The sequence below is a fragment of the Rhineura floridana genome, chromosome 7 (genome assembly GCF_030035675.1).
Source record: "Rhineura floridana isolate rRhiFlo1 chromosome 7, rRhiFlo1.hap2, whole genome shotgun sequence".
Classification (NCBI taxonomy): Eukaryota; Metazoa; Chordata; class Lepidosauria; order Squamata; family Rhineuridae; genus Rhineura; species Rhineura floridana.
Window position 1 is genome coordinate 13,143,231 of NC_084486.1, and position 72,089 is coordinate 13,215,319.

The 72,089-nt window shown below is 42.3% G+C and overlaps 1 long non-coding RNA gene and 1 pseudogene across 3 annotated transcripts; both read right to left on the reverse strand.

The window, feature by feature from the left end:
* Positions 1 to 30,997: 30,997 nt before the first annotated feature.
* Positions 30,998 to 46,797, reverse strand: LOC133388325 (uncharacterized). Of its 3 annotated transcripts, XR_009763742.1 has the most exons (6): positions 46,656 to 46,797; positions 42,840 to 42,909; positions 40,219 to 40,304; positions 39,101 to 39,428; positions 32,839 to 32,924; positions 30,998 to 31,899 (listed from the first exon to the last, which is right to left on the reverse strand). It is a non-coding gene; the product is annotated as an uncharacterized LOC133388325 (long non-coding RNA). The 3 variants fall into 3 exon arrangements; XR_009763740.1 differs by lacking the exons at positions 30,998 to 31,899; positions 32,839 to 32,924 and having other exon boundaries at positions 37,898 to 39,428; XR_009763741.1 differs by lacking the exons at positions 30,998 to 31,899; positions 32,839 to 32,924; positions 46,656 to 46,797 and adding an exon at positions 43,441 to 43,619 and having other exon boundaries at positions 37,898 to 39,428.
* LOC133389777 (5S ribosomal RNA) lies at positions 33,128 to 33,246 on the reverse strand (annotated as a pseudogene).
* Positions 46,798 to 72,089: the final 25,292 nt, after the last annotated feature.

Here is a 72,089-nt window from a genome sequence, read left to right on the forward strand (position 1 = left end):
CCTGTGAAATCCAGGGGCAGGGGATTAGAGGAGAACAAAGAGCAGCATTCCAGAGGAAAGAACCACTATGGTGCAGTGGATAGATGCGGGACTTGGGAGACGTGTTGAAATCTCTGCTTAGACTTGAAAAACACTGGGTGGCCTGGGCCAAGTTATTAGTGCTCAGCTCATCTTAATTAACAGGGGATACTTCCAAATGGATGTTTATTGTGGGATCTGTGATCCTCATGCATGCAAGTGTTTTGTCCACATGATGTCATCATGAAATCCCAGCCCATATGTTTTCCTCATCTACCCTTTCTGGGAAGAATTTGAGTCCTCCCTCCATGCCCCACTTCCAAGCTGTCTCCCTCCCCATATACCTCATACTCTGCTACAGCTAGGGATAGGGGAGTAGGGTCACCAGGTTCATGGCCTGAGACTGATCCTGTATCTTTAGCAGAAGAGAAAGTCAGCCAAGTGCCGGTGTCCTTGCAACTCTGTAATGGGAAAAACCACAAGGTGGAATTCTCCCTTCCCCCTAAACAACTTTTAAAGATACAGAAGACCTCTTGGAGGCTGGGCCTGGCAACCAACAAAAAGGTGCATATTCTTGAAAGCAACATACAAAAATGCATTCTGTTTCAGGAAAGTGCTTTGCAAAAATGTTCCTATTAGGTAGAATTGCATACAAAAATGTGCATATTAGGAGTAATTCACACTAAAATGCCCATGAATGAGGATTTCTTTTTAAAAATTCACTAACTAATGTGATGTGGAAAGCTGAACTTAAGATGGGAAAAATATGCAACGGAGAGAAACTGAAGTTGACCCTAGCTACAGCCTCATTCCATCATCCCGCAAAGCAGCCAGCCAGGTAACTGGTTGATCAGAGGCAGGCGGAAGGACTTAGGTTGTTCTTCATCTCAACTATGGAACACCCTTCCTGACAAGGTACGCCTGGCGCCTACTTTATTATCTTTTCGGCGCCAGGTGAAAACCTTCCTCTTTGCCCAGGCATTTTAATATTTTAATATTTCTATCTTTTAGTATTTTAGTATTTGTATTAATGTTGTAAAGATAGTTATATGTTTTATCTTTTCTGAATTTCTTACTTTTGCTCTGTATTTAATATGGGGTTTTATGTTAATTTTGTCTTTGTTGTATGTATAAATTGTTGTCTTGATGATTAGGTGGTTTTTAAAATTGACTGTTTATATATTTATATTTGATGTACACCGCCCAGAGAGCCTCGCTATGGGCGGTATAAAAATTAAATTAAATAATAATAAAATAATAAATAACGGAATATCTGAGGTGGATAAGAATTTTATGGGCCACAATGTTTGCCACACATTTACCATTAACTGCCAACATTTATATTTCTGAGCCAAACAGTGAAAAATAGTGTGTTTTTGGCAACTTCAAGCACTTTATTCTGCTTACTTATTCTGTAAAAGCTCCCTGCACCTCCCTTCATTCTTAATATCCCTTACTTTCTGTCAATGATATCATGATGTAGCCACAGCTGATTGCGTCGACCCAAATGATTTTATTTGCTTGCTTCCAGTGACATCATTGCATCAGGTGTTGTGATGTGACATCATTTGGAGTATCACCATTGGGTGTCTCACTGCTTTTGCCCCAGGCATTGTCAAATTACAGCTAGAAACATACAGCTTTCTTAATATAATTGTTTTCTACGTTGCTCTTAACTCTATTGACTTTAAAACATATGTCATCCCTTGCTGTATTAAGTTTTTCTGCTTTGCCACCACGCATGCTCTTGTGAAGGGAGCTCGTCGTCTGCTTTCTGCTCCTTTCATTTTAAAGCAAGGGCCTGGATGAAAATTATTTTATTTATAACAGCGGCGGAGACACCTGCTCCTGACATGTGAGACCATTTGGATGACACAAGTGGCTACCAACAATAGAAACAGCGCTTTGGGCCTTCATTATAGGCCATGTGATGCTGTTGCAGTGCTGCCAAGTCAAACATAATAATTCCACCCACTGAGAAATAAATATTCCCCAGAGAGAAAGTGAAGCACGAGAGAGGGGAAGGAAGCTGGCAAGGAGAGATTCTTGTTGTTTATGAGGAAGAAATGACATCTAAATATCTCTGTGTATTTGTTCTTCCATGTACCAATATCTTGGAAAGCGTAGACAAATAAGAAGAATATTATGTTCTCAATTCCAGTGTTTGCCTGTGTCTCCTGGCTATATACAGAGCTTGGAAAAGTTACTTTTTTAAACTACAACTCCCATCAGCCCCAGCCAGCATGGCCAAGTGGATTGGGCTGATGGGAGTTGTAGTTCAAAAAAGTAACCTTTCCAAGCTCAGTCTTACACTCCTGTGACCAAGAAACGGGCTATGCAAATATAGGACCTTCTCACTTCACAGTGGCCCCCATTCAATTCTATGAAGCCAAATATATGTGACTGCAGTCTGACACACAACTCAGAGAGGGCTAGCCTAAACCTGCCTTTAACTCCAGACATTGGAGTAATCAGAAACTGGGACCAGGCTATCCTACAAGAGCTGGCATGGGTGGGCGGACAGAATCCCCCTTCCTGTCGCTGTCTGGGGCTATGCTCCTCCCCACAAAGGCGCCCTGCACCCAGGGCATAAAGCTTGGCTTATTTATACCTGACCAAAACAATCCAGAGGCTTCATGCTGCCTGACATTCCCACGAGATGCATTTACAACCCTTTTTCCTTCTGTGCCTGAAGAGAGCACTGATTCATAGTTCCTGGTATCTCACTGGGCTAGGTCCCAACTGTGGGCCATGACTAGGGATGCCAGATCTCCAGTTTTCAGCTGGAGACTCTGGCATCTGGGGGCCCTCTCTGGTCAAATCACCCCCAAATACCTGGACCTCCAGCTTTCCAGGTTCCCGCCCAGCCACGAATGCATGCTTCATGCATACAACGAAGGGGAGCCATCCTCACTCTCTGCTTGCTTGCTTGCTTGCTTGCTTGCTGGGAAGGGTCTGAGCAGGCCGCTGCCTGCCCTCCCTCCCCCCCCGGCTGCCTGCCCCCCCTCCCCCCCTGGCTGCCTGCCCCCCCTCCCCCCGGCTGCCTGCCCCCCTCCCCCCAGCTGTCTGCCCCCCCTCCCCCCGGCTGCCTGCCCCCCCTCCCCCCCTGGCTGCCTGCCCCCCCTCCCCCCCCGGCTGCCTGCCCTCCCTCCCCCCCCGGCTGCCTGCCCTCCCTCCCCCCCGGCTGCCTGCCCTCCCTCCCCCCCGGCTGCCTGCCCTCCCTCCCCCCGGCTGCCTGCCCTCCCTCCCCCCCGGCTGCCTGCCCTCCCTCCCCCCCAGCTGCCTGCCCTCCCTCCCCCCCGGCTGCCTGCCTATCTGCCTGCCTGCCTGCTCTTTTGCACGCTCACTCACTCACTCAGCAACCAACTGGTCCCGCCTCGCTGCCGGGGACTCCCTTGCACAAGAAATAGCACACAGCTGTGGCAGCAGGTGGAGGATCGCCTGGCAGCACACAGGCAGGCCAGCAGCTGTGCCATGCAGGGCTCCCCCTGGGCAGCGGCGGCGGTGGCAAGGCTGGAGGACGGCAATGGGCCATGCAGCCAGGGGGGCGGTGGTAGCCTGGCGACTGACAGGATGCAGCCGGGGCTGGGCATGGGCAGGTGGCACCCCCCGCTCACAAGCTGCTCTGCACATGCAGCCTCTCACTTTGCTTCACCTACGTCTGCTAGAAGAAAGAAACAAAGCCAGCAAAAGAAGTGAGAATCAGAGTTTAAGTCTGGCTTGGTTTGCTTTACAACCGATTCATTTAAAACAATTAAATGGACTAAGCCTGCAGTCCTTGCTTTGACGAATCTTACTACTCTTTTAAATTTATTCGTACAGTTGATGTTGCATCTATTTTGGCACTCAGATCACTATTAAGTTGCCTAAAATATACTGTCTTTATTTTCATTTGTCTATGCAATTTGCAGTTTGGGAAAAATGTGTTTCAGGTCTTTGTAGACACTCAAAAAGCTGGCTTTATCCTTACTACTAAGGCACTATTGGCATGAACATGGATTAGGCTGCAATCCGATGCATGCCTACTCAGAAGTAAGCTCCATTGGGTTCAATGGAGTTACTCCCAGGTAAGTGTGTATTGGATTGTAGTTTAGTCACAAGCTTTGACTTCAGCTATTGAATCGTTTACACGTTCAAGGGGTGGGTCAAAGGTTTAAATAGTCCCTAATCTCTGCCAAGGACTCCTCTCTTTCATCCCAGGATAAGTAATAAGAGAATTTTAAGTATTTCTTGATTGTTGTTTTTTAAAGTAGTTTTGTGTGTGCTCATTGTAGAAAGATCAGGTGTGTAGGTGTATACATTCCTTTTGAATTTTTGTTGGTTTGGTTCCGGTAAGTTTATCTCTGGCAAACTTATATTCTTTTATTTCTATTTTCTTAAAAAGAGGGGTATGGTTTTTTTTAGGCCTTCTGGATGGTTCTGAATTGTAACTCCCCAGGATCAGAACCATACCTGGAAGTCCTAAGGCTGGTGTATTCCTTCCATGTTTTAATTTTAATTTTTTTGTTTTGTACCGAGGTCCCATTTGTTAGCTTCCAAAGGAAACCAAGGCAGCTCACAACAAGAAGTAATGCAGATCCATACAATACATTTAAAGCACATTCAACTCACTAGGGCCCACCCTGAGATGTCACTAGGGCCCGCCCCATGATGTCACTGGGGGCCACCTTGTGGCATCACTAGGGCCCACCCCATGACATCAGTAGGGCCCACCCCATGACATCAGTAGGGCCCGCCCTGTGACATCTCAGGTTTTGGGATGGTTCCGACCTGGCAACCCTAGCCATGACACGCTTAGTTCAAGTATTAAAGTCCCAGATGACCTATCTGTCCAGGATCTCAGCAGCTCAGGAATTGTTAGCCTCAGGCTTTGAAGAACAGTTCAGCTGACAGCCAAAGACTTGTCTGTCTGTCCTTCTAGGGATAAAGATTGCTCAGCTTGTCCTTATTTGTTGGATGAGTTTCAGTTGGTACAGCTTGAGGACGTTGACAAGGTGCTTGGACTGGTGCGTGCAACCACCTCTGTACTGGATCCTTGCCCCTTGGATCCTTGGCTAGTGAAAGCTGGCAGGGCTGGAACAGCCGGCTGGGCCAGGGAAGTGATAAATGCCTCCTTGAGAGATGGAGTGGTCCCTAGTTGCTTAAAAGAGGCAGTAGTGAGACCACTCCTGAAGAAACCTTCCCTGGACCCAGATAATTTGAACAACTATAGACCGATAGCGAATGTTCCATTCCTGGGCAAGGTCTTAGAACGGGTGGTCGCCAGCCAGCTCCAGGTGCTCTTGGATGAAACCGATTATCTAGATCCGTTTCAATCCGGTTTTAGGTCCGGTTTTGGCACTGAAACAGCCTTGGTCGCCCTGTATGATGACCTATGTCGGGAGAGGGACAGAGGGAGTGTTACTCTGTTGATTCTCCTTGATCTCTCAGCTGCTTTTGATACCATCGACCATGGTATCCTTCTGGGGAGACTCATGGAGTTGGGAGTTGGAGGTACTGCTGCACAGTGGTTCTGCTCCTACTTGGTGGATCGTCGGCGGTATATAAATCAAACAAAATAAATAAATAAATAAAATGCCACCAAGTCCTCTCAGAGGCAGCCCTATACTAGCTATCTATACTAGCTATCAGCAACCGGTGCCCTAGGCAAACCATGCAATTGGCAACCCCACCCCAAACCCCATGGGCAGATCTTGGCTGAGGTTTTTGGTAAACTGGGAAAAAAATTGCCCCTGTATACAGTGTAATGATTTTAAAGCATATTTATTTAAACAGAGGCATAATTATTTGGTTTGTCCATCCATCAATCTGTCCAACTGCTGTTTCTGAGATATGATAAAATAGAGACACAAAATTGTCAGAATAGATTTGTACACAACAACTATATGATATTTCAGTCCAATTTCAAATTAAAAATGTTAATTACAATTTTTATTATTACAAACCCAAAATCTTCCATTACACTATTCTGCTTTAAATGCCATTACCACCACATTCAATATAGAAAGAACTAAGAAAACTCTTCAGTTAACTTTAACCTGTAATTACAAAATACTCTGAATCATAAATTCTGTGCTCTTAAAACGTTACTTTCCTTGCTTTAAGTTTTGAAAATTTTAGATCCATTTTCCACCTATTTCATGTTCTATTGACATTGTGGCAAGTCCAACAATTCTCTCTTGTACCATTGTTGAATGCAGATATGTTTTTATCCATTATAACTTTGAGAAGCTACGTTCCCCACTGGCTATGGAAACTGGCAAAGTTAAAAGAATCCATAGAGCTATAAAAATGTTTGGAAAACCGTCTATGAGGTTGTTTGCAAGGCCAGCACCAGGCATGACTGGGTCGTTTGGCACCAGCCTGCCGTGAGCCCGCAGCACCATAGGCCAACAACCCCCATACAGGTAACTCAGGGCTAATAAGCCCACCCATGTGCCCCATCTACTTCTTGTGCCATGCAAATGACATGTGCACATAGGATGCATGTCTGCTATCACCCAAGATGGACACGGGGGTGTTAGCCCCTTAGGGAAGCCCTCACTGCCTTCATGGGTGATGGCATGCATGCATGCACAGCACGCACGGCATTCACACTGATGAGAGAGGTAGGTGAAGCATGCATGCAGGCTTAGTGAAGCCCACACTGTTTGTATTGGGGGGTGCCTGGGAGCTTCCCCTCCACAATCCATAACAGGGTCAAATCATAGGACCCGATGCTGCTGCAGATCAATGAAAAGGAGTGCCACCCTCCCACCCTAAGGAGGGGCCCTTTAGGGGTCCCTCTGGGCTTCAGGGGCCCTCAGCCAGAGCCCAAACTGGCCGCCCTCTGCCGCCACCCTGGTTATTTTCACAAACTTCATTACTTCTTCAGCAGTAGAATTTTTCTTGACTTGAAAAAACCTGAAGCTTACTACATAAATCTGTAGCATCACTACATATACGTCACTCTGGTAGATCTCTGTGACAACACTGGTGCCTTTAGGCTCTGCATTGAGGACCCTGGGCCTATAGTGTATGTGGGATCAGTGTGGTGTAGTGGTTAGAGTGTTGGCCTGGGGAAATCCAGGTTCTAGTCCCTGCTCAGCCATGAAGCTCACTGGGTGACTTTGGGCTAGGCACTGACTCTCAGCCTAACCTATTACACAGGTTGTAGTGAGGATAAAATGGAGAAGAGGAGGAGGGGGATTGTGTAAGCTGCCTTGGGTTTCTTGGAGGGAAAAAGGCAATATATAAATATAATAATTTTAAAAATGTCTGACTATGGTTGGGTTGTTACTATTGGCTTTGCCTATGGCTGTCAGCATCTTGCTCATGCTGTCATGACAAAAGGATACTACCACCAGTAGAGTTTGTTTTGTGATTTTTCCCCACTAGGTTTATGGTGCTCAAGTTAGTGGGATTCTGAAAGAAAAGAGGTGGCAACTATGCAGCAATGCCAACATTCATGTGACCCCCTCCACGTATGAGGCCCCAGGCAATTGCCCTCCGTGCCCCCCTTTAAAAGGCCCTGATTAACACTGTTGCTTTTCTTTTATTGATCACCTTATTTATTATAGTTAAGCTCATATTCCCTCTGTATGTGCGTGGGAATTGAAATAATGGCAGATTCAACTAACCATCCCACAAGAGGAAGCCACTAGAAGGATTCCCACTAGTGGAACTTGGCTTCCCTCTCTCTCTCCTCCCCTTGCACCCCCCCATCAGCCCCACAGTGAATGAGGCGGAAGAGAGGGAAGATCACTCCATCAGGCAAGCAGAAATGTTTGCACTGACAGAGCAACCTCATTAGTATACATAGAATTGAAATAATGACATCTTCGCTATTTTATTTGTATTTTTAAATTGATTTTTTTCCCTTGAACTTGGCACCCTAGGTGACTGCCTAGTTTGCCTATATGGACGGGCCACCCCTGCGACTAGTACTTGACAATATCAGTTATTCTTTATGGAATTTGTATCCCATTATCCCAAAAATGTCTTCAAAGACAATCTGGTTATTAGCATTGAAGGGTGCACAGAAAGTTCACACCTGTCCACTCAAACAGTAATTGTGAGACTTCAGAATGATGTCCCTCAGCACCTATCAGCTGATCGGCACTGAAAGACATCACCTTTGAAGTCAGTTTGCAAGGAGTTTCAATAGAAGCCACTTGCAAACAGACTTTAAAGTGATGTCACACAAACGTTTACCTGTCTTACGCATGATGTCACATATGATGTCAGGGTTGGGGCAGGTGAGCGTGGTTGGGAAAAATGGCCTCGCTGGCCAAATTAGATCTCTGGAAGGCCTAATTAGACCTGTAGGCCAGAGATTCCCAAGACTTGGTGGTCAGGTAAGGTTACTGATGAATGCTTGCCAACAAGTAAAAAGTATATTTTTCTTTTAGTTCTCTCCCCCCCTCCTTCAAATTAGCAACAGGCTCACTGACAGTTCTAACAACACTGGTTTTCTCTTCCTACAGGCTTCTCCAATTAGTAGATCACAGCGCACTTCCAAGCTAGAAAAAAAAAGGTAAATAAAATACAAGTAACTACAAATGCTTTTTTTTTTTTTTAATGCAACTGCTAACCCCCTTGTGGAAGTTACTGCAATGGAAATAAGAAAGAAATATATCTGAGTAGAAAGACAAAACAAATGAACTACTAAATTAGATCTGGGGAAATTGTCTGCAGCAAACAGCATAATGCCTCTTACTCTTAATGCCTTGTTTGTTATTGCCGCTTTGATTTCTATTAATCTGTTATGTAGAATAGTTCAACAAACATTTTGAATCATGAATTGCCTACAAATAGTGCTCACCACATTTGCTATTTGCTATTAGTGGTAACCTCTGGGTGTTGCCATAGCAACATTTCTGCTTCCTGTTTGTATTGGTACAAGGAAATAAAAGAGGAAGAATGCAGAAGTGCCAAATGCCCATGGAAAGGGTGAGAACAATCCATTTAGCAAGGATGAAAATAATAACAGCCGCAATAATGAAATGGTTTGTTTTTTTATTTACAAAGTATCTTTTAAGATGGTATTTACAGAATTTGCTGCCAAAAAAGGGCCACTAACTTAGATGGCTTTGAAAGGTCCTTAGACCAATGCAAGAGGATAGGTCTATCAGTGGCCACTAGTCGTGCTAGCTATATGCAACCTCCAAGTTCAGAGACAGCATGACACTCAATCGCAGGTTGCTGGGAAGCAACAAAGACAGAGCAGCTATTGGTTGCATGTTCTGCATGTGGGTTCCTCAGAGGCATCTGGTGGCCCATTGTGGGAAACAAGATGTGGGACAAGATGGCCCATTGGTCTCATGCAGCAGGTCCCCCTTTCTATATTTTTAATTATGGTGCACTTTAAGCACCCAGAGTGAATCTCTTAGGATGCTTAACCCTAGCAAGGAACTATTTCAATTCACCAAACAGAGTTTAGTTTCATCATCAAATGTTACCCTGAACTAGAAGTTCGTTTCTCTTACCATTCAGTTAAATGCTTTTCTTCCTATGAGTGAACCGAAATCTAGAGTTCAAACCTTAGCCATTCTGTGGATATTTTCACAGGTGACCCTGTGGGCCTCTGGAGTGTGCAAGGCTACCCTGTGATTCTACAGTGATACCATGTGTGTGGCTCATGATGGCAGTGGCAGTGGCCACATAGTATTGGTTGAGGTTCATCTGGTGCTTCCAAAGTCAATACAATACTGGATTAATGCATGTGCAAGCTGACTCTTGGTCTCCAGTGTTTACTTCAGAATTCTGTTAATGAGACTTTTCAGACCATATGAGTAATCAAATCTTTCATTTCATCGACAAAGACCACTGAATTCCTGTTCTTTCCTTTGTGACTGGTGCAAGATCTAAGTAGGATCAGTTCCTAAAGTACATTGTTTTCTGTAGCTACAAAAGCTCATTTTAATAAAATTAGCACAGCTTTGCACCCTTCACTGTGGGGTGCCTTTGTGGGGCATGGCCCCTGGGAGCAATAGTAATAGTAAATAAATAGTAATAATTAGCAAGAGGAATTGGGTCAGAAGTAAAGATTTTGCTACTGATTGTGGCTAAAAGAGAAAAATCATTGGCTTAAGGACTTGATCCTGCACCTTTAGCCTGATTTCTGCAGAATGCTGACAGGAATCTTTGAATGCCACCCTGGGCTCCTGCTGGGAGGAAGGGCGGGATATAAATCAAATACTAAATAAATAAATAAATAAATAAATAAATACACATTTGTATCTATAGCATACCTTCGTTAACATTTAAGCTCCATATCTTGGCAGACTGAATTTATTACATGTTAGATGAATCTAGTTAACCATGCTGCTATGACTGCGTTATTGCATGACAGGATGATCAGCTTTCTGTGTATAGCTCTGTTCAAGAATCACTCTTGAATTAAATGGAACTCACACACTAGTTTAAATGGCTCTTGAAAAAGGTTAGACAAAATTCTGAAGGATAGGTCTACCAGTAATAACAGTGAGGTGAAACCCCATATTCAGGGCAGTATAGCATTCAATATAAGATATTGGGAACAAATAACAAGCTCTGCCCATGAGCTTCTCTAAGGCATTCTAGGTATCTATTGATAGAGCTGAATTAGAGGTTTGGTCGTAACTAGGGAGGCTCTTATATTCTGTAGAAGTCCTGTGAGTGCAATCAGCCCCTTAATGGCATTTACCATTTGAATTCATAAGATAACCTTGTGGCTTCCGTCACTGTTCAGACCTATATACAGGCATACCCCGCTTAACGTTGCTTCACTTAACATCGCCTTGCTATAACATACATGCTCCATACTTCCCCATACCCCGCTTAATGTCCGCGCACTTTGCAATAACGTACACTTTATTGGCATGACGCCGCTGCCATCTAGTGGTGATTGCGTTCAGTACAAGTGAAGACAATTGCTTCACTTAAAGTAGATTTTCACTTAAAGTATACTCTCCTGTCCCATTGCGAATGTTAAAGTGGGGTATGCCTGTACCATGTTTTCAGGTGTGCCTGGCGCCAACACTGTTATTTTTTTGGTGCCAGGTCAAGACTTTCCTCTTCTCCCAGGTATTTTAGCATGTGTTTTAAATTGTTTTTATATTGTTTTAAATTTTAAAATTGTGTTTTAAATTGTTTTTAAAATATGTGTTTTAAATTGTATATTTGTTTTAATGTTTTTGATTGCTGTAAACCACCCAGAGAGCTTCGGCTATGGGGCGGTATACGAGTGCAATAAATAAATAAATAAATAAATAAAATAACTGCAGAAAGAGAACAGAACCTGATCTTGGGGTGCAAATTCCTTATCCTAAAGATCTAATTTTTTATTTTTAAAGCAAGTTCCAAACCTTATGGTTGTGAAGACATGCCTAAAGTTGAGTAAGCAATGCTTTTAGTGAAATCTCAAAGTTAGTGGAACAATTGAGCAGGGGGTTGGACTCGATGGCCTTGTAGGCCCCTTCCAACTCTACTATTCTATGATTCTAAGATTTCATAGGGCTGAAACAAAAGATCTCAGTTGAGAACTTTTGCCCAAAAATTGGAGGATATGAAAGTGGGGGCAATTTTGGAGTGAGGGAGATTGTACATTTAAGAGGGGTTTATTGGGTAGCAGTGGCAGCAGCAACTTCATTTTGCCATACCAAGACAAAATGCCACCATTCTCCTCCTAGTGGCCACCATCCCCCCTCTCCCACAATGCACTTGGAATAATGCTACATTATTGTGTTATGTCATCCTGAATAGGCACCACGGTGGGGGCTGAGAATGGCAGCTGTCAGGAGGAGTTCCACCACTAACTGAAGTAGCAAGCCAAAGTTTAAAGTCTCAAAAGAAAACGAAAAGTCAGTGCCGCCACTGCTTCCCAGTAAGTCTCCTGGAAATATGTGAAAAATCCCACCCGAAAAAGCTGAATGGCAAATTTGTGGGGAAGATTTTTGCTCTGCCCTTAGGGGTTAACCTGAAGTACAGTGCCACACATATCTCCCTGTACCTCCACCTTCCTGTGAGTAGCAAGACTGGAATAAATTATGCAAAGCTGTAGACACTGCAGAACAACTTCTGTAAAATAAGAGGAAGTGTGTAATTTTGCTTGATTTGCATGATTTATGTAGATTGCAGGGTACAACTTTTCCTAGTGCAGGGTTACCCTAGTGATTAATTTTGAATATTTTATATTAGCACAGAGAACATGTGACTCTGTGCTTTACCCAATACTGAACATTATTTCTGTTCTTCCTTTGTAGCTGGTACATTTCCCAAACTTGGCAGCATGAGGGAGTAATGCCAACTTTTCCCCAGGAGAGACAGTTGGGTTCCACTTGTCGGTGGCACTCACTTCTCTTTACGATTTCTGCCTTGGGACCTTACTTTGCCAGGAGACTCTTGGAAGCTCAAGCAAATCCAAACAAGAACTAAAAATAATGCATCACCAGGGACACATTAGTATCTGAGTGCCACGCTTCATTCCCTCTGAGGTATCATTGGGGATTTTAATGATCAGTGCTGCATGGTCACAAGTGGCTGGAACTTTAATACGTGAGATAAATGGCTCCCCAGTTCTAGTAAGGATCTTGCTTAGTGTATAAAGCCCCTCCTTCAGCAGTCCAATGGAATGACACAAAATTGGACTAATATATATACATATATATATGAGAGAGAGAGGAGGATAAACGCCTTGGTTAGCTCAGATTCTGAAACTTACTAAAGGGCTTGGTCTCAAACGTTCTATGATCACTTTTTGCTTGCTTTTAAAGCATTGGGTGTAGCAATGCACCTGCAACATGGCTGCTTCTATTCTTTCCTTTTTTGAAATCATTTAGATTTGTTTTTAAAGGGCATTTTTAACTTTTCCGTTGAAATCAGTGGGACTATGTCTGCAATCCTGTACACACATTCCTGGAAGTCACTCTTTGAACTCAGTGGAACTTACTCTGGGTAGACCTTTATAAGATTATACTGTCATGTGTTTCAACTTTGGCTAGGCATATGTGTGTAAGTTTTACAAGACTAAAGAAACAGGGATTCTTTCTATCTATATTTGAAAATATCATTTCTCCAGTTTTTCATCACACATAGCATATCTCATGGGTCACAGTACAAGCAGAATATAGGAATTTATTACTATTTTTGTTCATTTAGAAAATTATGTAGGCAGCAAAAGAGAGATGAGAGAAATATTTATAACTTTGTGTGCTTATGGGTGGGTTGCTCCTTTAATGATGGGCAGCTTTTTTGAAACTTCATAATTCCATTTATAGAATTATTCTTATTTAAGCAACCTACAGCACAGTCCTACTAAGAAGTTTCATTGTCCAGTAGGGCTTACTCCCAAAAAAGCGTTTATAGGATTGCTGCCTAAGTGCATATAATAGACACTTAAAGATATAAATTAATATGGCCACATAAAGATATCCTGTTGCTCTAATCCAGCTATCATCAGGCAATGACACACACAAGATAAGGAGACCTTGACCTTGCCACCCTGGGCTCCTACTTGCCACCCTACTGAGAGGAAGGGCGGGATATAAATCAAGTAAATAAATAAAGTTCTTTTTCTTTAAGTGTAAACGTTATTAGGTTTGCTTTGAATCCTGGAGTGGGTATTTCACTATAAGAGTAATTGTTCCTCTCTTAATGATTATATTTGCTCTACTGAACATGCCATGTTTGTTCATCACCAATGGCCACAAACCAGGAGCCATGATGGAATCAAAGTCGAAACTGGGACGAATTTGGAACACAATCTCCCCCAGTTTGAAATACTTCATCCTCAATAAGAAGCATACTCAGACTCTTCCAAATTTTGGCCTGTGCTTACATTCACTAATACTAAGGTTACCCACTATTGCTGCTAGTTACTCCTCTGCCTTCCCTGCCACTAGAGATGGGGGGGGGATTAAATTCAATTCACATTTAAAGGCAAACCTATCTAATACACACTTCCCAAAACAATATGCAAACTGGAACACAGCTATCCTTTGAAATTCACACATCTCCAAATTTTGCAGTGTAATCCCCCAGTCAAATAATGTGTACAAAAGTGCATATAGTAGGCTAAAGTGTGCATAAAAATGTATACATTACTGAAAATAACATGCAAAATGCATTAGATTATGGAAAATTGCTTTTCAAAAGTGTGTTTATTAGGCAACATTGTAGGCAAACATGTGTCTATTGGGATAAATTGCATTAAACTGCTGATGAAAGTGAGTACATTTTTTTAAAAAAAAAACCCTCAAACTGATGTGGAATTTATGATTGGAAAAATGAGAAACTGAAATTGACCAGTTCTCCCATCCCTGCCCACCACTCTCTTCCTTTCTCTCATGTTTACCGGGTAGTTTGGCAGGGGTAGTGCCTCAGTGGTGACAGCGGCATCAGGGACTCTCTCCCTCCCTCTCTGAAGGCCTTTCCTTCCTTCCCTTCCTCTTCCCAGCACCCAGAATGTGAAGCTGCAGGAAATGTAGTGCTCCAGAGTCAACTTGCATCATTCTAGGCACCAGAAAGAAGGGGTGTTGCTCTAGACTGTAATGGGCCAGTCCAAATATTGGGCATAAATATGTTTAAGAATTGCTGAAATAGCCTATATAGTCTGCTTGTTTCAATGTATGTATTTTGCAAATGAGCTGCAGAGCAAACATTTTTCTTTTTAAAAATGGGCTTTGGCCCTCCCTTCTGAGTAAAGTGGTAATTTTCCTACAAGAGCGGAGGAAAATACAAAGTGATAAGATGTCTGGGCAGGCAGCTAATTTATTTTCACTTATATCAACAAGGAAGCTCCTTATATGACGTCGCTGACACCTGCGGACAGGGCAAGCCAACTTTCCAGGGAGTCTGCAGACAGTAAGGTAAACACTAGTCATACTTGCTGTCTCTAGGAGAAGGCACGGACAGGCTGAATAGATAGACAGTAGCTGATAAGACCATGGGAACATGTTCTCTCTTTGACACAAAAGTGTATAAAAGGCCAGGCTGTACAGCAACCCTCAACTCTGGCTGGAGTAAGGGTGAAAGAATGCAGAAGAACCATCCATCTATTTCATCCATGTCATCTGATGGGTGATGGACTATGACATGTATTTCCATGTATTTTGTACCTTTGGCTTTGTAACGGGACTTAAGAGTTTAACTCAGTCTTCCATCTATTGTAACCTATTTTGACCAAGATGTGCCTTCAAAATCTTATACTTTGATGTTAAATGAATATCCAGCAATGTCTTTCTTGCTGATATGTATTCCTATTTTCTGTTTCTGCTATGTTGGCTAGAGCCACCTGGAATGCATTTTATTAGTTGTAGGGTATAAGATATGAATAAATAGCATATATTATAAAGATTAGTCTGCTGTCTGAAGTTTGACTCCCAAATTGAAATTTCTGGTACCTCCCAAGACTCAAGAATCCTTGAGTGGGGTCTCCTCTGTCATCCACCTACCTTCTGACAACTGTTGTTGATACCCTGTGAGTTTAGGTGAACTAACATTATTCAACATAAAAAGACTCTGGGTAGATATGGCTGAAGAGAGAAAGCAAGAACCCTCGGCCCTATGCATTCACCAGTAGGGGGCCAGCCTTGCCCGTAACAAGATGTTCATGGGAGGTAGGAGATCATGAGATGTAATTCCTCACCCACTCACTTTTTGCGATCCCCTGCAAATGTTTAAAAAGACTTGAGGATTTTAGTTTTTGAGTGCTTGCAAGGAAAAAGCAAATGAAACTGGAGGCAATCTAAGGGGATTCGTTCACTCAGTTATTAGGGCTGCAGTCCAATATACACTTACCATTGAATCCAGTGGAGCTTACTTCTGAGTAGACATGTATTGGGATTGCAACCTAGGAGTGTGTAATTTCCATGCTGTTTGAATCTACTGTTCATCTGGACTCCGAATTATACTGTGACACGCCAACTACTATCTCTTGCATTGCTTGACTTGTTTGGCCAGGCGTTGCCTTGTGCATCTGATGAAGTGGGCTTTGGCTTATGCCAAGATATATTTATTAGTTTGGCACAAGAAGACTCTGTTGTTTCCCCTGTATTCCATGTTTGATCCAGTTTTTGTTGCTGAAGGGATTTCCTCCCTTTTCTAATAGTTTATATTGTAAAGTCCTGTGGCACATGTCCAATTTTGACTGACTGTCTGGTGTGAAAGGAGAAGAAAGACATCAAAAAGCAAAACTCCCACTTGCCTTGTTTTCAAGCTTTGCTGTCAAACCAGATTCAGATTAGGAACTGGGGTGGGAAGAAGAAGACAGGCAAGAGGAAGTAGATACAACCTGTTGTGGATTCCAAAAGTTCCCAAAATGTTTGCTGATAATCATCAAATGTCAATATGTCTATGCTGGGGGAAGGGGAGGAGGACTGAGCTCTCTGAACTATACGAAGCATTGTGGCAGATCCAGGAGCTGCAGAGTAGATTGTTGGAGCGGCTCTGAACTAAGGAGCCCAACCATAATAAATAAAATCCAAACTGGAATATGTATTTTACTTGAGGCCTGGAATATTTGCAAATATTTTACTTGAGGACTGGAATATTTATTTTACTTATTTATTTTAAAGCATTTATATACCACTTAATATTTCAACAATCTCTAAGGATATAGAGGGCAAGAAGCAGAAAAGCAAGTAAGCTGGCAGAGTGAGAGGCAGGCAGGCGGGGGGGAGGGGGGAGGGAAATCAAGGAGGAAAAGGTGATCTGATGCATGCAGACATAACTGGCACAAGAACAGGGAGCCACATCAGCAAAAGCCCTGTCTCTGTTGTCCAGGAGCAAAGCTTTAAGCAAAGCTATGTCCATGCCAAGTAAGGGGAAACAATGGGTTGCCCATGAAATAGGGCCAGGCTGGTACCTGGGAGAACAATGACCTCCACTATGCAGCCTCAAGAGACTCATCCAAAAGGGCATCAGCACGCAGGTCAGGAGGGTCTTGGTATGAGTTCTGGTTGTCCTGATATCATATTGCAAACTTCAACAATAGTTATTTCCTCTCCAACAAAAGTTTCAAATTGCAGTTAATAAATAATGTCTGTGTCAGAGTTAGTAGTAGAGCCATTTACCATGTTACAGTTTAAAGTCGTGGGAGTATTCTCCTAAATGGTTCTAGGGAGCAGTGTGTGTGTATATGTGTGTGCACATATGTGCATGCAGTTTGAAATCATGGCATGGAATGGATTTAGATAATGTGTTTCATTGCAAGAAAGACACAGAGGTACACTTGCATGCACCTTTGTGTCTTTCTTGCAGTGAAACACATCTAAATCCATTCCATGCTATGATTTCAAACTACAGAGCAACATGAATGAACACTCCCATGCCTTAATATCATAATAAGAGCCACAGGCCTGGTGTATCAGTGAAATGCTCTGCCATCTTGCTAAGTAAATATTTTAGGATGGCAAATGCTCTTCTGCTCAAAATTCAATGCGAACAACACCAGCAAATCTGAGCTGGTTTCTTCTACAAAGAAAGAAAGGTCATTTCACTGACTAATTCAGTCAGATCACCGTGGAAAATAAAGAATCATCTTGAACTGAGGATGGAGCCATAGGGCATAGCAGAACCGAATGAATTTTCCACTGTGGTGGCTAAAGATCAAAAAGCTGTATGTTTTTAATTTGGGGAGTGAGGGTTATGTGCGGTTTACAAGGGGAAGGGGAGATCAAAGCTGTGTGTATCAGGTGGCCCCAGAGGGACTTTTAAATTATACCGGGGACTGGAGTAATTTGTGTGATGCTTTTAATTTCCTGTGCTACCAGTTGAAGCGTTTTAAAATTTTGCATCCTTTGACTTAACAAAAAGGCAATCTATTCAGTATCTTTTTGACCAGGAAAAGCTGAAGAGACAGACATATTTTAGAAAGAATGTATTTTAAATGGTAGTTTGACTATATCCTATAAATATTAGATATTTAACTTCAGCTCGTGTTATGCTATGAAAATTAGTATAATATGAAGCACAGAGCCATGGAGTTCACCCTTGTCTATGCTGTAGGGATGTTCCTATATGACTATTAGGGATGGAAAGATCTGTCCGTTTCAGGTCTGTCAGTTTCTCATTTTTTCCAATCTTAAATTCGGTTCTCCGCATTTCTGCAACAATTTTTGTTTTTATTTAAAAAAATCCTCATGAAAATTCTTCAGCATTTTAGTGTGAATTTCTCCTAATAAACACATTTTTCTATGCATTTTTGACTAATGTAGATGTTTTTTGCAAGCAATTTCTCGGCATATGATGCATTTTGTATGTTATTTTCACTCACATATTCATTTTTTATGCACACTTTCCCCTAACATGTGCAGTTTTGTAAATACTGTTTGGTTGGTGACCTGCATTGCAGTGCCTCTGTCTTTTGTTAATAATGTTGGGGAGAGGCCATAGTTCTGGGGGAGAGCACATGCTTTACACAGAGAAGGTCTAAGATTAAATTCTTGTATCCCCAGGTAGCAGGTCTAGAAAGGGCTTTGAGCCAGTGGCCTTATAAAGCCAATGCCAGTCAGAGTAGACAGTATTGGCCTAGAGGGACCAATGGTCTGACAGGAATAACACAGCCATTGTACTGCACTGCTTAAGTGTCCTTAGTGTCTTCGTAAGTGAGGTGTCCTGTCCTAGCTTGGGTCAAGGCTCCCAGGGAAGGCTGGGCTGAAGCAGTGGCACTTAATGGAAGGGGAGGGTCATGTGCTAAAGAGCTACAACTACTACTAGCAAAAGTGGGCAACAGCCTCTCATACCTCCCTTCTCCTTTGCCCCTGCTATCCTCAAGAGTGGGAGGGAGGGAGGGAGGGAGGGGAGGAAGAGGTCTCTCTCCCAGATAGTCCACAGAGCTGCAATGACAGCATTACAGGTGTCAGGATATAAGAGACCTCCCTTTTTTCCTATCATGGAAACAGCAGTCCGGTAAGAGGATGAGATTGTCAGTGCCTCTTCTTTAATAGTAAATAAATCAAGTCCTCGTGAAAATTTGTCAGTGTTTCAGTGTGCATTTCCCTGATTATACACATTTCTGCAAGGATTTTTCCTAACATAATGCATTTCTGTATTTTCACTAATATACACATTTTTGTTCACCTTTTTATTGGCTCAGAGAACCACAATGGAAAATCTGAAGAGCAGCACAGAATCCAGTCTGATAGAGCACTGTTCTTCAACCTTGGGTCCCCAGATGTTGTCAGACTACAACTCCCAGCAAGCCCAGCCAATGGCCAAGGATGACTCGAGTTGTAGTCCAATAACATCTGGGGACCCAAAGTTGAAGAACAGTATGACAGAGCAAAAGTCAAGATAGGCTATGTCAGATCACAACCGGCAATGCAAAGCACAGCGTGTCAAGAGCCTGGGCACGGTCAGGTAGGACTCACCCAAGGAGAGCTGGTGCCTCAGCAGAATGCTGAGGCCTAATGAAGGCTGGCTGGTCCAGACCTGTTGTTAAAACCTCCGCCTCTGAGGAGCTATCTGTTTCTTGAACAGCAATTGCTCAGTTCTGCAGCCACTAGCTCCTATAGCATGGAAGCTGTGAGGATTGCATCGGGGGGGATGCTCTCTGAGTTGAGGAATCAAGTAAAGCCACATCCTGTGGATTGGATAATCATGAAGTATGGAATGATGACTCTCAAGGCAACGCCTCCTCACCTTCTGAGTCTTCCCCTGAGCCAGAGGGGGAATTGAGGCCAGAGAACGGTATGGGGTGAGGATGGGGGCGAGAACCTGAATTAGCTGGTTCACCCTACTGTTTGCTCCACCTACTGTGACCCCTGCCTCCACTTTTTGTTATCAGCCCTATCCTCCGCCCCACCATTCCCAATGGGCACTGGCTGCCACTGTGTTGAAAGCTGCTCTGCTGGTGCCTTATATTTTAGCTGTCCTATTGATGCTTTGTGTGTGATTTAGTCATTTAATGTGATTTATATTTTTGTTGTAGCCTTGTATTTTAAAGTTAGCCACTTTGTTGGCTGTCCTGTGGATTCTGCATGAAATCTAAATATTTTGAGCAGCATTTCTTCACAAAATAGCCAGCCTTTGGTCTTCAGACTCAAGTGTCTATTACTGTGGATTTTGGGAATAGTCTCTTTATACAATCTTATGATTTTTTAAAAAATCAAAAACTGGTGCACCATACCATAACAGACAACTTGATCTGATCCTCAATCAGGGAAGATGTGAAATTCCTTTCTCTAGATGCCAAGAGCAAGCATTGATCACGGATGGTTTAAGCACAGGAAGCCCTGTTAGAATTGCATAGCTGTAGACCAGCTGCTTTCCAACTCTCTGACCTACAGTAGATTTATACCTTTACTGTTGTGGTTTAAAAAAAATAGAAAACCCTTTAACGACAAAGGAATATAATCAAGAATTCAGCTGCTGCCCTCTGAATTTACAAGTCCCTTTTATGTAAATACAATACAGAGGAAAGCCTGACACTTAGTCTGTAATGATAAGATTGTTCTCTTTCTTAGAATATCTCTTAGCACAATCATGGTAAATGTAACTTCATTCTTGGTGGACTGCTGTGTGGTCAGAGTTCAATTTAAGTTCAAGGATTCTGCGGTACTGAAATATGGCATAGTTATATCTTACTTTGCTTTGAGTTTATGGCTTCATTACCTCAGGCAAAGTATACACAACTATTTTGCTGGCAGTCATATGAACGAATTGGCTAGATGGCATTCTACAGGCTTTGATGATATTTATTCATTCAGGGCTTGATTGGAAGTTTAAGTCTGAAGTTTTCCATGATGGTTTGGCTTTTTGAACCATCTGATGTAAGCAAATGCTATATTGCACTAAAAAAGAAGTCAGCGTTTAATTTTCACAAGGGGTGCAACGGTTGCCTAGAATACTGCTGAACTGACATGTGTGTGTGTGTGTGCAATTTTGCAAAAAATATTAATGAACGTACACTTCCAGAAGTGATTCAGAGACAATTGCAAAAGAGCTGCCAAGTTGATCAGGTTTTGGTAATCCCTTGAATTGCCATTGTAACCAATAAAAGAAGCCTTGCCCTCTCCCTGAGAGGTTTCATTTGCCCTTAGAGGCATGAAGACATAGCTAATGTGCTCATGCCCTTGTGGTATCGCCATGTCCAAGTACACACTCCCTGATTGGCTGGGATCACTCAAGAAGGAATGCAACTTGGAGGGAGGTGTGGCCATAAAGCACTGGAAGCAACAACGGAGATGGAGAACAACAGAGGAAATGGGCTGCAAAAGTTATGAACAGCTACTGAACATTTCCAAAGGATCCCTATCCCATCACTACTTTTCAAAGCAAAAATAACCCTTGGAAACATTCAGCTCAGAGCAACTAAAAAATGTGGTCTTCTTTGTCATAATTCCTATTTCATTGTCTCCCACACTACTATTCACAAATACATACAGGCGTACCCCACTTTAACATACGCAATGGGACCGAAGCGTGTACGTAAAGTGAAAATGTACTTAAAGTGAAGCAATTACCTATGCATGTACTGCACTGCAATCGCCACTAGATGGCAGCGGCATCATGCCATTAAGTGTCCGTTATTGCGAAGCGCTTACGTTAAAGTGGGGTACGGTGGAGTATGGAGCATGTACTTTATAGCGAGGCAACTTTAAGTGAAGCGACGTTAAGCGGGGTATGCCTGTATACCTATTTGTGCTACTCACACACTGTACTCCCTTGTACAGCCTGTTCTCAAATTTATTGGTTTATTTCAAGAATTTGTATGCCACTTACCACTGTAGTTTTTAAGTGGCATACAATTAGGTTATAAAAAAAGAGAGTTAAAACTACCCATATAATCAGAAAAGCTTACTTAAAATGCCAGCTGAACTAAAATAAAGTCTTTACCAAGTGCCTGGTGTTCAACAGTGCCTGTCTGATCTCAGCTTGGAGGGAGTTCCACAGAACTGGGCTCACAATACTGAATGCACGGCTCCTGGTGGACGTGCATCTGAGCCATGGGGGACCACCAACAGTGAATCCCCTGGAGACCTCAGGGATATAATCAGGGAGGAATATAAGGCATCAAGTGATCCTTAACGTATCCTGCACCCAAGTTGTTAAGGGCCTTGTAAATTTATAGAAAAGAACCTTTAACTTGGCCCATTAGCGTATGGGCAAGCTTTTAAGCACCAGAGTTAGGTGATCGCAGTAGTCTGTTGTCACCACAGTCTAGCTGGGGCATTGTGCATCAACTGGAGCTTCTTGATCAGGCTCAAGGGTAGCCCCACACAGAGCATATTGCAATAATCGAATCTTGAGGTTACCAGTGCATGAATCGCTGTGGGTAGGCTATCCCTGTCCAAGAATGGCCACAGTTTGCACAACAGCCATAAGACTTCAGCAATGGCTAGGGAATGTTTAAATCAACTGAAGTCAGAGCTTTTAGAGACTGCAGTCGGATTTAAAATATTTTTATTTCTTTTTCGTTGTGCTGTAATTGGCACAACCACTATTTAGCATGTGTTTTTAAATTGTTTTTATTTTTATTTTTTAAAAAATGTTTTTGTGTTTTAAAATTTGTATATTTGTTTTTATTGTTTTTAATTGCTGTAAACTGCCCAGAGAGCTTCAGCTATGGGGCGGTATATAAATGTAATAAATAAATAAATATTTTCTACAGATCTACATAATCTCTTCTTTGACTTGATACCCAGACAACAAGGCCCTCTGTGTTAAAGGAACTCTTTTCTGGGTTAGAGATTTACATAAGGAGAGCCCTGCTGAATCTGACCAAATGCCTATCTAATCCAGCACCTATTTTCCAGAGTGGCCAGACAGATGACTCTTGGGAAGCCCATGAGCCGGACATTAGGGTAATAACCTTCTCCTGCTGTTGTTCCTGGTATTTAGAGGGATGCTGTCCCTGATGCTGGATTATACAGCCATCAAAACTAGTAGTTATTGATAACTTTATCCGCCATGAATTTGTGTAATCCCTGTGTAAAGCCACCTAAATTGGCCACCATCACCATGGCAAGGATATCAGAGAAAAGATTGATCGTGACCCCCAAAGTCTCTACACGTAATGTCTGATAAATCATTTCACTTAGTGAACATTAACTTTGTAAATTCTCGCTACCTCACAGCTGTGAGTGACTGCCAGCCTCCCCCTGACCCTACTGGAGAGGCAGGGAATAAAAGGGAAACAGCTGCTGCAGCAGACCTCCCCATCTCCAGGCCCACGTCCTTGGACAGATGCCATACAGTTTCAAGAGGAAAGGCTAGGACACCACCAAGTGGGGACAGCAGTGGCGCCAGGTGGGGGCCTGGATGCTGGCAGAAGCAGTAGCCACACCAGCCAGAGGTCCAACGAAGGCACTAGGCTGAGGGTGCACAAAGGTTTAGCCCTGGCACTGGCTGTGCATACTATTGCTAGCAACTGGAATCTATACCCTATCCATATAGTTCTAAAGACAATACCACTAGTTAAAAAGAGAGAAAGACCTCAATGGATGACTGAAGAAACTCTCAAAATGGTTAAAGAGAGAAGGAAAGCAAGAGCAAAAGGAGATGAAAACACGGTCAGAACCCTAAATGCAACAATACAACGACTAGTACGTAGAGACAAAGGGGGCTTTCACACTGCACTTTATTCCGTTATTCTGACCATTTATTTCCTATTAATTTGTGCATAAAATTTGAGCTTTCACACGACATAACGGGTAGCTCCAGAATTCTGGTGGAATGTAGTGGAAGTTTAGTGCTAAATTCTGCAATAAATGATACCTCAAAAATTCCGATAGCAAGGCCAGGGACATGGAAGATGGCGGGAGTTTTGAGCTAGTTGCCGCTGCTCACGTGACAGCCATCCCAGCATGCAGTGCGTTCCCGCCCTTACCAATAGCCCTCATCGTGCCTCCCAGCCGATCCCAGCTGCTCCTGAGAGAGGAGCCTGTGCTGCAGAGCCTCTGCTGCTGCACCTCTCAGCTGATCGCGTTCGCGATCGCGCCTCTTTCAACCCCCCATGCACCGAAATAACAGGCCTCAAACCAGCTCATCCAGTGTCGCGTGAGGCCGAATGAAGGGGGGGGGAGAAAAACTGTGCTTTGTGTGAACGACTGTTGCGCAAAATGCCGGTATAACAGGTACTGCAGTGTGAAAGGGATTTTTTAAATATGGAACGGGCTACCTTTTTAATCCAGAAAACTAGCACTATTAGCCCCATGTGTGAGAGTACCCAAAGAAAACTATTACAATAGTTATTGTATAGAAATAGAAGAGGACAATAAAAAGGGAAGAACAAGAGCCCTATGTGATGTTCCTGTATTAATGTATATATGGTAAGTGCTGTTTGTATAGAAGATATGTGGTAAGTGGAATGAAAGAGGAGGGGGGAGTAAATGAGCAGTAGAATGCTGGATGATTGGCTGAGTGTTTGGATGGCTGAGAGTATAAATGGAAGGATGACAGTTGAATCTGGGTGGACGTGAGTGGGTTGTTTGAGAGGTGTTTGGTGGACATGAGTGGGTTGTTTTGGTGGAGTTTGGAGGTGGGTGTGAGTTGGTGTATGTCAGGAGAGTGTGGAGAAAGAGGGAGGTGGAGTTCGGATTAGTAATAAGTCAAATATCACAGTAATAGATGAAACCATAAGCTTGTAGATCATTATCAAAGTTATCTTGTTATTAATGTTATTTAATAAATACTATTTTGGTTTACCGAAGGCCTGATCCTTGGCTGGAGTTTCACAGACCAGAAGGGAGGGTAAGGTAATAACCAAGGCTGAAGGGAAACAGTAACAAATGGTGGCAGCGGTGAAGAGGAGAAGATAACATTATAAGTATCCAGAGCAACCCGAGTTATGAGTTATCTGCATTGATACAAGGGGGTTGGGAACAGCATAGGCACGCAGTCACAAATGTAACCGGATAGAGAGACTCAGGCAAGGTCTCTGGGAACATTGGTTGTAGAACGTGACTGGTGGTGCTGCCTAGCAGGGGGATCTATTGAGATCTGTGCTAGAGCGGAGAGAGAAACCATAAAAAAGGACAGTCCGGACTGGTGGAGTCCCTGGTGGTGCCTAGTGAAAGGCAGTAGCCACGAGCAGGTAGGAACCTGACAGGGAGAGCCAGGGAAGGGTGTCACACCCTATTCCAAAAGATTAGAGAAATGAAAGGGAAATTTAAACCACGAGTAGGGATGTTGAATAATCAACAGGAGAACACACTGACTGACCGAGATGAAATAAAAGGAAGATGGAAGCAATACAATGAAGAACTCTATAAAAGAAATGCAAGGATGACAGATTCATTCACGGAGGAACCATATGATGAAGAACCAGAAATTTTAGAATGTGAGGTGAAAGCTGGTCTTAAAATACTTGGAAGAAACAAATCACCAGGAACAGATGGCATACCAATAGAGTTGCTACAAGCTACTGAGACTGCATCTGTCCAAATTTTGACAAAAAAATTGTCAAGAAATATGGAAAACTAAACAATGGCCCACAGACTGGAAGCATTCAATATATATCCCAATTCCAAAGAAATGGGATCCCAGGGAACGCAGTAATTATCAAACTATTGCCTTAATATCCCATGCAAGTAAAGTAATGCTCAAGATTCTACAACAAAGGCTCTTACCATATATGGAGTGAGAAATGCCAGATGTCCAAGCTGGATTTAGAAAGGGAAGAGGCACCAGAGATCATATCGCAAACATACATTGGATAATGGAATGGACCAAGCAATTTAAGAAGAAAATCACCCTGTGCTTTATAGATTACAGCAAAGCCTTTGACTGTGTAGATCATGAAAAACTATGAAATGCTTTAAAAGAAATGGGGGTGCCACAGCATCTGATTGTCCTAATGTGCAACCTATACTCTGGACAAGAGGCTACTGTAAGGACAGAATATGGAGAAACTGATTGGTTCCCCATCAGAAAGGGTGTGAGACAGGGGTGTATTTTATCACCCTATTTGTTTAATCTGTATGCAGAACATACCATACGGAAAGCAGGATTGGACCAAGAGAAAGGAGATGTGAAAACTGGAGGGAGAAATATCAATAATTTAAGATATGCAGACGATACCGTACTATTAGCAGAAACCAGTAATGATTTGAAACGAATGCTGATGAAAGTTAAAGAGGAAAGCACGAAAGCAGGACTACAGTTGAACGTCAAAAAGACTAAAGTAATGACAACAGAAGATTTAGGTAATCTTAAAGTTGACAATGAGGACATTGAACTTGTCAAGGATGATCAATACCTTGGCACAGTCATTAACCAAAATGGAGACAATAGTCAAGAAATCAGAAGAAGGCTAGGACTGGGGAGGGCAGCTATGAGAGAACTAGAAAAGATCCTAAAATGCAAAGATGTATCACTGAACACCAAAGTCAGGATCATACAGATCATGCTATTCCCAATCTCTATGTATGGATGTGAAAGTTGGACAGTAGAAAAAGCGGATAAAAGAAAAATCAGCTCATTTGAAATGTGGTGTTGGAGGAGAGCTTTGTGTATACTATGGACTGTGAAAAAGACGAATAATTGGGTGTTAGAACAAATTAAACCAGAATTGTCACTATAAGCTAAAATAATGAAACTGAGGTTATCCTACTTTGGACACATCATGAGAAGACAGGATTCACTAGAAAAGACAATAATGCTGGGGGAAAACAGAAGGGAGTAGAAAAAGAGGAAGGCCAAACAAGAGATGGATTGATTCCATAAAGGAAGCCACAGACCTGAACTTACAAGATCTGAACAGAGTGGTTCACAACAGATGCTCTTGGAGGTCACTGATTCATAGGGTCGCCATAAGTCGTAATCAACTTGAAGGCACATAACAACAACAACAAGGAATGGACAGATCAGCTTATGTCCAACCTACTTCATTTTCAGTAGCACTCAGTCTTAGGTCCATTCCATCCTGTTTTGTGCAGATTTTTTTGAAACAACGCATGAAAAATTTGGATTCAAATTGTAATAATTTTATACATATTATCACATGAATTTTCACCAAATATACATTGTCAGTGTTCTTTCCTGCAAACATTTTAACTGTAAAATACGTATTCTTCTGTATACTTTCTTACGAACAGCATTTCAAAATCCAGAAAAGTGTGTAATTTGATTGGAAGTTGTGTTCTGAATCACAAGCTAGTTTGGGACCGCTGAATTGGGTCCATCTGCTGCAAAAATCAGACCGGATAAATTCCTCCTCAATCCCTATTTCAAGGTATTTAAATGTATGTAATTTCTGTTAGCAGTTATATGGGTGTTGAGTTGTGGCCATGTTCTTCAGATCCTGAGTGCTAATGATTGCTAATCTACCCTGGTATTATAGAGATTAAAAGCAGTAATTGCTTTGAAAAACAAGAAGGCAGTTCTAGAGTTATAATTCAAAAATACAACGCTATTGGGGGAGGGGAAGACTTTACTCTCCTGAAAGTTTAAAAACCACTAAACTCTCTCATTTGTTTAAAGAAGAATTTACTAGTCTCAAACCTTTTATTGCCAGCCTAAAGCAATATTCTTTTAGCTAAAGAAAGGAAAAAGAAATAGCAAAAAATTAATTAAACATAGATTAAAAACATAATTACATATTTTATTAATTGCACTTTAAAGATGCCCTTGAGGAATATCCAGAGGGCATTAGTCAACAGTAAAAGGCTTAAATTTAAATGTCCTTGCTAGTCATTTTTAAATCTCATTTGAATTTAGTTTTAGTTTTTTATTTATTTTGGATTAAATTTATATCATTATCACACTGTACCAGAAAATGGTTACACCTTTTATTTAAAGTGACTGATCATTAGAAATGCATTTGCAATTCACTGTAATAACACTGATTAAAATGAATTCATTTGGAATTAATGGGGCTGCCACAGAGAGTGCTCATCCCAGCTACAAAAGCAGCACAGCTCAAATCAACATGAGTTAAAAATAAGAGGCAATTTTTAGCTTGTTAATAAACTTTTTGAAAGGAAGTTTAGCTGGTTGACTTTGCTTCCAGTGGCACTGGGTCAACCTTAACAACCTTAGCAAATCATGTTGGCCCCATTCACACGTACTCATAATGGCGTGATAGTGATTCATGTCGACCAAATCCATGCGTTTACAGTGGTGATCTGCCCCCAATCACATCAAACATTTCCATATAATCAATACACCTCGTTGGTCACTTCTGACTTTGACAGAAGAACATTCTGAATGAGCATTTATAGTAAGCAATCTGTACGTTTGCAGTCTTGGTGTGAAGCTTCAGAACATCAAAGTGGTGTCAGGTACATGCAAGTGACTGAAAAGTCTGCCTACAAGCAGCCGGAATAAATAATTTGCTGGAAAGGAAAAGGCCTTGGTTGCAGTTGAGGTGGACTTTTTCTGACATTACATTCCCCTCAGACAAGGAGATATTAATGTGTAAGTAAATATAAAAGAGGACAGGGCTCCTGCATCTTGAGTGGAGGAGAGCACATGCAGTTAGACATGTAAAGGGTAGGGAAAGTTGCACTGGCTGGAATAGCTTATTCCTACACCAGGGGTGGCTAACCTGTGGCTCTCCAGATGTTATTAGACTCAACTCCCATCAGCCCCAGCCAGCATGGTCAATGGTCAGGGGTACTGGAAGTTGTAGGTCAGCAACATCTGGAGGGCCACAGGTTCTTCACCCCTATTCTATACAGGCATTAAATCCCCAGCTCTCTGTTGCATTAATTTATATGGCACCATCTGCCTACATGGCACTTTAGAGAACACAAGAGGACAGGTCCTAGCACCTAGTGGCTTACAGTCTAAAATCTGGCACAGGTGGAACAACAGAGGAAGGCATGTAAAGGCAGGAGTGAACAGAGATTATAAGCGGTTAGGGTTGGTTTGAGCTTAGTTGCAACAGGGTATGGGAACTGGTTGGCTGAGCTTCAGCGAAAAAGTAGGCTAGGAGAATACGAAGGAAGAGGCAGAGGTAGCATCACCCAGGTGTTCTGGGAGACACTTCCAGACATAGGAAATGGTAAGGGAGAAAGGGTGAGCTCAGTCCTCCTGAAGGAGCAGAAAACCTTGGAGGGTGGGAGAGCTGGAGGAGTGAAGATCACAGGCAGTATTGTATCTGACTATAAGAGCAGAGAAATTGGGGCGGAGGCAAGGAGAGATTTGAAAGTCACAGATTGCTTGTGCTGGATCTGGAAATGGATAGTGAGAAATGGAGGGATTTAACAAGCGGCATCATTTAGGGATGCTCAAGGAGTTAATTTTCCAAATTGGAATACAAACTCCGTTGGTCCTTGCCTTCCAGACTAATGAACCAAAATGTATGGCAGACATCATTGAACACATGGACCCATGGGCAATCTGAGCATCAGGAGGAAGTGGAGAGTGTTGCAGCTCAGAGGAAACTTTAAAAAATAATTACTACCTCATCTAAAAAATAGCTAAGATAAGCAGCCTCCACCCTGAAAACTTTTGGGAAATTTCTCTTCTCTCCCAAATTTTGGAAGCATTGCTCTTTCACTCAGACATGAACCGCTACTGCCAGTTCAGTCCCAGGACTCAATTCTCAAACACTGGGCAATTGATCCTGGCCAGGCACAACCCATGCCCCCCTTATCAGGGCTGAGTAAACAAACAACAACTCTGCAAGGTAGGTAGACTGCCACCACCCCTTAATCCTGATCACCCACTCTGGGCCAAGGGGAAACCTGAAGTGCCAGAAATAGACCTGCCAAGGATTCCAAAGACAAGAGCCAAGGGTATACTTGTTTTGGAGCCTTTAGGCAAAATACCCAAATATCTGGTAGTCTGTGGCTAAATGGCCAAGGTGCTGGACTCAGAGCCAAATCTCACCTGCAATGAACAAACACTGGTAAATAAGAAGTAGCTTTATTAAACAAAATGTAAGTGCACAAGTATAGCAGCAAAATAATTCCTTAAAACCTACACCCCTGAGGGCCAGGTAAAATGCAGTGTTACAGTCACAGACAAAAATAACAAAACTGTCAAGCCGAATCTATATTATACAGCCACAAGAATGGCTGTATACTATAGCCAGCATGGATTTTTCCGCAATGTTAAATTGAAAATACCCCCTTCCCATTCTGATGCTTCCCATAAGCTCATTTGAAAACAAAACCTTACAAAACTTATAGTCCTGAACTCAGAAAAGCTTGCTTAACAACCCTGTAAATTTTCATGGCGATAAACAAAACAGTCAGAAAGAATCAGGAGTTCAAAGTCGAGAGAGAGAGAGAGAGAGAGAGAAACCCAGACGCCTTTTGGAACCATTTTTCTCTGAGAGTTCTCATAATCTGTTGAAATTAATTAACAATCAGCTATGGTCACAGAGTACCTGTAATCCTGTTACTGACCTTGCCCCATACGCTGGCCTTCATCTTCTGCAGTTTAAAAGTTAAAATAATGCCTGGCTGATTTTTAACTAATTTAATAAATTTTGGCTTGAACTCAATGATAATGTCGGGCATGCTCAGTAAGAACAAACTGTCAGTGTTCTAAAACCCAGACTCACAGCTGCTTTGCTTGGCTAATCAGGGGGCCACACCCAGGCCAGACTTTGTTTTCACATGAGACAGTCATGTCTTCCCTCAGAGAATCCTGGGAAGCGTAGTTTGTGAAGGGTGCTGAGAGAAGACTCCTATTCCACTGAGAGAGCTCCAGTGGCCAGACTGGTTTAACAGTCAGCTGCTCTGATTGAAGGTCTGTGAGGGGAACAGGGCGTCTCCTAGCAACTCTCAGCACCCTTCACTAACTACACTTCCCAGGATTCTTTGAGAGAAGCCATGACTGTCCAAAGTGAAATAAAGGTCTGGTGTGGATATGACCAGTGACAGCTTTGGTTTAAATTTGGGTGGGAGGCTATATATGCCTGCTGTAGAATAAAAAGGTGGAGAAAATGCTAAAAAGCAATTATACTGTTCACAACGTTTTCCTTTTGGAAAGGAAAGGGGCTTCCCCTCTGCCCAGTGCGCACCCACCCAATCTCCTCCCCTCACCCTCCTCCTCCCCTCCCTGTTCCTCCCCCAGGTCAGTGTTGGACTATGACCTGGGAGACCAGGGTTTGAATCCCCACACAGCCATGAAGGTCACTGTGTGACCTTGGGCCAGTCACTGCCTCTCAGCCTCAGAGGAAGGCAATGGTAAAACCACCACTGAATACCGTTTACCACGAAAACCCTATTCATAGGGTCAACATAAGTCGGCATCAACTTGAAGCCAGTCCATTTCCATTTTCAAACATGATTGCACAGAAATAAATCCCACTGAACTCAAAAATTATGCAACTGATCAAACCCTTCTCCTCCTTCCCATCTTGGCACAGCACTGTATCAGATTGCCAACAGAGACATTTTGCTATCCTAAACTAAATGTGCTGCATGAATGTAAGAGATTTGTATCCATCTCCAAGGTTGCCCCTGCTATCTCCGTTGTGGCAGACAAGACAGGGCACTCCTGGAACTGCTGTTCTCATGGAAAAAAGAGAGAAGTGTGCAATGTTTGGTCATGTGGAAATGCCTCAGGAAGATAGACGCGTTGCACTTTTTTGTTTTGTCTTTGCCATTGCCAGCGTGTGCCTTTTATAAGCTATGAGGAGAGTCGTATCCACAGCAGCCCTCAGAGGCCAGATTCCAAACCTCAACATGAAGCTTCTAGTGTAAATTTTGATTAGGCCCTCATATACTGAGGAGCAGGTCTGATAGGATTACTAGATATCCTTTATGTCAAGATCCAGCCCTGTTTAAAGGGATCACATTGTATAATGTTTGTCTCTCATTTTTTATGGCACAATGTCTGTGATTGAAAACTGGCACCCAACATTTCGGAGCTCCTGAATTGCGGAGAGGAGGCAGCAACAGGTTTTCTCTTATTGGAGCGGCAGCAGCAGAAGCCTTTCTGTGTATTTTGCAGTTCCATTTGTCCCCTGCCAAGCCCCTCTAAGACCCGTTTAATGGCCAGAGCCTCCAGCTGTTTTTTCTTGGAAAAAAGAGAAGATTTTATCTTAGTAGTTAAGGTTTTCCTCAGCCCAATGTAACTTGTGATGTAACCTTTTAAAAAATATCTCTCCGTCTCTGTCTGTCTCTCAGTATTTGTCTAGCAGCTCAGAGAGGGGGTGAAAGCTCTCTCATTTGAAGGCTGTGTTCCCAAACAGCAATCCGTGATTTGTTTTTTTTATATATATATATAAAAGTCAGGTTGCAAAAATCTGTGCTTAAAAGAAAGAGGGAAAATGGTGTGTGAGTGAGTGGGAGGCAAGTGCAAATTGAAACTGAACACATAAATTAAAATGCAACTCACCTATTTAGACAATAATGTAAACCTGCTATAGCCATGCTCTTCTATTGTGCTAAGTGAAGATTCATCTCCCTCTGTCTTGTATAACCCGCTAGTTAAGGATCAACAATCAGTGTAGCCCAATAAAGCTGTTTTCTGCCAGGCTCTCTGATACAGACATGAGAGGTGATCAAAAGCAACTTCCTAAGTACTGACCACTGTATTCTAAAGAGAATTGAGAGAGAAAGAGAATTTCAAGGGAACACTGATTTTGTCTCTTTAAGATTAAAAAATAGCTGACAGCTTTTGAAATAAAATTGGTGGTAACTGGGCAAAGCTTCCTGGTTAGGGGTGGAACCAAGGGGTGGAGTTCCCCCGCCACCAGCACTGAAGCTGAAAAACAGCTGAAGGATGGGGTGGAATAGCCTTAACCCTTGCTTTTCTGGCAACAGACTCCAAAGGAGGGAGGACTTCTTAAAAATGCATTTTGTGTCTGGTGAGTTGGCAAGGGTTGCCTGCAAACGTCTTAATTATATTTATTTTAAAAAACACATTTTGACCCCAACAAGAGTCCCCATGGTGTTTACAAGGAAACCGTCCAACATTTAACATGGGAAAATAAGCACATCCTTATGAACTTACCCTTATTCTCACATCAATTAATATAGCCTGATCATCTTTTCTGCCCCCAGCCGTCTTATCGCTGTTTTCTCTTTTTCCAAAATTGCCTGTGGGAGAGAGAGGAGATAAAGAGGCATAAGGGAAAGCTGAGGACAATGGAAAGCTCATATTTCACATTCTTGGAGAGTTTTGTTGTTATATGCCTTCAAGTTAATTACAACTTATGGCAATGCTATGAATCTTTTGGCTATATTCATAGGGTTTTCATGGTAAGAGGTATTCAGAGGTGGTTTACCATTGCCTTCCTCTAAGCCTATGGTACCTGGTATTCCCAGGCAGTCTCCCATCCAAGTACTAACCAGGCCTGATCCTGCATAGCTTCTGAGATCAGACCAGATCGGGCACGTTCAGGGTAGTATGGCCATAGACCTGGGAGGGTTTAGAGTATGTTAAAAAGCTTCCATTGCCACCCGTAATCTGTAGATTTTTGTTCCTCCTTAATTCACTTGGCCACGAGGAATTATAAACCACAAATTTCAGCATTCATAGCAGTGACTGAGATTTCTGAGCATGCCAAAAAGCCTCCCTTTTTTGTCACCAAAGACATTAGGAAATGACATATGAGCCCACTTATCCTCAAACGTCCCTGATGCTAATTTCTCTGACATTTTATGAAGATTGGTAAAGTGATGGGGAAGGACAACTCAACAACTGTGGCAGGGGAAGTTGGCACTAAGGTGAACTTGTTATGAACAGAGATGGGAGGGCAGTATTTGGCTTAGAACTGGCACATCATTTCCAAACTGAGAAAGTTCCTCAAGAGAGCCTGTTCATTCTTTATATAGAAGCTCTGGGGGATCAAAATTACCAGAGTTATTTTGAAGTGTCTCAAATGTTATGATGTGTTAGTTCTTCAGCCATATTGGATTAGAATATATAAGGCTACATTTTAGTTAGATATGGACTTCCCTTGCTCTTGTTTGTGAGTGTAAAACTTCAAAAGTATTCTGTCAGCCGGTATCGACTCAAGTTCATTTATTATCCGCTACTTTTACCAATCCATTTTTCCCATCCCCAACTTTTGATATTAATATCAATATTTTTGAAGGAAATATAATTTTAAAGGAAATATCAATATTTTGAAAGGAAATAGCCTTTCAAAAATAGCTGCGGATAAAAATCCAATCAGCAACAATAAAGAATAAGCAAATTAATGGACAATTCAGTACCAAATCCAAATTGGGTGGAATTGCAGCACATCCCTAATTGGGCCCATTACTCTATGATGGGATTTTTTTTAAGTGCATCTAGCTCTTTTTTAATGTTTGAACCATTTCTTCTGGGCTTGTTTGAGTCCATAGAGAGGATAATATTCTCTGCTGCTGGTCACACTGGATACAACCTGGTATTCATTTGTTTTTTCTCTAGCTGCTGTCTAAGGCCAGTAGTATGGGAGCATTGGGACCTGCTTGTCCTCCATTGTGGCTAACCTTCAGGGTGCTAGAAATCAAATCCTGCTGTGGATAGTCTACTTGGAGTCTACTAGTAGTCTGAGGAAGGGGTGATGTGGTCATATTTGTAGTTCAGAGTGCTTATAGCTGGTTTGGACTCTCTCTTGCAACCAATTACTAGCTATGATGGCTATGTTCCTCTTCCACTGTTGGAGGCAGTGCTGGGAATCACCGTTCCTGGGGATCACCAGTGGGGACAGTACTACTGTACCCAGGTCTTATTTTTGAGTTTCCCATAGGCATCTGATTGGCCACTGTGAGAACAGAATGCTGGACTAAACGGGCCTTTGATTTGATCCACCAGGGCTCTTCTTCCATTCTTATGTTCTCCATAGGCGCTCTGGTTTCCAGGCATTTCCCTTATCTGACTGTTGTAAAAGTTATAACCTGACAGTAGCAGCAGGCTAGCAAGAGTTGGCTCAACTTTGATCTATGTCTGCTTTTCTCTTCTTCTAGGCTTTTGTGCCCTGTAGAAGATGTAGGTACTTCTCACTCTTTACACATTGTAGAATTAGCACAGAGCTTGGACACCATCCTGAATTGTATAAAGCTTAGCCAAGCTTCCCTACACAGTGCCACCTAGTGGCCCTTATGCTTTCTACACAGCCAACGCCACAGATACAATCAGTATTTACTGTAATTTTACTATGACTCTGATGCTGTTAGCTACATTACACTTCCATTGGAAAGAAAGGCTGAGGACAAACTGATCAAATAAATAATAACAGACAGAATCTAAAAGGGGCCGATGGCTCTATTGCAATTTGTAAGTTGAAGTTTTAGATATGGAATGTGTATATTCTATATTTTGCTTATAAGCAGTTTTTATTTCCATTGATTTGACCTGCTTTGAGGCCTTAGGGTGAAGGATGATATATAAATCCCTCAAACACATACATACATATATACAGTTTCACAGCAATCAAGAGTAAGTGGATCAAATGTCTGGGAGACAAATAGCATTTTCTTTGATACGGAAAAGCAAAAGAAGCACAGTTTTAAGGGAGAAGATGCAGATCAGCCCCTTACTCAACCTTGTGCCCTCCGGATGTTTTGCACTATAACTCCCTTTAGTCTCAGCCTGCACGGGACTGGGATGATGCCAGTGGTCAGGAATGATGAGAATTGAAGCCCAAAACAACTGCAAGGGACCAAGTTGCAGAAGGCTGATGTAGAGTATGTGCACGAAATCACCAAGAAATGTTCAACATTATGCAAAAAGGAAAAAACAGAAAGCGATCTGAGTTGAAAGTTGCTGTGCACAATCTCTGGAGGTTTGAGAAGTTTGCTTCTGCCATGGTAGCAACTTTCAAGGGCCATCTTAGCGGAGACAGTTAGACTCCTGTGACAATATGAACAAAGATTTTTCCCTTATAGCCAAGCATCAGTACTTTCCCTTCCTGACACCTGCAGATGAAGAAGAAAACACCTGGGCAAGGAGCCCAGTTAGGAGCAGGGACTGTACGAAAACAATCTTCCTAGCATGGAGAAAGAAATGTCTCTGGGGACACAGAAAAGAGAGAAGCTCCCAGACTAAGCTGTTAGCCAGAGCTGCAGCTGTTTATAAAAGGGGGAAATGTATCTTTCATTCATTTTTGAAGTGCTGTTGCTGACAGGCTTTTCCTTGCCGTTCATCCATACTCAGCTGCTCTGCCAAAGTTCTAGTCTTGCATTTTCTTTTGATCACTGCTCCTTCCCCTTCAACTTACCATTTCCTTTCCTAGAGTATTCATTCCCCAAGCCCTTTCACCCATTGATTTTAGAAACTTTGGCAGCATTTCATCATTTAAAAGAATTATTCTGTCCCATTCTCCTTTTATAAGAATATGTGCTTTGCCGATAAAATTCAAGAGATGGGAGGTGGGGGAGAGAGAAAATTTTCTCAGACCCAGAAAGGAGATCAAGAGGGAAATGTGAAATTCAGCTTCTCTGGGCCTGGCATCCACAACCATTTTGACATCGTGGTGATGCAACACGATAAAGCCCTATAGGTTTCCAGGTTTTGTGGGAGTGGTGTAGCTACCATGTTTGTGAATTCTCTCTACAAAATCATGAGTAAATATGTTTTCAGAGGTGCCAGTGTGCTCTCTGTTCCTCATGACTGACTCTTATTAAAATGCTGCCTTGAGCTTTCCATTGCCAACAGATGAGGAAGCCACATAATTTTTTTACATGGGATGTCACTATATAAATCTAGAGCGCAGCCTTGTTTTGAATACAATATAAAGTTCTTATCCTGTTTTTAGAAGGATATAACGGAGCAGGGATATCCAAACTTGATTGTCAGTGGGTATCAACACAAAGTAGTTGCCGGGGGTGGGTGGGTTTCAGGATCATCTCCCAAACATTCTCTCTCGCTCTCACCATCTTCAAATTCTTTCTTTCTTTCAAACACCACCCCCAAATTCTCGTTTTCTCTCTGGATCACCTCCCAAACAGTTCCTCTCAGGATCACCACTCTCTCTGTGTGTGTCTCTGGAACACTGTCCCCAAATGCTCTCTCTCAGGATCACCACCCATTCTTTCTCTCTCAAGATTACCCCTCTATACTCTGTCTCTCTCCCCCCCCCATCACTACTTCACTACTCTTAATTCTCATTCTCTCAGAAATTGGGATCATGCCACTCCAAAATGCTCTTTCTTTCTCAGCATCACCACACCCCCAAAATTCTCTCTTTTTCTCTCAGGATCACCTGCCCCAAAACGTCCTCTCTCCCCCCCCAGACCACTCCAACACCCTCCCTCTTTCTCTCTCCGGATCACCTACCCAAACTCTGCCTTTCTCAGGATCACCTCCAAACATCTATTCAGAGACATGCACACTCTCTGCCCCCCTCTCACATGTCTGTCCTTTCCTCTTACCAACTTCTCTCTCAGTCACTCTACTGTCCCCGGCCTTGCCCCACTGGCTCTATCCTCACTACTGCCCCTCCTTTCCCCCTTCCCCCTGCTTTCTCGTGTAGTCACTCCTCTTCCCCTCTCCACCTCTCCTTCCTTCCTTTCTCCCACATCCTTACCCCGAGCTGGTGGTGACGGTATTTCTGTTTTGGGGCTGCTGAACTCCCATTCTTGTGACCTGGTGGCTCTGCTAGAATCCCAACCCTGATACTGAGCAACACATTTTGGGGTTTTTAAAACAGCCACCACCTCACAAGGATGGAAGCCAAGCAGCTTCCATACAAAAGCACTGATGGGCTGGGGAAACAGTAGGAGCCTTGCAGGCACTGGGAACAGCTCTGTGAGTGTTGTGACACTCAGAGGAGCTACACAGGGAACGCCCATCACAGAGTAATGGAAAGGATACCCACAAGGGCAAGTGAAACGATTGCTTTATAGCATATTCCTACTTGTCTACTCAAAAAGTAAATCCCATTGAGTTCAATGGCACTTACTTCCAGGAAACTGGGCATGTATAGGTTTGCAGCATTAGAGTTCCCAAAGTTAAGAAGAATCTAAAGCATTTGGGTTTTTTCTCATTTAAGAAAAAAAAGTACTATTTATTTTATTTATTTATTTATTTATAGAATTTATTAGTCGCCCATCTGGCTGGCTGTCCAGCCACTCTGGGCGATGTACAACATAGGCATATAATGCCTAGACATTGAGAATCTAAAAGCAATGAAGATAAAATCTAGCCCACTCTAAAAGCCTGCCTGAAGAGCCAGGTCTTCAAGGCCCGGCGGAAACTCATCATAGAAGGGGCATGGCGGAGATCATTTGGGAGGGAGTTCCACAGGGTGGGGGCCACAATTGAAAAAGCCCTCTCTCTAGTCCTCACCAGTTTGGCTGTTTTGACTGATGGGACGGAGAGAAGGTCTTTTGAGGCTGATCTTGTTGGGCGGCATAGCTGATGATGCTGGAGGCGCTCCTTTAGATAGACTGAGCCAAAACCGTATAGGGTTTTAAAGGTCAAAACCAACACCTTGAATTGGGCCCGGTAAGCAACTGGTAACCAGTGCAGCTCTTTTAGCACTGGAGTGATATGATCTCACCAGCGGCTGCCTTTAATCAGGTGCGCCGCCGCGTTCTGTACCAGTTGCAGCTTCCGGACCATTTTCAAGGGTAGCCCCATGTAGAGCGCATTACAGTAATCTAGGCAAGAGGAGATCAGGGCATGTACCACCAATGGGAGCAGATGATTGGGAAGGTAGGGGCATAGCCTCCGTATCAGATGGAGTTGATACAGCGCTGCCCGGTTCACAGCCGAAACGTGAGCTTCCATGGACAGTTGGGAGTCAAGAATGACTCAGAGGCTACGGACCTGGTCTTTTAGGGGCAATTGTACCCCATTGAGCACCAGGTCCAAATCCGCTAACCTTCCCTTGTCTCCCATGAACAGTACCTCGGTTTTGTGAGGGTTCAGCTTCAGCTTATTCCTTCCCATCCAGCCACTCACCGATTCCAGGCACTTGGATAGGGTTTCTACAGCCAACCTCGGTGAAGATGTAAATGAGAGATAGAGCTGCGTGTCATCCGCATATTGGTGACACTGCAGCCCAAATCTCCTGATGATAGTCCCCAGCGACTTTATATAGATGTTAAATAGCATCGGGGAGAGGATGGAGCCCTGTGGCACCCCACAAGTGAGAGGCCAAGGGTCCAAAACCTCATCCCCAATGCTACTCTTTGGTGCCTATAAGAGAGGAAGGAATGGAACCACTGCAATACAGTGCCCTCTATGCCTAACCCCTCCAGGTGATCCAGAAGGATACCGTGGTCAACGGTATCAAAAGCTGCTGAGAGGTCCAGGAGGACGAGGAAGGTGCACTCACCCCTATCCAACGCTCTCCTCATATCATCCACCAAGGCGACCAAGGCTGTTTCAGTCCCATGTCCAGGCCTGAAGCCCAACTGAAATGGATCCAGATAATCTGCTTCCTCCAAATGCGCTTGCAACTGCTTCACCACCACCCGCTCAACCACCTTGCCCAAGAATGGTAAATTTGAGATTGGGCGAAAGTTGTTCAAATCTGGAGGTTTATAAAGTTATGCACAGTATGAAAAGAATAGATATGATGAAGACATAAGAATTCTTTCTTGCAGGGATGATTCCAATGAAAACCAAAACGGGAGCAGAAATTGTTTGCTGATTTATCCCATCTGCAAAACAGAAATCAGGCCAGTGAATACGATCGGTATTTGCTGTTGCTTTCAGTTTGCAAATGATACGTAATTATGTGTTCCCCCCCGCCGCATTTGCATCACATTTCATTTGCATTGAAAAGTGGGGTGGAAGAACATAATGACAATAACTTGTGTAATGCACATAATTAATTACGCAAATTATGTAAGTCACATAATTTTGCCACAGCAGACAGTGAGACAAATAACGTACTTTTTGACAGAAGACAAACTGCAGCAGAATGGCCTTCTTACATCTCTTCTCTCCAGTTCTAGAAGTTGCAGGTACCCAATGAAAGGTATTTGTAGTAAGTTCAGGACCAACATTTCACACAACACATAACTGATTTATGGAATTCATTGTTACAAGCTGGGGCAAGGGACACTAGCTTAGATTGCTTTTTTAAAGAATTAGAATCCCTGTTCAGCCCTCAGACTCTGAAAGCACTCCGGGTGCAGTGGGCTTTTGTGCCCGTGCCAAGGGGGACCTGGTGTGGCTTTAGCCACATAGCACGCTTAGCATGCACGCTATGTTGCCAGAGGGCAGGGACAGGCTGTAGGCTTTCTTAAGCCTGTTCCACCCCTCTTCCAGCCTCTAACCCAGCCTTTCCCAACAAGTGTGCCTCCAGATGTTGTTGGACCACAACTCCCATCAGCCTCAACCAGCATTGCTAATGGTCAGGAAAGATGGGAATTGTGGTCCAACAACATCTGGAGGCACACTGGTTGGGAAAGGCTGCTCTAACCTCTTTATTCAGCAACAATATACCTTTTTAATAGCAGATGCTGGAAATAAAGCAACAGTGAACAGCCATCAACTTCATGTCCTGGTTGTGAGCTTCCAGATGTTGACCTCTGTTGGAAAGAGAGTGCTTTCATGTCATCAAGCAAGACTATTACTATTGAGGAAATATTTTAAACAAATTTAGAAATCATTCTAAAGCCTGTTATTGTAAATTCTATCCCTTAGCATAACATGGTTTTGATTCATGTATATTGCAACCATCATAGCATCTGTGGATGCCTATTAATGATGTAACTAACTGTGCTGAAAAGATTATCAAAGTGCAGGAACAGTGATTCCACACATAGACGTACACTCTTCTTTCATATATTAGATGTTTTATGCTGTGGCTTCAGTTTTGCTGCCAATCTCTCTCTTTTTCTTCAAAAATAACAACATCAAATGCATTCTAAGCAGCAACATTTTAAAATATTGCTCAATATGAAATCCTGGACTGTTTCTTCAAATAGACATTTAAAATGACACAGCAGGGATGGGACAGAAAGAGAATGACCAGTTTTTCCTCCCAAGTATAAGTCTTTGCACAAGACACACCAAGATTGCCCATGCTCTGTTTTAGTATTGTGAACCCCATCTCACAAATTGATGTTAGGCCACAGAGACATACATGGATTTTTAGAGTTGGATGTCTCACTATTTGGCTGAGAAAAATGTGTCAGCACATACATGATTTTAAGAGTTTTGGTAGAACAGGGATGGATGAGTCTGTCCATTTTAATTTCTCTCAGTTACTTATTTTTCCAAACTTAAATTCAGTTCACTCCATTCCTGCATCAGTTTTTTTAAAATCTGCATGAAAATTTATACACATTTTTATGTGCATTCCTCATATGCATTTTACCACTCAATTTCCCCAAATATATAATATTTTTATATGATCTTCCAGAATATGTGCATTAATGCATGCATTTTTAGGTTGGAGAACTAGATTGCAAAATTCTGAGAAAAACAAATTTTGAAGGATAGCTTTGATTCACATACTGGTTTGGAAAGTGCAGATTAGATAGGCCTGCATTAGGGTTGGAAATATCTGTCAATTTCAGTTCTCTCTGTTTCTCATTTTTCCAATCTGAAATTCAGCTCTCCACATTTCTGCAGCAATTTGCAATTTTTTAAAAACCAAAATCCTCATGAAAATCCTCCAGCATTTTAGTTCACATTTCTCCTAACAAACACATTTTTGTGGGCAGTTTTGACTAATGTACACATTTTTGCAAGACAGTTCTCGTCAAATAATGCATTTTGTGTGTTATTTTCAATCATATATTTATTTTATGCACACTTTCCCTTAACATATGCATTTTTGTAAACATTGGTTGGTAGCCAAACTGCATTGCAAAATTCAAATAAGGATGGCTGTGTTTTGATTCTCATATTGTTTCAGAAAGTGCAAGTTGACAGATTCAGCTGGAAATGTGAACTGAATTGAAATTCTTGCTGATCCCTCGGCTTGCATTACAATGCAAATTGAACTGATTTCTGCAGCTCTTTGTGTTGTTCCAAATAATTGGCTCAATTTCTCAGGTGGAAATGCACGGCAGCTTTCCATTAAACCTCCTGGGCTTACTGGTACAGTCAGGGCTGGCACCAGGCATGCTGGGGCCCTTGGGCACCAGCCTGCCCCGAGGCACAACACACTCATGCACACTCCACCTGCCTACGTTTCCCTTGATGAATGCTGTGTGCACATGCCTGCCATCAGCCAAGATGGCAGTTGAGGCTTCCCTAGGTGGCTGATGACTCTGCTGCCATCTTGGTTGATGGCACACAGGCGTGCTATGCGCACCATCCCTGCCATCAACCAAGATGGCACCAGGGGCATCTGCCCCTTAGGGAAAACTCAGCTGCCATCTCGGTTGATGGCATGCTTGCGCTCGCAGCACAACCAGTATTTATGTCAAGGGAGAGGTAGGTGGGGCATGCAGGTGGGCATTGCAGGCCTGTACGGTAGCAGGGGGGTGCCTGGGAGCTCCCTCTCACACTCTGCAGCAGGGTTGGGAGCTAACACTGCCACAGATCACAGAGGGGAGCACTACCCACCCACCCTAAGGAGGAGCCCTTCAGGGTGCCCTAGGGACCCAGGGGCCCTCGACCAGGGCCTCACCTGGCTGCCCTCTGGCGCCAGCCCTGGGTACAGTCCCCATTGAATAAACTCTGATACAGTCCCCCTCCTTGTTCCTCCAGGCTCTCTTGCTCAAGAGCAAAAAGCAAGGAGATCATCTCCTTGTTGACTCAACAAGCTGACCTGACTTCTGCTTCCTTTTCTTGAAACAAAGGCTTCTGTTACCTCTGATTCCCTTATTACATTCAGGCTTTTCTTCCAGGCATTTGTATCAGCTCTAAGGGGATGAAGTTCCTCACCCACTCACATGGATCCAGTGTGCTTCTGTTCCTCCAGGAAGCTTCATGGCCCTCCTTGATGATGATGATTTCCTCAGCCAAACAATGGTAACAGTGTGTCACATACACTTTTTCTACTGCATTTTAACTCCTTAAATGATAACGCAGGCCCAATACAGATGACATAATGGTATTGAACCCCACAGAATTAAACTAATTAAGGTTGCAGTCCCTTACCCACTTACCTGGGAGTATGTCCCATAGAACTTCTAAGCAGACATGTATAGCATTGTGTAGTAAAGCTTGTGGCCCTATCTGACAAAAAAAAACATAGAATGTTACACCCAAAGGCAAGGTATTAAAGCTGTTAAGAAGTGCAACACTCACCTTCCAGCAGGTATGGAAGGATCTGTCAATTTTGGTTATCCCCGTTTCTCATTTTCCCAGTCTTAAATTCAGTTTTCCACATTTCCGCAGCAATTTGAAAAAAAAACACCTCATGAAAACTCTTGAACCCTTTAGTGTAAATTTCTCCTAAACAGCATATTTTTCTATGCACTTGTGACTGTTCTTGCATTGCTATATAATGCACTGCTATATGTTATTTTCATGAATATATTGATTTTTATGCACATTTCCCTCCGATATATGCATTTTTGTTAACACTGTTTGGTTGGTTGCAAAATTTGGATAAGTCTGAATTTCTAAGAATTCTGTGTTTCAGTTCTCAGATTGTTTCCAAAAGTGCAAGTTGATAGATTTGGCTTGAAATGTGAACTGAATCGAATTTCTACCCCATCCCTGCCTTCCTGTTCAGAGACTGGGTCCAAACGTAAACACACTTACCTCCTCTGGCTGCTCATCCCCTGAACTTGAGCTCTGCCAGAAGAAATCCCTCCCCCTGCAAAGCAGTCCTCTTTTCCCTTGCTGATAAAGGGGTTCTAAGCAAGCTCTGCCCACAGCTCTTCATGTGAATCCAGCCTTTAGATGTTGAGTCACAAACTAAGAGGAAGAGGCTGGGCTCAGCATTATGTACATTGTGTAGCCCTGATATTCTTGTCAAACTTGAAAATATCTTCCTAACCTCAGTAGAAGCCAGGTTTCTCCACGCCTTCATTTGAAAGGCACAAACTGTTATTTCTGCTGTGAATGCTGTAAGACAAACTTGCTGTGTAAAGGGGGGGGAGGAGGCATACAGCAATATACCTGAAGTCAGTTTTCTAACCTGTCCAAGTTAGCCTCAGGGCTCACGTATTTAGGAAGCTTGAAATCCACACCTTGTCAAATGAGAAATAATCATAGGGAAAAGATTTTAAACTACCTCAGTGAAGTAAGAAACATTTGCTTGGGGATAACAGAAGAAGGAGAAATAAAAAATCACTGTGCTTATTCAGATAGTTGATAATCCTCAAAGAACTGAGTCACAGGGACATTTGTTTAGAGTAACAGATAAAAATACAGTATTAAAAAAGAAGAAAAGGAATTGCATTTCTGCAGGCAGGCAAGATTTTGATGTCAGAAGCAGAGCTTGGAAAAGTTACTTTTTTGAACTACAACTCCCATCAGACCCAGCCAGTGTGGCTGGGGCTGATGGGAGTTGTAGTTCAAAAAAGTAACTTTTCCAAGCTCTGGTCAGAAGAGACTTTGGTCTCTTTTTGCTTTTATGCTATTAGTCCACCACAAATGACTAACCTCGATATGTTTGGACATAGGAGGGCTGGCCGGCAAAATGTTTTGAAGGCCAGTAACTTTTGTGGATTTGTTTATTTGTTTGGCATGCCAGCTGCATGCCAGATAGATGCAAGAAAAAGTTCTACTTAGCAGTGGCTCTTAGGGACAAAATATTCATTTACATACGTTTGGGATCATATAGATACAGTCAAACTTCTAACAGGCAACATTGAAGGCTTCTAATTAGCTCTGCAATCAAAGTGTGTGTGTGTGTGTGTGTGTTTTAAATGTGCAGCTATCACTAAACAGATGAATAACTTTAACAGTCAAGCAGAGAAAACCATTAAACCTAGGGTTGCCAGGTTCAGGGCCTGAGACTGATCCTGTATCTTTAGGAGAAGAGAAAGTCAGCCACGTGCAGGTGTTCTTGCAACATTGTAACAGGAAAACCCACAAGGTAGAATTCTTCCTTCCCCCTGCACAACTTTTAAAGATACAGAAGACCTCTTGGTTGCCAGGCCCGGCTCATTATCAGCTCTCTCATGGACCAGTTTCTTTCCTTCCTACATTTTGTCAAGCGTGCCAGTTTTTTGGGGAAGGGGGAAGCAGGGATCCATAAAGCTGGGGGTTCTTTGAGGCTGTTCCAGGATTTACATCATGAATTCTGGATTGTGTCATTTTTGTTTCCATCCTGACTGGCTGCCTAGGAAATATATATTTTTGTCGTTGTTATGTGCCTTCAAGTCGATTACGACTTATGGCGACCCTATGAATCAGCGACCTCCAAGAGCATCTGTCATGAACCACCCTGCTCAGATCTTGTAAGTTCAGGTCTGTGGCTTCCTTTATGGAATCAATCCATCTCTTGTTTGGCCTTCCTCTTTTTCTACTCCCTTCTCTTTTTCCCAGCATTATTGTCTTTTCGAGTGAATCCTGTCTTCTCATTATGTGTCCAAAGTATGATAAGCTCAGTTTCATCATTTTAGCTTCTAGTGACAGTTCTGGTTTAATTTGTTCTAACACCCAATTATTTGTCTTTTTTGCAGCCCGTAGTATGCGCAAAGCTCTCCTGCTACATCACATTTCAAATGAGTTGATTTTTCTCTTATCCACTTTTTTCACTGTCCAACTTTCACATCCATAACTAAAGATTGGGAACACCATGGTCTGAATGATCTTGACGTTTGTGTTCAGTGATACATGTTTGCAATTAAGGACCTTTTCTAGTTCTCTCATAGCTGTCCTCCCCAGTCCTAGCCTTCTTCTGATTTCTTGACTATTGTCTCCATTTTGGTTAATGACTGTGCCAAGGTATTCCTTGACAAGTTCAATGTCCTCATTGTCAGTGTTAAAGTTACACAAATCTTCTGTTGTCATTTCTTTAGTCTTTTTGACGTTCAACTGTAGTCCGGCTTTTGTGCTTTCCTCTTTAACTTTCATCAGCATTCATTTCAAATCATTATTGGTTTCTGCTAGTAGTATGATATCATCTGCATATCTTAAATTATTGATATTTCTCCCTCCAGTTTGCACACCTCCTTCATCTTGGTCCAATCCCGCTTTTCATATGGTATGTTCTGCCTAGAGATTAAACAAATAGGGTGATAAAATACATCCCTGTCTCACACCCTTTCCAATGGGGAACCAATCGGTTTCTCCATATTCTGTCCTTACAGTAACCTCTTGTCCAGAGTATATGTTGCGCATCAGAACAATCAGATGCTGTGGCACCCCCATTTCTTTTAAAGCATTCCATAGTTTTTCATGATCTACACAATCAAAGGCTTTGCTGTAATCTATAAAGCACAGGGTGATCTTCTTCTGAAATTGCTTGGTCCATTCCATTATCCAATGTATGCTTGAAATATGATCTCTGGTACCTTTTCCTTTTCTAAATCCAGCATGGACATTGGTACTTCTCACTCCATATATGGTAAGAGCCTTTGTTATAGAATCTTAAGCATTATTTTACTTGCATGGAATATTAAGGCAATAGTGTGATAATTACTGCATTCCCTGGGACCCCCTATATAATCACAAAAGCCTTCATTGCAGAGAGCTGGAAACTTGGGAAGAATTTTAGCCAGATGTCTTGATCCTATCCTCCTCTCTCCTTCCTCCTTCAACTTGGTCAAGTTTGGAAAAGGGGAAACTGGCAGATGAGAGGGTCGATGATGATTGAGAGACTCCCCCTAAGGTTAGCCACCCCTGAAGAATTTTTATTTATTTATTATTTGATTTATATCCTGCCCTTCCTCCCAGCAGGAGCCTCGGGCGGCAAACAAAAGCACTAAAAACACTTTAAAACATCATAAAAACAGACTTTAAAATACATTAAAACAAAACATCTTTAAAAACATCCTACATTTGTTTTTAAAAAATTACAATACCCGGAGCTTTTTCTAGGAATTTTCCACAAAAGTTTGGAAAGGCCTGTTCCGAATCAAGATGGTGGGGTTGCCATTTCTAGTCTTGAACTTTGGTAGTACTTGTCTTGGTCCCTGCAGCTTCAGAGCTGTGTATAACCAGAAGCAATTTCTGACCTGATATCTGACGCCACCGTCGCTTTTCACTCAGCAGGATCAGATGATCTGAAGAGCCAACAGAGATTTATCTGGCCTTATATAACTTCTGCCTTGGCTCCAGTCTAAGCAACTGTCTAAACAACTGTTAGTGCAGGTTGATCTGCTCCACAGACACACTGCTGGAAGGAACAGTGGAGCTGCCTGCCTGCCTGCCTTCTGGTCACAAGTCCTGATACTGGTGTGTGAATAGACTTAGCTGAACTAGGGTCCTGGGGATATTTTTCCAGATATATTAATTTCACCCTTGGCCTTGGCTCTCAGATCAGAGAACTGAAATGAGCAGGATTATATCTTCTTTTCTACACTTCTTTGTGCAGATAGGTCACCTCACAACTGCACCTGGACATGGCTGAACTTTAGAACTATTAAACCTCACATGGGCTCATTATTGCATACCAGGAGCATGGTGGTCTACTTTCTTCTGGCAAACAGAACCTATAAAAGGAAAATGAATATTTTACTCTTCTGCTGCCCATCAAGAAAATAGCATATAAAATTCCAAAAGGATGACTGCCCCTGTTCAAGGACCAGTTTAAATCGGGAAACAAACATGATGTTCAAAGAATGTTTCTATGGACATTTAAAAAAACCATAGTTTATTAATATAGTAAGAGAGCTGTCTGTTTTTCTCATACCTGCTACTTTTATAGCAGCAAATACTTTGCTTTTCGTTAGCATAACATATAAGGCAGGCAGTATTGCATTCGTACCAGATAAGCTTATTTTAGTTCAGCAGCTCTTACCCATGTTTGGACTGGCCTTCTAGTTAAAGGAAGCACTGTTCAAGTTTCTCAAGTACCACGGAGGGAATATTCAAGACAGGGTCCCTCTGCTATACTACTTTATCCTCCCTTGTGATTTGTGTCTCTTGTGCCTTTTATTATCCCTTGAAGCCACCATACTACAGTTCTTGCTGTTGTGATTCATAAAATGTTTCCTTCCCTTGGGACTGTGGACTATTTTTTTAAAAAGAATAATAAGTACATGATACAGCTGTGCACCCAAATGTTTGATGCAGGGAGCACAAACTGGAAGAGGTGCCTAGCAGCAGAAACACACACCTCCTTTTCACCTCACTTCAACAACAACAACAAGACCCAGCCAGATCCTATGAATGTTTACTCAGAAGGACAGAAGTAGGTTCCACTGGGTTGTGCCCAACTCAAAGCAGACCCACTGAAATTAATGGACCTAAGTTAGTCTTGTCCATTAATTTCACTGGGTTTACTTAAAGTAGGACTATCATTGAATACAAATCACTGGGTACAGTGGGATTTACTCCTATGCAAGTGTGTACAGGATGGCAAATTTAGTGAGGAGTATTAGGTGAAAGGATGGACAGGCAGAAAATCAGCTAGGGAAAAATCAAAACAAGAAGACACTGATAGTGAAGGAGGAAGAGAGACAATGGATGAGATGAAAGACTTGGGAAGAAATTTGCTGAAACATAAAGGCCAAGGGACATTGCACAAACACACATGCCCACTTAATAAGATCCTAAATTTGCACTGGTAACAGTAATTTTTCATATACTATCTGTAATGCCGCAAAAGAAAGTTCTGAATATATGCAGATTTAGTAAAAATGCATATGTGGAATGGAGTGCCAAGAGCAATGTCACAGAACATACATACCTCAAGGAAAAAATCCTATTTTAATTATGTAATCAGATTTGCCTATCCATGTGGCAATAATAGTTGCTTTTAGCAGCTGAATCTTGTGCCATGCGCACTGATTAGATTTGTAATGATCCGGGGTCTACTCACACTTTCCTCCTCTTGATGAAGAGCTGGGCAGGAAGTACCTGGTGATATTTTACTTCCACGTGAGTTGCCACCACCCCTGATTTTTCTTTTTGGTTTTGATGCTGAGGGGACCTCCAAACCATGGGACTGCAAGCTGTGAAGGAGGGATATTTTTTAGCAAACCTCCTGGCCTGCACCAGGTAAGGACTTACTTTGCACCTCTGTAAAAACGTAGAGCATAGGTGGTAGTTTAACCACATGAGCAAGAGAGCCTACCTACTAGCAGCCTCCTCCCAAGTACAAATTCAAACATCTTTGGTTAAAGAGTCAAAAATCAAGAGAAATAGACAAAAGCTGACTGCTTTCCGAAATAAACAGAAAGAACATTATTGTCTAGTTAACCTCTACACTTAGATCCTAACATCATTTTTAGGACTGTTGTTCAAGAGAGTATTCCTGGATCACAGGAATAAAGGAAGTAACTTATACTTAGTCAAACCAGTGGTCCATCTAGCTTAATATTGTCTGCACTGACTGGCAGCAGCTCTCTGGAGCTTCAGGTAAGGATTTCTCCCAGCTCTTATCTGGAGTTGCTGGGAACTGAATCGGAGACCTTCTGCATGCAAGGCAGATGCTCCACCCTTCTCCATGGAACAGCTGGGGAAAGACAGGGTTTCCCTGGGGTCAGCAAAGACAGGCATAGCATTAGGTCCAAAATCATCCTATTTTTATGTGATGACTCTTGGGAGGGTAGGGGGAGGATTCTGACTTTCTCCAATTTTACACATACACATGGATGGAAATACTTAAGACATTGCTGAGCTCATGGACGTAACTCTAAAAGGTGTAAAGATGAGATGTTTCTCTTCCAAACACTCTGGTCACTTCCAGATGACCTGTTTATTGAGTTTTGCTTGCCGGGAGGTTAGATGATGCTGGCTATTTATTGCTCATTCATCTCTGTTATCTTTTCAGTGCCAACTGAAGACCTTCCTTTTCCCAACAAACCTTTTAGGTAGAGACTTTATCCCAGTCTGCGTCTGTGTTGGAATTGCTTATTAATATGTTTTTAAAGTTTTAAACAAAGATGTTTTAAAGCTTTTTTAAAAAAAAGATGTTTTGTTTAGATATGTTTTTAAGGATGCTTTGTTGTAATATATTTTAAAGTCTGTTTTTATGATGATTTAGAGTGTTTTTAGTGCTTTTGTTTGCTGCCCTGGGCTCCTCCTGGGAGGAAGGGCGGGATATAAATCTAATAAATAAAGAATAAATAAATTATTCTGATTTGTTTGGAGGGTGGTTAGACAATGTTGTATCAAGCAACTGTTATCCAACACTTTCCAGTGTGCCTTCAGTGTCACTTTCCTGGTTTTTCCTTGTTGAAAAAAGTTTCATTTTGGGGGGAAGTGGTTTGTTACAGAGGAGCCCCACAATAACTTTAATTACGCAATCTGAATTTGCTGGTATATAACTAAATCCCATGTGAAAATAGAAACAGCCTAGAAGTACTGTCTGTGGAATCTGGCAGCTGCAAATGGAAATGCCTTTCTTGGGGAGTATAACTGGCAGGAGTCTTTGAGCAGAGATGTGGAATTCTAGAGGAAAAGTGGGGGGAAATTGGATTTTCTGTAACAATGATATATCCCTTGAACACAAGGGTCGTCTCATCTTCAAGTGACAGTAAAGTTGCCAGTAAATGCCAACTACAGCAAAATTTAAGGCATGGTTTGGAGGCTCCTGCTTGAGCAATAGGCCAGAAAAATTGCAAGAAGAATCAAAAGAATTTCAGTAGGACCATTGGAATTTCTCTTGGGTGTGACTCTGTGGCAATTCACAGACAATGCCACCCAAAACAAAATTTGAGGCTCCTGCTTGGCTGAAACACCTAAGAAATTCTGAAAAAAGCCCTAAAATAAGTTTTGACATGATTAGTTAGGTCCCTCATTGGGTATTATTTATTTATTTATTGCATTTATATACCTCCTCATAGCCAAAGCTCTCTGGGCGGTTTACAACAATTAAGAACATTAAAAACAAGTATACAAATTTAAACCATACCAAATTAAACCCCATAAAAACCGACAGGCAAGTTAAAACACATGCTATTCAAATGCTGTTAAAATGCCTGGGAGAAGAGGAAAGTCTTAACCTGGCACCGAAAAGATAACAGTGTTGGTGCCAGGTGCACCTCATCAGGGAGATCATTCCATAATTTGGGGGCCACCACTGAGAAGGCCCTCTCCCTTGTTGCCAGACTCCCAGCTTCCCTTGGAGTAGACACCCAGAGGAGGACCTTTGATGATGAGCATAGTTTATGGGTGGGTTTGTGTAGGGAGAGGCACTCCATCAGGTATTGTGGTCCCTAGCCATGTAAGGTTTTATAGGTTAACACCAGCACCTTGAATCGGGCTCAGAAACATATAGGCAGCCAATACAAGCAGGCTAGAATCGGTTTTATATGTTCGAACTGTTTGGTCCCTGTTACCAATCCGGCCACTGCATTTTGCACAAGCTGCAGTTTCCAAACTGTCTTCAAAGAGCTCATTGCAGTAATCTAACGTGGAGGTTACCAGAGCATGAACAACTGAAGCCAGGTTATCCCTGTCCAGATAGGGGTGTAACTGGGCCACCAACTGGAGTTGATAGAAGGCACTCCGTGCCACTGAGGCTACCTGAGCCTCAAGTGACAGAGATGATTCTAGGAGAACCCCCAAGCTACGAACCTGCTCCTTCAGGGGGAATGCAACCCCATCCAGGACAGGTTGGACATCCACCATCCTGTCAGAAGAACCACCCACTAACATCATCTCGGTCTTGTCTGGAATGAGCCTCAGTTTATTAGCCCTCATCCAGTCCATTGTCACAGCCGGGCACCGGTTCAGCACATTGACAGCCTCACCTGAAGAGGATGAGAAGGAGAAATAGAGCTGCGTGTCATCAGCGTACTGATGGCAATGCACTCCAAAACTCTGGATGACGGCACCCAACAGTTTCATGTAGATGTTGAACAGCATGGGGGACAGACCCGACCCCTATGGAACCCCATACTGAAGAATCCACAGGGCCGAGCAATGTTCCCCAAGCACCACCTTCTGGAGCCGACCCGCCAAGTAGGAGCAGAACCACTGCCATGCAGTCCCTCCCACTGCCAACTTAGCCAGTCCCAGAAGGATACCATGGTTGATGGTATCGAAAGCCACTGAGCGATCAAGGAGAATCAACAGGTATGGGAATGTGACTCCAACTCCTTGAGTAAGAGAAAGCAAAATACCTCTGATCACATGTCTGCATCCCTTTACTTCAATAATACACTTTTGGAGCTCTGGAGACCCCATCAATATGGATTTACTCTGAGGAAGCAGGGCCTTGTGCTTCCTTCGCATCCTCATGGAATTATCCACCTTACAGCTCTAATTCAGCTTGATATGCATGATATAGCTTTATATGCATTGACATTTATCTTGGCTATTGCTCCTGATTGGGACATAGATGTTCAGAGGGGAAAACATTAGAACTGGCAAACACTGTGTACCTAAAAAGCAGAAATGGTCAGAGAAAATTTTGTAAAAGAGTGGGCACTTTACAGTAAGAAGTGGAGTCATCAGGATATGAATGTAAGGGAATGACTTATGCTGGGTACCCTAACTTACTTCGGGGACCCCTCCCAGGATGTGGACAATGTCCTTGCAAGGGAATATTTATGACGTATAATTTTATAAGCCACCCTGGGCTCCTGCTGGGAGGATAAATAAAATAATAAATAAATAAATAAATATATGGTAATAAGTTGTATGCATTGCTATGGGTATAAATCCTGTATGACAGGTTAGAGGGCAGAGAGACTTCCGTGTTGGCACTCTCTCCTGATGGCCATCAGTATTTCTTTTCTATTGCAATAAATATCTGTCCAATCAACAGTTTTTCCTAAATTCATTGTGAAGAGTTTTCCTTTGACAACTCAAACCATGACTTTGGAATGTTTTGCTTTCCTAAATATGCCTTTTCTTTGTTAGCGGACATTAACCATTATAACAAAACCTTCTGCTATAACAACGGAATGAAAAGAAAAGCCTTCCCAGGTTTTGTGTGCGCCGGAGCAAACTCCCCTTTGGATCCCTTCAACTGACTGCTGATTGACTCATTCCACAGAAATGACACCAAGGCTACAATCTTAACCCCACTGAACTGAGGAGACATGATTAGGATGCTCCTATTAATATCTCTGCATCTGGACTTAAAATTACCCATTAACATAGAGGGGGGGATGTTGCTGAGCACCTGCCAGGCCCAAGCCTAGTGTTTTTTCCTGACTCTAGTGCTCTTCCTCTTTGGAGTTGCTGTCTATTCAGATCTCCAGTGAGAGAATGAATGAATGACCCACACACACCTTGTCCTCTGTCCCTGGGAGGTGGTGCCAACTGGGTCCAGAAGGATTGGCAAGCAAATGGCAATGGAGATAGCAAAATGTGGTTGACCTCCTCCTCCCAAGCTCCCTCCCCCCATACCTGGAACTTGCATTGCATTGACAAGTTGTGCTCCTGAGACTGGACAAAAGCCATGGGTCAAACAAACCATACCTGGCAAGCCGGCTCCAAACTCTCCAAGTGTCTGTTTTGGAGCACTTTCAGACATGCTGCTTAACTCACCTTTACCTCTTAGTTGCTAATTGTTTGCATGTCTGATCATTGTTAATGCAGAAGAGAACGTAGAAGAGAGGTATTTGTAATGCAAATGAGCACTAGCAAAGAGCAAACTTTCCTTGGCCCATCTCCATTTGCTGTTTTCCCTCAAGATCTCCTTGTGAGCATTCAGGAGAATATTAAAAAAAACCCACCAAGTGCATTTGGCAAACACACTCCTTGCCAGTTACTCTTTCTCCTCCTCAAGCACACACACACACAAACTTCCTGCACTGAAGCAAAAGGCGGAGGAAGCTACAGATCGCATGCTCCCCAGCAAAGATGATGTTAGTGTTATTTGTTTGTGTACTCTGAAATCCCCCAAGTTATATTTTGTCCCCATCGCTATTGAGCACTTTGGCTAGTAAATTACAACAAGAGGTACTTTAACCCTCAGGTACAAAATGTCATAACTGGTGGGACTTCATTTGTCTTCTTACAGAAGCCAGAGGAGATTTGGGATGGCTAGCAAAATTGCACAAAGCAGTTGTGAGGAATCTTTTCAAAAGTAAAAGTACCACTGAATGTTTGTATGCATCCATTTATTTGAGTTAAGGATGGAGGAAAAATTTGTTCAGTACACATTTTTAAACATGTTTGGTCCCAGGACCCAGCTATCATATTGCACACTCATACTACATAAAGGCTCTGTACACTGCACTCTCTTTCTGTACCACCTTACTTTTTGTAACAACATTATAAATTTGCCATAGTGTTTCATAATCCTTTTATCCTCACAACATCCTCATCCTGTGAAGTAGATCATAGTGCAGTTTTGGCAAAACAACAAAAAGAACAGTACATTTATTATGGTATGAGCTGCTGGGGGCTAAAGTCCATCAGATGTAGCATTCTTGGTAATCAATGACATCTTATGGAATAATATTGTTTTGCGCCACCCCAGTCTCTGAGTGGTGCGAAACTCAAGGGATTCCTGTGCTTTCCCAGGGTTTGGTTTACTTGGAAATAAAGTCAAGGGAGACTATGGTGTCTTATATGATATATAGTTTTTATTTACACACATTCCAACCTGAGCTCAAAATAGAGGGTTTCACAGTATTATCAGTCCATCAGATCTTGCTCCCCATTGCCCATAGCTTTGGGGGTCTGATGAGCAAACAAACCTCTCTGTCTGTCTCCAGTTCCCAGCCTTTCCTCCCAGTCTAGAATAAAAACACATAAGACTCTCCTTGGTTCCAGGAAGGGGGGGCTTCAGCCAGGTGATGGGAGGAGGAGGGCCTCTCCCCTGAAAAGTGTCCTAATAGCTCCCTTTGCATTTGCAGATTGACCATTCAATAAATCCATTAACTCACAAGCTAGCTGAACAAAGGAAACTAGCCTGATGAGTAGAGCAGGTTTCTTGCTTGCATATCCCAACTTCAGACACAAGATTACAGTCTTGAAGGGGACACAAAGAAATCATCTATCTCATCCCTAAATCCCATATCAATATATTTGCTAGCCTCTAAAGTGCTACCTGAGTAGTTTCCTTTCTGCTGTAAACCATGGGCGGTTTGCTACCCCTTTGATTGAAAGGATTCCAGAGTAATGTACCCAACACCAGTTTTTTTAATGTTGCAAAGTGTTGCTGTACTTCACATGTTCAAAGAAACAGAAGCAAAACAAAATCATTTACTATAGGAAACTTCACTAACATTGCAAAGTAAATCAAACATATTTAAAGTGACTATTTATACTGTATCAACTGTCTTAATATTGTTGCTTCCTCCCTGCTAAAACAAGATGAGCATAGCACATGTCTTGTTTCTATTATTTGGGCTGATTGTAGGTGTTGCCACCATTCACCATATGCTCAGAGGCACATGTTACCAAATTCTTCCAAGCTACACAGGAAGTGGATTGGACTGTGAAAGATCAACCCAAATTGTGTTTGCATTTTGACAAATTTGTAGGGCAGTCCAATATCTCAGAGAGGAGGTCAGGTCTCCTGCTCCCCTGGTGCATTCACTATAGCTGCCCAACATTCTTGCTTTTTAAAGTAAATATGTTGGCTATAGGTACGTACTTAAACCGCAAGGTTTTTTTTTTTTTTTTGCATATTAGTGCATTTCCCTGTGTTTTAATCTGGGAGGTAAGAAATGGGATTGTGTGCAAGTTTGCTGAGAATGGATCGATCATTTGCATGCTTATTGATTTCAGTGGGATTCACTCCCCTACAATCATGATTAGGAAAGGTGTAACTGACCACAGGGGTATGGGGAGGGGAGGAGGAGGAAAGGCAGAAGGGAGGAGGGGGAGGGGAGCAGGCAGGAGGGGGAGGGGAGGGGGAGGGCAGGTTTGATCATTTGCATGCTTATTATGGGATTTACTCCCATGCAGTCATGCTTAGGACAGGTAAAACTGACCATGGGGGAAAGGAGGGAGGGAGGGCTAGAGTGGGCAGGGGAGGAGGAAGAAGGAAGAGGGGTGTGGAGGAGGAAGGGTTGAGGAAGGGAGAGGAGAGGGGAAGGAGGGAAAAGGCAGGTGTGATCATTTGCATGCTTATTGAGTTCAATGGGATTTACTCCCATGCAATCATGGTTAGGATAGGTAAAACTGACCATGGGGGAGGGGGAGGAGGAGGGGAGAGGGGAGAGGGAGGAGGAGGGGAGAGGGGAGGGGGAGAAGATTGGGTGGGTAGGCGCTGGGCAGAGGGGAAGCCCCTTTCCTTTCCAAAAAGGAAGACATGGACAATAGGATCATTGTTTTTCAGAGTTTCCCCCACCTTTTTATTCTATAGCAGGCACATGTAGCCTCCCACCCAAATTTAAACCAAAGCTGTCACTGGCCACATCCATGCTAGACCTTTTTCCACTTTAGACAGTCATGGTTTTCCCCAAAGTATCCTGTGAAGTTAGTGAAGAGTGCTGAGAGTTGCTAGGAGAGTCCCTGTTCCCCTCACAGACCTTCAATCAGAGTGGGTGACTATTAAACCACTCTGGCCACTGGAGGTCTGTCAGGGGAATAAGAGTCTTCTCTCAGTACTCTTCACAAACTACATTTCCAGGATTCTTTGGGGGAAGCCATGACTACCTAAAGTGAAATAATTTTTATTTATTTATTTATCTATTTATCACTATTTTTACCCTGCCCTTTTTCCAAAACTGGAACTCACGGCGGCTTCCAGATAAAAGAACACATATAATTAAAAACATACAAAAGTCTAGATTAAAATAGAATTAAACTATTTACAGTATTAAAACCATTCATACATAAATAAAGGTCTGGTGTGGTTGTGGCTCCCCAATTAGGCAAGCCAAGCAGCTGTGAGTCTGGCTTTTAGATAGTTGGTTCTTACTGAGCATGCCCAGGCTTATCATTGACTGTAATGTTAAATTTCTTAAATTAATTAAAAATCAGTCAGGTATTTTTTTTAACTTTTAATCTGCAGAAAATGGAGGTCAGAGTATGGGGCAAGGTCAGTAATAGCATTGCAGGTACTCTGTGAACATGGCTGTTTTTTAATTAATTTCAACAAATTATGAGAACACTGTTAGGAAAAATCGAACAGGGGTCCTTTCTCTCTCTCTCATTTTACAGTTTGAACTCTCTATTCTATCTGAGTGTTTTGTGTATCACCATGAAAATTTGGAAGGTTGTTAAGCAAGCGTTTTTGAGTTCAGGACTATAACTTTTGTAAGATTTTGTTTTAAAATTAGCTTATGGGAAGCATCAGAATGGCAGGGGGGTATTTTCAATTTAACATTGAGGAATGCAAAATATCCATGCTGACTATAGTATATAGCCACTCTCGTGAGATTAGCAATCACAACTAAACTAAACATTCTGCTTGTGCAAGTAAACAAAATTGCTTTCCTAGGTCCCATCTCTTTCTCTCTCTCTCTCTCTCCCATTAAAACTTCCTGAGTCACTTCTTATTTGACCATGGTAATTTTGACAAGACACAGATACGCCAAGAATGGTGGCAAGTTAAGACGCCATTTCTGTTAGAATTTAGCAGACACACTTCTCTCACTGCCTACATGTATATCTGCACAGGAAGCTTCTGGTTTCTTAATTTCTTCTGTGCAAAAGGTAATTGGCAAAGGTCTTTTAAGATGCGCACTTCCCTTGCTGCTTCCAGATGCTCCATGAACATTGTATCATGTTTCACAATCCTGCTCAGTTTTCCTGCAATTGCTCTCTGCTGGCTTTTCAATCCAAGGCCTGAACTGCACAGACCAAGGAATTCCCAGTCTGGAACGCACTCTCCAAACGGCAGTCTGGCTGCTCTCGAAGCTGACGTTGATCAAAAGACACCACTCCCAAATCTATGAAGTCTGCCAAGGTTAAAACATGTTATTCAATCTGGCTGGCCCATTAAGGCAATTCCCTGCATATTTTAATACTAAGGTTAAGCCAGGTCCCTTTTATGTTACATTCAAGCATGTTTCAACCAACAAAAGCAGGCTCTTTAAAATCATCCAAATAATAAGGTGATATTTTTTTAAAATCTCCTGAGTGCAATAAAAGGTGGTAGTTTCAGTTGGGGGGGGGAATCTAATGATGGGCCCTTCTGTTAATACTTACCTTGCTAATGTGTTTCCCAAACGGCTGAAGCAGAGTGTTTATGACATTAAGAAGGTTTTGTCATGCAGTTCCCCGTATGTTTTTTCCATGCACCTTTCTTCATTATGAGCTGGAGGGCTACAGTGTCACTGTGCATCCCAGGTTACTTAGTATTCTGCACCAATCTAGCATAATTCATTTTGCAGTTACAGGGGAGGAAGGAATTTGTAGCATTACAACCATTCACATCTTCTGCTCCCTTTTCTTGGTCTCCCACAGTAGCGAGACAACCAATGGGGGAGGGCTGATGCTTTCATGCTCTGGTTGTGGACTTCCTGGAAGAATTTGGCCAGCCAGTGTTGGAAACTACTTCAACAGATGCAAGGTGACAAAGAGCAAGATAAGGTCCTTGCCGCGCTGTCACACCCTGCTTTTGAGCTTCCAGAGATATTTGGCTAGTCACTTCCCCCTAAAATCAGCCTCCTTAGCCGCAAATTGGAAAGTAAGGATAGGGGACTCTGTCAATTTTGCTTTCTCTCAGTTTCTTGGTTTCTTTAATATTAATTTCAGTCCTCCACATTAGTTTGCAATTTTTTTAAAAAAGCCATTGTGAAAATTCTCCTAATTTCTCCTAATATATACATTCCTTAATATAATGTATTTTATTTTCACTAACATACGCAGTTTGGACATATTACTTGGCTGGAGAGCTGAGCTGCAAAATCTGGAGAAGTGTGACTTCAAAGGATGGCTGGGTTTTGTCTGTTTGTTGTTTTGGACGGTGCAAATTATGTAGGCCTACTTTTAAAAATGAACTGAATTGAATTTCTACCCTATCCCTATTGGAACGTAGCCAACATAATGCCAATCTTGAAAAAGGCATCCAGAAGAGTACAGACCAGTTAGTTCTCTAGATAGCCTCGCCACAGTTATCCATGCCTTGGTAATCTGATGTTTGGATTACTGCAATATATGGGGCTGTTTTTGAAAGTGGTCTAGAAACTTCAGCTGGCCCAAAACAGGGAAGCAAGATTGTTAACTGGGAAAGGATGATATGATCATATTACCACAGTGTCAGGTTACCTGAAGGATCATTATATACACCTGGACCTTAAAATCTTCATTTGAGACCCTTCTCTGGGGACCCCCCACCAAAGGAAGTGCAATGGGTGAATACTAGGAAGAAAACCTTTTCAGTGATGACACCTTGGTTATGGAGTACCTTTTCCAGAGATGCTTACTTGCCACCTACATTATGGTCTTTTGGGCACCGGGTGAAGACCTTTAAATTTTCCCAAGTTTTTTCATCTCCTAAATTATTTTATTGTCTACAGATATTTACTGAAGTGTTAAGATCTGTGGAATTTATAGTGGTGTTATGATTTTATGTTATAGTGATTTTATCATATGTTGCTGACTTTATTCTATCAATTGGTCTATTTGTATATTTAATGGTTGGGATTATTATTATTTTGCAATTGGATAGATTACTTTACATTATTAGATGGACTGAAACACAGTCAGTCAATGTTTGTTCCAGGTAAATTGATGGCAAGCAGAATTATTAAACATAGGACAAGAGCTGCTAAGGAAGAATCAGCCTGACTTCTGGGAAATCCTGCCTCACCAACATTTTGGCATTCTTTAAGGATGTCCTCAAGCATGTGGCTAGGGCTGATTTGATAGACAGGGTGTACTTGGACTTTGAAAAAAAAAACCAACTACTTTTGACTAAGTGCTTCACCAAAGACTCCTGAGCAATCAGCAGTCACGATAGGAAGACAGGTCTCCTTAATTGGTAAGCAGTGAGCAGGAGTAAAAGGCAATTCTCAGGTTGGAGGAAAGTAGAAAAAAATGGCATCCTCCAAGGATCTGTACTGGGACCAGTGCTTTTTAACTTGTCCTTTAATTATCTGGAGTTTGTAACTAGATTTGTGATGACACCAACTTATTAAGAATGGTGGGACACCACATGGACTGCCAAGAGCTCTAACATAATCTTTTCCAACAAAAGGACAAATGCAATGCAATGGGCAATTCAGTAATGAAAGAAAGCCAGTGTGGTATAGTGGTGACAGAGTGTCAGACTAGGGCCTGGGAGACCAGAGTTCAAATCCCCACTCAGCCATGAAGCTCACTGGATGACCTTGGGCCAGGCAACATCTCCATCTAACCTACTTCACAGGGATGTTGTGAGAATAATATGGAGAGGAGAACTATGTGCACCACCTTGAGCTCCTTGGAGGAAAGGCAGGATATAAGCATAATAAACGAATAATACACACAGGGCAAAAAGAATCCTAACTCCACATGTACACTCCTTACCTAATGAAATCAAGCTGGCGCTGTTTTAGGTGCCAACATAAGACTTGGTTATTTTGCTTGATTTTTATTGTTATGTTGTTTTGGTTTTAATTGAGGTTTTATACAATGTACAGATAAATAGATAACATAAAAATAAACAGATGGGATCTGAAGAGGCAGAGACTAAACTGATGGATTGCAGTGGATAGCTCAGGGAAAGCTTTGACCAGTATGTGGCAACAGCAAAAAAGGCAAAATCCATGTTGGAGATTCTTAGGGAAAGGGTCAAAAATAAAATTGCCAGTTCCTTAACACCCTTATACAAATCTATGATGCAGCCACATGTAGCAGACTGCATACAGTTCTGATTGCCACAACTCAAAAACAATATTGTAGAACAGGACAATGTGCAGAAAAGGCAACCAAAATTATTTGGGCATTGGAATGGCTTCCCTGCAGGCAAAGGCTAAAGTTCTTGGTGCTTGTTAGCATAGGAAAAAAAGCAATTAAGGGAGACATGATTGAGATAAAATTATGCATGTTAAGAACAGAATGGATACAGAGAAGTTTTTCACCATTTCTCATAATACTAGAGCTCGGGGTCATCTAATACAATTGATTGGTAGCATATTCAGGCCAGATAAAATATAGTACTTCTTCAAAGAACACATTGTTAATTTATGGAATTCCTTGCCACAAGGCATAGTAATGGCCATTAGCTTAGATACCTTTCAAAGAAGGTTAGATTTATTCATGGAGGATGGAACACTGAACATTGATGGCTGTTAGTTATGAAGTATGATAGCTACATGGGACTGCCAGATACAAAGGAAAAATGCCTCTGACGACCATTTTCTGGGGAGCAGTTGTAGGACACCGTGTGAAACTAGATGCTAGTCTGACATGGACTTTTGGTCTGATCCAGGAGAGCTCCTCTTATGCTGATTAAGTGGGGATATGTGACTTACCTGAGGCAAGTACAAGACATAGGTGAAGTCTGGGCATCAAACACCGTGCCACAGGCTCTGCCACCCCAAAGGGTATAAAGTTGGGAGTGATGAAGGCAACCATGAATGCGCCAGCCAGTGCTCCTTGCCTTTCTAGTCCCACACTTTTGACTGAACATTTGCTCCTGCGACATCCACTTTACACAGGAGTGGGGAAGCTTCTTCAAACAGAGGGCTGCATTCCCTCTTAGGCAGCCTTCTGGAGGCCACATGAGAGGGGTGGTTGGGGTCACAGGCAAAAGTGGGCGCAGCCAGAGGCAAAAGTGGGCAGTGCTGCAGATGTGACTCTTACCTTTGTACAGCAGGCTACTGTAATTACACAAAAGCCTTACGAACATATATTTCTCCTGACACAGAAGCAACAGGGATGATCACAGTTCAGGAACACTTTCTGTCCAAGCAAGAGTACTCGAGGAGAGTGCAGAGGGGTGTGGGCTGAGCTGGGAAAGATGCCTGGATAAAAGAGGCTGGAAGGCTCTCAGGGCGCTACTCAACTGACATTTTGAATGGGGTTCCCTCCTCTGCTTCCCTTGTGTGCACCCTGCACCATCCCCAAATCTGCTCTGGAGGGTTTGAGGAACCCACAGGACAGATTTATGGGGATGCACGGGGGTGAGGGGACAGGGAGATCATTCCATTGCCAAATGGTTGAATGCAACAATAGGCTGGAGTAGAGATGGAAAGATCCGTCAATTTCAATTCTATCAATTTCTCACTTTTCTAATGTTAAATTCAGTCCTCTACATTTCTGCAACAATCTGCGATTTTTTTAAAAAAATTCCTCATGAAAATTCTCCACCGTTTTAGTGCAAATTTCTCCAAATAAACACCTTTTTGTAGGCAGTTTTGACAAAGGCACACATTTTTGCAAGCCATTCCTCATCATATCATGCCTTTTTAATGTTATTTTCACTCATATATTCATTTTTATGCACACATTCCCCTAATATATGCATTTTTGTAAATGTTGTTTAGCTGGCAAACTGCATCCCAAAATTCTAATAAATGCACATTTTGAAGGACGGCTGTGTTTTGGTTCTCATATTGTTTCAGAATGTGTGAATTTGATAAATTCTGCTTGAAATGCAAACTGAATCAAAATCCTCACCCATCTCTAGGCTGGAGGTTTCCCAGATTAGTGAGGCTGGAAGACAAATGACTTGCCAAAGTCCACAAACCAAAGGTAAGGGGGAGATGAGATCTGAGCCCCAAATACAAATCCCTCCAAACCATTTCCCCTTCAGTTAATTCCCCCCAGTGTTTATTTCCTTCCAGAATTCATCCCAAACAATTTCCCCCTAATTAATTTGCTCCCTGTGTTCCTGTTTAATTTTTCTTCCCCAAACGTTTCCTCTCTGCCCTCCCTAGAAAAGAGAGAAGTCTCCATTTCCCCCTCAGCTCCCTTATATCAGCACACTAAGCCCTCCTTCAGCGAAAGTCCAACTCTCTATGCAGCCCAAGCCTCTGTTTCCCTGCCTCCAGCAGCAGGATCTGGACAGCAAAGATGGTGTGCAATGTAAAGAGGCAACCGCGGTCCAGTTAGCAGGCACCTGATGGTCAGACTTGTTTCTCTCCTCTAGGCATGGAAGAATCTCTTGGTTTCACTTCTCTCTGCTACTTGTTTTTCCACTCTTAAATTCACTTCTTCACATTTCTGCAACAATCTGAGATGTTTTAATTAAAAAATCCTCATGAACATTCTTTAGCATTTTAGTGTGCATTTTTCCTAAGAAACACATTTCTGTTTGCAGTTTCGACTGATGTACACATTTCTGCAAGTAATTTCTCCTAATATAATGCATTTTTGTATGTTATTTTCACGAATACGTTTTTGTGCACACTTTTACTTTTTAAAAATATGCATTTTTTTAAAAAAAAATGGTTGGAGAACTGCATTGCAAAATTTGCTTGAGTGCAAATTTTGAAAGATGCCTGTGTTTCACTTTTAATATTGTTTTGGAAAGTGTGGATTTGATGGATTTGGCTTTGGCTTTAAATGTGAACTGAATTAAATTTCTCCCCCATCCCTAGTCTACTCTGCACCCAACAGACACCCACAGACACCCGTGTAGCACTGCAGCTTCCATCATTTCATAAGCGACGCTTGGGCACACTTTTTACTATACCTATATTCAAATTTAGTATGGCCAAATAAAACTGCTTTGAAGTCTTGCTCCGGTCTGTCAGCCCCCCGCTGCTGCTCCTGAGCTAGGCTCGTGTGTCAGCTGAAATGAACACAAGTTATTAGTATGATCTTTTAGCCTTTGTGTCAATATATAGCTTATAGTACTGAAATGCATTGGCTCTGATGATTATCCAAAATATAATATGTGACATCCAGCTTTCCACAGTGGTATTCAGTGTTCCAGTATTCTAGTGTGATGATATAGTGTGACTGAAAAAGCCAGTATGATAGAGGGAATAGTGCAGGATAAACCAGGACAGTCTGATTCAATCCCTGCTCAGCCCAGGACAGATCACTAAAGCCCCTTCCAGATTTTTTTTTAATGTATTTTAATCAATGCATGAACAGGGAGTAGGGCTGTGCCAACTAGCCTCACTCCTGGTATCCCTGCTCATGATGCATGAACAAAATGTCTGAACAGAGCTTATCTATTGGCTTAATTTACTTCTCCTGTTTTTTGTGGATATAAAATGGGATTAAGTGTTAGGCTGCATACACACCATACATTTAACGCACATCCCCCCAAGAATCCTGGAAACTGTGGTTTGTTAAGGGTACTAGGAACTGTAACTCTGTGAGGGGTAAACTGCAGTTCCCAGGATCCTGTGTGAGGAAGGGAAAGTCTGCTTTAAATGTGCTTTAAATATACGGTGTGCATGCAGCCTTAAGTATACTGTCCTGAGCGCCTTGGAGGAAGGGCAGCTTAAGGTTTCAACTACACTAACAGTAGTAGACCCATTGAACTCAACGGGTCAAGTTAATCACACGACTAACTTAATTCCTACTGATTTCAGTGGGTCTCCCTGAAGCATGATGACATTCTGGATCCAACCTAATAATTATAAATCAATAGCTGATGTATGTGTTTGGTACATGGTATTTGCTTGACATGGTTTGGGGAAACAATGGCCAAGAAATGGTGGGCACTTTCAGATTAGGCTTTTGGGGCTGCTCCAACCAAGCATTAAGCCCTAAGAATTTAATCTGAAGGACTGAACGTGGAATGTACCCTTGTGAATTGCAAGCCAAGATAGAGGCTAGTACAAATAAGCCGTTTTCAAACAGTTATCAAACATTGAGGTAGATCTGTTTTCTAATTGGAATATTGCAATCACGTTGCTCCAAGATATGTCAAACTCTTTGGAAAGCAGACTTATGGACAGACATATTTTGAATTGCACAAAACTATTAGCTAGTCACATAGTCCTATATTTGAAATGGAAAATGAATAGTTATAATTGCTTATCAAATTGTCAAGGAAAATTCTCTCATAAATGATTGGATTGTGACCTGAATATGTACAGATTCTATGCTTGGGTGGCTGGTTATCTCTGCAAATGTATCTGACTGCAAAAGAAAGTCAGATATTCTTGATACCATGGTAATGGGTTTAGAAATTTGAATTTTGCCCACATGTATGTGCATTTCTCCCTGTGAAAGACCACTGTGTTTTTCCAAGCAATAAACTGGCCAAGCTATACTTTCTCTTTGGTGTGTAAATCTGTTATTCTGTAGGTGTGAAGAACCAATTTGATCCTCAGCTGAGAAGCATGGGCCTTTGCCCTTGGCAGGTCTTCTGTCACAGGGCTAATTTACAGTGCAATCCTATACATGCGAACTCAGAAGTTGCCCCATTGAGTTCAATAGGATCTACTTCAAGGTAAGTGTATAGGATTGTAGCCTTAAATTATTTACATTGCCATAATGGGCTGTCTAACAAAGACATAAAACCAGGGACTGGACCCTAAAACAAGCTGAGATGGCAACTCTGTCCATCTATCCTTTCAGGCAGCACTATTCATTTGCTCATCATCTTCTAGTGTGATATATGCCATCAATTGCCTTCCACAGTTTTCATAGGACAAACCTCTGTATGGATGAATAAATGGACACAATTTTGTATCTGAAAAGAAATTGCAATGTCCAGAAATGAGTGGAAGATTTTAATCTCTAGCTGGGACACTCTGCTGTACCTGTAAGTCATTATTGTTGAACAAAAGAAATTCAGTGATCAGCAGCTTTGATTCACCCTATTTTTTGTGATGTTGTGGTCCCTTAGGGTGAAGGGAGCTTATTATTATTATTATTATAAGGTGGGGGCTGGTGGAGGGCAGACTGAGGCTGGTGGGGCAGTGCTCCATTTGCCTGGATGGACCAGCCTCCACTGCTCTAGTCCATTAAAAACGTACGCCACAATAATGTAAAGGTGCTATAAAACAGGTTGTTTTTGTTGTAGTTCCTTTGCATATTGACAGTTTCCCCTCTCTATCTTGTAAAAGACATGTTCTCTTTCCCCCCCTTTCATACAGTAAAACTAGAAGGGGGGAGGTCTTCATTACTGCCTTCAAGGAAATGTGTGCCAGCACAGATACCTATGGAAAAGGGTGTGGCTTTGGAACAGACGGCTCTCATCCAGCCCCTAAGAGTTCAAGAGATCAGTTCCCAGGAGATCACATAACCATCCTTTTTGCAAGTGTTCTGAAAGAATCCTCCTCTTCAGAGAGAAGACAACACAGTCAGAGCTTTGCAGTTTCAACAAATAAACATCCCGAGTAATCTGCCCTTCTAATGAATGTCTTGCTGAAGAAGAACTACAGCCAAATGGGTAGCAATAGGCGAGGTGTGGGTGACGCAGCTTTTTAAAAATTGCATTTCTGTCTGTGTAGATTGTAGATGTATTCCAGATTCAATACTCAATTAGATGTGAATAAGGGGAGGCTTTCTGTTGATGACAATGTGCTACAAAATGGGTGTTACTACAGCACAAGAATGTATTACTTTTATTGAATGGGATCCAATAAGATCTGGACATATGTTCAAAGGGGTATACGTCAAAAAGGGGGAAATGAATGAAGCCTAACAATGAGACCCTTTCTGTTGGCACAATACGCTACATGAAGGAAGCTGCTGCATATATTATCGTTGTTGTCTATGATCCAAAGACACCTGTGTGTGACCACAAAGCACTTTCACACATGCACAAAGGTTTTTTTTTTTACTAAGTTTCCCTATCAGCAGCGCCTGTCCTGTCGCTTGTTCTGCCCCAGAGAGTCCTGTGGTGGCATCTTTTCTAGGGCACAGAGCTCGGGGGTAAGAAAGCAGAAGGGAGCTGCATGGCCCCCATCCACACAGGGCAGATCCCATTTGGCCTTATGGATGCCATCTCTCCCATTATTTGTTTAGGCCTCAGTGTGCATGCTCCTCTGAGATTATCAAAAGACCTGACCCTGTCCTGAGTAGGGACAGAAGCAGCTGTCAGTTCTGGTTCTCTCAGTTTCTCATTTTTCCAATCTGAAATTTGGTTGTCCACATTTCTGCAGAAATTTGGTATTTTAAAAAAAATCCTCATGAAAATTCTTCAGCATGTTAGTATGAATTTCTCCTAATAAACACATTTTGACTAATGTACATGCAATTTATCAAAACAGGATGCATTTTGTTTGTTATTTTCACTAATAAAAGTTATATCTATGCATACTTTCCTCTAATATATGCATTTTTGTAAACATTGCTTGGTTGGAAAATTCAGGTGAGTGTGAATTTCTCTGGACGGCTGTGTTTCGGTTCTCATATTGTTTTGGAAAGTGCGAATTTAATAAATTCAGCTTTATGTGCAAACTGCTTGAATTGCTCCCCCATCCCTAGTCTCAAGGGATGAATAAGAAAGAGGTACAGAGGGAAGAGCGACAAGAGTAAGAAAGGATGAATTCAATCAAAAGCAGGTACATATGCTTTGTAGCTGCAGAATAAGGGATTGCGCCAAAGGCCTCATGAAAGAGGTGGATTTTGAGGAGGGATTTGAAGGAAGAGAAATGCAGGTGCCAGGAACCCAGGAGTTCTCAGAGGGAGTTCCAGGCATAAGGAGCGGTAAATGAGAATGGACATGGATGTTTTAAAAAGCTGGAGGCATTTGAGTGCTTTGGTAGAGTGGCCGCATGCCCTACTTTACAGAGGACAACACTCTCATTGAAGGGCTCTCCAGTCCAAGTCCAGTTTAAAGATAAGGGTCCATAAGCACGGAGAAGATGGACCTCGAATTTGTCCAGCAACAGTTTGCATCTGAAGAGTAGACTGAGCAGGCATGCAGGTCACCTGGTCAAAGCCTCCCCCCACTACGATGATATGCACTGCATTTCTGTTTAAATTACAATTATTATTTCTAAAAGTGCATCTATACATATACATTATCATATGCAATTTTTGTGTAAATCTGCATGCCCTTCCTTCTCTTCTTTGTGATGCATTTCTTCTTCCTTGGCGATGCGTCAGTGGCCACCCTGTGCCTCAGCTGGCAGACCCTGGGCATAGGAATACTGGGATCTGAGAGAAAAGAGTGAGCTTGTAAAGATAATCTATATTAACTTTCATTCAACAATGTAAAGCTTCTCCTGAAACACAAGAAACCTGAACCAGCAATTTGGGGTGGAGGCAATCAGGGATTCGTTTTTTTTCTGCTTGACCTTGTACAAATATTGTAATCAGTTTTGAAAAGAACACAAGAACAGCCCTTCCGGATCAGGCCAATTGGTCACCAATGACCAACCTGATGCCTATAAAAGCAGGACCTGAGTGCAACAGCACTCTTTCCACTTGCGAGTCCCAGCAGCTAGTATCTGGAGGCAGACTGCCTCCAACAGTGGAGGGAGAACGTAGCCATCATGGCTAGTAGCCACTGATATCCTCCATGAATTTGTGTAAATATCTTTAAAGCCATCCAAGTTGGTGGCCATCACTACATCTTCTGGGAGCAAATTCCATAGTTTTACTATGCACTGTTTGAAGAAGTGCTTTCTTTTGTCTGTCCTGAATCTTCCAACATTCAGCTTCATTGGATGGCCCCAAGTTCATGTGTTCTGAAGGAGAAAAATGAATGATGTAGGGTGGGTGAGTGGATAGGTGGGTGTATTGTTAGCTAACTCCACTCAGTGTGAAGTGTCTTCACTACATACAGCTCTGCATACATCGCAGGGATCCTCACAGCTATTCTGCTGAGCCTCCCACCATGTTGAACCTCATCCAGAAACTGCAATGTGCACAAACATTAACAATAATGTGGGGTCCTTCCAGGTCCACATAATATTATCCACTGACCAGCTCCTCTCCTAGCCCTTGGTATACAAGCTTTCCCCACAAGTAACATGAATACTAAGGACTTTGCAGAAAGATGGGGAACCAAGGGCCGCTATCCATTCTAGGCAACCTTCTGAGGGCCATATGGCATTGGTGGGTGAAGCAACGAATGTTAATTTTACCTTTGTAGAATAGACTAGTTTATATATACACACGCCCCTCTCTATCCTCCATCCAGACAAACAAGAGGTATTATCACTGTTCATATCCCAGCCAGGCAAAAACTCTCAGAGTGCGAAGCAGGGCCAGTAAGGGGTGTGGCCTTGGGTGAGTTCTGAAGACCAGGCAGAGATGCCAGGAGTGCCACATTTGCCCCATAGCCTGAGGTTCCCCACCCCTGGCTTAGCAGAATCCTTATGAGGATCCCTCCACATGTATAGAGATGCATCCAAAAACAGGAGGGGGTGGATCATGCTGTTCTAGTTTTTGTCTAAGAAACATTCTTATTCATATTTATTTAAATACAAGGCATTAGAGAATTCAGTTTATTTCCCTTCAGTGACAAGACCGATGCTATCACTTTTTTCAGTGAGTATTAATTTAGATTGAGCTGTCAAAGAGCTGGAAATTATGAGTTTATTTGCTGTTAAGGCCAAAGCAGATATAAAAAAATATTTTGTTTCACCAAGGACTTTTAATGAGCTACAAAGTTGAAGATCAAGAAAATCAACTATGAGTCAATTATCTTTATTAATGCCTGTCCCTCACACATATGGCTCAGCTAGACCATTTTGCAAAAGATGAAAAAGAATTTAACCAGTCTCCTCAGCACAGCTGAAATGAATTTGATTCCAAAAATTCTCCTTTGTGTATTTGCCTGCTTACTGAATATTGGCCATTGGGTTGACCATTTATGAGTCTGCGTACTGGATGCTTGACAAAATCAGAATAATCAAGAGATGTCAACAAGGCCCAAACACCCAAATTTTGAGATTTCTTTCCACATCAGAATGCAAGTATGAATCCAAATCTTTACTTCCAACCTTTGGCATATTTGTAAATATCCATTTCAGCTCCACCAATCAATCAACTAACACTTAAGTTGATTACCCTGCTGAGTAGACACATTCCAAATCGCAACCCTAATATCTTTATCTAAAGTATCCTGTCCTTCCTCCCAAAGAGCCCAGGAATTTTCAGTCATATGTTGGTATTGCTTTTACTTCAAATAATATTTGAAGAGCTTTCTCAATAAAAGATGAACCTTTTAACACTAAACGTTATTATGGTTAAATGTATGTGTTACCTCTGTCTGTCTGATCCCTTCCCTTCCCTACCTCAGTCAGGCTGAATGTCATGCAGTAATTTCCTCTTTAATGTGTTTATTCTGATGACAGTGGGTGGCTCGCTCCTTTAGCAGTTTCCAAATATTTCAACTCAGATTAGTCCCTACTCTAAAACATAAGTTAATGCAGGAATCTATGCCATCAATCTCTCCTCATTCAGACAGTGATACATTTGAGGACACTAATAGATAGCACCTGCTGTTTTTCTTGCTCCTCTCTGTGCAAGGTGACGTTTGGGATACATTAGAATTAAAAATGCAAGATTCCTCTGAAGGAATTTCATTTCTGCTGCTGCCTTCTAAAAAGATAGTTCCTTCTTTCAAAACTGGGGTCTTTTTCTTCCTTATGACCTTTCATAGGCTGAGGTCCTATGAATATTTCCATGAATATGAATAGAATAAGTCTAATTGCCAATGAGTACATTCTGACTAATTTTTATTTCTTGCATTACCAGGACACATCCATATATGCATATGTGAGTTTACAGCATGTTTGGAAGAACTTATAAATGTACTAGTGATGTTGCAGGAGATTGCATGAACAAGGCTCAGGAGACGTACTCTGGGGGTTTGGACAATCCACTTCAAAAGGAGAGATGGCCCTTCTAACCTTCAAACTTCCTCTTCTGCTCACATCAAAATCCAAGCATAAAGACAAAAGTCCTGGCTCCTCCCTCCATTGCCATCACTCTCCTCCCCCACCCATCCAAAAAGCCATCCCTGCCATTCCCAGCCCCCAAACACACACTGCCTTTCCTTTCCTTTCTAATTGTTTGCAGTGGTAACAGAAATCCTTGCAGGAACTCATGCAATTGCAAGAGACATCGCACAACATCCAGCAGTGACCCAGACAAGAACACTAAAGGGCAAGGTCCCAGTGGTGTTGGCCTGAACCCAACAACCAGGGCAACCCATTTCTGAAACTCCCACACCTAAACCCTCAGAGACTACAAGTCCCCCTCCACAGGGCCTCTCATTCCACCAAGCTGGCTCACCAGTGGGGGCAGGATTCCTGGCATGAGATTCTAGACAGGTTGCAGAGAGTGCAAGGACCTAAACCAAAGGGGCTGCCCCTTTATGGATCTGCACCCCTTAGCAAGATGGCGGAGCCTGGGAGGGTAATCGGGGCCAGGAAATGTGAAAGCATTTTGAAGAGACTGAGCTCTTATCAGAAAAAGTTGTCTGCTCCTTGGGCTCCATCAGGGTTCTGAAAGGCCTGACTCTGACCACTCCTGTCTTTGACATTCCTGTTCCTGATTGAACCCTGCCTATTTGTTCCCTGACTGTCTTCTCCCTCTGTTTCAGATCATTTGCTAGATCTGCATCCTCCTCATGTGCCTGTTGCCTCTGTTTCATCATGATCAGATGAGATCCCACCCATCTGTAATATGTACCCATGTTCTGATAACTCACTTAAAACAACACAGCAAGAGATGCTGTTTTGGTGGTGGAAGCACTCATTTCATAGCAAGGTCCGAAGGCCTGCTATTGTGTATATTAAAGATTATATTGCAAGCACACACATGCACAAAATGCCAGTGTATTTTAAAGGCAATTGTTATGTTATTCTTCTTAATGAAATTATGGTCATCTACACAGGAGAGTCACACACACCCCCTCTGTTTAAAGCAAATGTTACTTATTTTTAAAATGACAATCAAATTTCCCATTAATAAGGACTTCCAAGAGGACACATTTTGCGTCTTTGGAATACATTTTTGCACATACATTCATTTAGTTGTTTATGTAATAACGATGCTCACACTGTGTAGAACCAATGAGCTGTCCACATTTAAAAGTGATCCTAAGCAAAAAAAAAAAAAGTCTCCCTGGCTCTACTAAATGGTACCCCTGATCACAGTGGCAAAAGGTAGCTGCTTTTTAGTGAGATGTCTTATTTGAGCATGTTAAAATAGGCACCTCTCTAAACCATGAAGTACACATACAGAATGAGGTACATCATCCGACCGCATTACCTTGAGGAACCATAGCAAGGTATTATACAGCCACTCATGGCTGTATACTACAGCCAGCATAGATTTTTCACATTCCACCATGTTAAATTGAAAATATCACCCATGCCATTCTGATGCTTCCCATAAGCACATTTGAAGACAAAACCTTACAAAACTTATAGCCCTGAACTCAGAAACACTTGCTAAACAACCCTCTTAAGTTTTCATGGCGATACACCAAACACTCAGAGAGAATCAAGAGTTCAAAGTGTAAAAAGAGAGGGGGGAAAACAGACTCCTTTTGGACTTGTTTCTGTCACAGTTCTCATAATTTGTTGAAATTAATGAAAAATCAGTCATGTTCACAGAGTACCTGTAATCCTATTACTGATCTTGCCCCATACTCTGACCATCGTCTACAGTTTAAAAGTTTAAAAAGT